Source organism: Sceloporus occidentalis, unplaced genomic scaffold (genome assembly GCF_023333645.1).
Source record: "Sceloporus occidentalis isolate IW3139 unplaced genomic scaffold, rSceOcc1.0.p SCAF_8, whole genome shotgun sequence".
NCBI lineage: Eukaryota > Metazoa > Chordata > Lepidosauria > Squamata > Phrynosomatidae > Sceloporus > Sceloporus occidentalis.
Window position 1 is genome coordinate 49,645,049 of NW_028316988.1, and position 72,089 is coordinate 49,717,137.

The 72,089-nt window shown below is 42.7% G+C and overlaps 1 protein-coding gene across 1 annotated transcript; it reads right to left on the reverse strand.

The window, feature by feature from the left end:
• Positions 1-427: 427 nt before the first annotated feature.
• Positions 428-39,199, reverse strand: XPNPEP2 (X-prolyl aminopeptidase 2). The gene is made up of 21 exons (XM_089536687.1): positions 39,000-39,199; positions 31,265-31,329; positions 29,942-30,052; positions 28,601-28,664; positions 25,510-25,614; positions 23,949-24,035; positions 23,386-23,532; positions 21,612-21,713; positions 20,888-20,969; positions 17,599-17,797; positions 16,260-16,349; positions 15,359-15,468; positions 12,645-12,722; positions 10,507-10,578; positions 9,190-9,250; positions 6,666-6,735; positions 6,179-6,283; positions 5,452-5,511; positions 4,108-4,184; positions 2,107-2,205; positions 428-1,993 (listed from the first exon to the last, which is right to left on the reverse strand). The coding sequence occupies exons 1-21, from the start codon at positions 39,055-39,057 to the stop codon at positions 1,799-1,801; spliced, it is 2,037 nt and encodes a 678-aa protein (XP_089392813.1). The 5' UTR covers positions 39,058-39,199; the 3' UTR covers positions 428-1,798.
• Between the last annotated feature and the right edge of the window lie 32,890 nt (positions 39,200-72,089).

Sequence of the window (72,089 nt, forward strand, 5' to 3'; positions counted from 1 at the left end):
GCAGTCTACTGCTTTTGCAGGGATACCATGGTTATTAAAAAAATGTACATAGTAACTGTGGTGTGTGTGTTCGTAAAGTATATGTATGTTACTTCGTCTAAGCTACTCTTGCAGCTATTTCATTCCTGCCCACAATCAATCTCTTTCACAGAAGATTAGCATGACCTTGCTGATCTGGAGCACTGAGCAGAAAACAATAAAACAATAAAAATGAAATCTGACAAAGCTGATGATGAGTATAGTCATGATAAAAGCAGAAAAGGAAGGGCTGCATGCCAGGAACAGTGACAGAGCAACTACTTACAGGATCCAAACATATAGGACTGCCTTGACATGGAAGAACATCATCATGTATTACGTATTACATGACATTTTAAACCAAGACTCCTGCACAAATGTGCAGCCAGGAACAAAGAGCAGCTTTATTTTGACCTGTCTGTTTGGGCCCATAGTCCAACCCAGGAAACCAGTTTGTTAGCAGTGGCTGTCATTTAGTGGACAACAGCTGTGATGAAAGATTGCTTTGGTCAGCTAAAGGATGTGAGCAAACATTGTTTTACCTCTGATATTGCTGCTGCATCCCATTTAATATCATAATGCAATTAATAAACCATTGTACTGGTACACCTGTGACTATGCTTTATTTTGAGGGACCCTCAAGCCTGAGTTGGCATGGGAACTGAGTGGATCAAGGTGCTGGAATTGTTAAAAGGTCTCCCCCCCAAGTTAAGCGGAAGGCAACATCCTCAAAGAATATCTACAAAACTCTCTGACCATGCATCTCTGGAGTTTATCACACGTGAGGAATTTCTCTTAATTTTGAATGAAAAGAAAGTGGGGCCAGAACGCATTCACGTGAATTCGCTAGTTTAGCGAAATTATGTGAATGCTCATTGCATTCGAACTGGCTCCCCATTGCCCTAAAATAGTATGCCATTGCCCAAATTTGCATGTGACAGTCTATCACGCAATAACGTGAAACCCCATGATTGCGCTCGGACTGACTTCCCATTGCCCGAATTTGTGTGTAGTGGGTTATCACGCAATAACGTTAAACCCCCTGATTGCGTTCAGATTGCCATTGGATTATACTTCCAATTTCCCTTGTCTGATAAACTCCAATGTTAATAAATATTCTGTTTCACATTATCAATTCTTTCTCTTTTTTAAGGCAGGAACCGTAGGAGATAGAAACAGAATGACAAGTAAATTCAGTACTATTGCTTTCACCTCATTGTTGAATTCTTCGGCAAGATGAGGTGATCACAGATTCTGTTAACATTCAGGGAAGTTTTAAACTACAGAACCCAATTTTTTCTCCTCTTCATACCCACGTTCTGCTCCATTGTGGATACATGCAGGTGGTTCAAAGAAAGAAACCCACACAATTTCAGAATGTTTCTTGATCTGAAGGGAGGTGGAGACATCAGCAGTCCAGTCCTATCATTACACAGTGAGTCTGAGTAAATTGTATTATTTGTATTGTATTATTTCTGCTGAGGTGGGGAAGAGGCCTTTGTAAAATTTGTCCCTCAAGTGTCACAGTAACTTGACCGGCCTGAGAAACCAGGTACCTAGACTATGGGAAGTTGGAGACACTCTGTGATGTTCTGCCTCCAGCAGCAAAATGTTTTGGCCTGGTTCAGAAGACACTGGTAAGACCTGATTGGATAAGGTTTGGTTGCAGTGGTATTCAGAGGCCAGATATGGGACTGTAGGGGCTTGAGAGAGGAATCAGAAATGAGAAACAGCCATCAGTGCAGGAATGAAAAAAAACGAGACAGCCCCAGATTCACTTCTATGCTCCAGGCAAAAGGGTAGAGGCCAGAGTGCCCATAGCCAGGGTACCCAGGGAGGCTGCCAGCAGGGAGGAGGGGGAAAACGGCTGTGTGTTTCGCTGCAACCATTGGTATTCCTCATTCAGGTGGCGTCTCTGTAGTTCGGGACTGATGTGCTTGCGGATAGACTCATAGTAGCTGTTGATGTACTGAATCTGTAGAGATTGAGAGAAAAAAAGAGAGAATGAAGCACAGAACTCATGGTGGGTTCTCCTTTTATGCCCCCTTTCCCACTATTTCCCAGTGTTTCCCACCAACTCCCACGCACCTGCTCTTGAGACAGGAGGTTGACGTCAATGAGATTCCGGGCATAGGGCACCAGTGACACCACTTCAAATGTCAGGTAGGGCTCGCTGAACACTGGGTACTGTGACAAACAAAGAGAGGGATAGACCAGGTCCAGTCCTACCACTCAGCAGAATAAGGTGGTTATCTCAGGCAGCAGATTTCAGCCAAAACCCTCTTTAAGCCCTGACTAGCATAAACCCATTGAATCCATTGCAGGGATTCCCAAACTCTGGTCCTCCAGGTGCTTTGGACTTCAGCTCCCAGATGCCCCAGCCTGGGATTCTGGGAGCCAAAGTCCAAAACATATGGAAGGCTAGAGTCTGGGAATCTGTGTTATATGTGTTGAGTCAACATTCAACAATTAACTGAATGGGCCTACTCTTGTGGGACTCATAAACAAGACTCCAGCCTTTGGGTAGCATGAAACAGCAGCAAATCTCTAGCAATGCCATTATAGTATGTTTTACTGCCAGAGATGAAGAGACACTTGTGAGATTTTCTGCCTTGTGTGCCTTGCCTAGCTTTGGGTCCTAAGTACATTGACTTGGATAAGTGGAGGATGCTATGTACTGCTCTGCATCAGCCAGCAAAACATCTTAGCCTAGCCCTGGTGAATGCTTATGATGGTCAAGGGAATTTGTGTTCTTATATGTGACGGCATGTTTAGCATGCAGATTCTTCACTTCATCATTCATTTCTTTTTTTGAACAGAGACATGGTTTGTAATAACATGGAGTCCTTGTGGCGCAGTGGTTAAATGCCTGTACTGCAGCCACTCACTCACAAGTTCAATATCAGAGAAAGGGCTCAAGCTTGACTCTGGCTTGCATCCTTCTGAGGAGGCCGCTATAATGAGTACCCAGATTCTTGGGGGCAACTGGCTTACACTTTGTAAACTGCTTAGGGAGTGCTTAAGTGCAATGATAAGTGGTATAGAAATGTACTTGCTATTGCTATTGCTTAGCATCATGTCCAACTTGGCCTTGAAAGAGCATTACTTCTGTGAGATGAATCCTTTTTCTGTAGTGTTTTTGATTCACTCACACATGCAAGTTTCCCTTTGATGATTACCAAGGTTGATTTATATATCTGAATGATCCAAAAACACTACAAAGAGGATATTCAGATTCAGAACAAGACATAATACTAAATCCTGCATTATAAACCAAAATAAACAGTTTTTATAAACTGCTTCTTTTAGTTAATAGCAGAGATGAGGTGAGGTTTAAATATTTGAGGAGGGAGCAAGCTTGTTTTCTGCTGCTCCAGAGAACAGGACCTGGAACAATGGCTTCAAGCTACAGGAAAAGAGATTCCACCTCAACATTAGGAGGAACTTCCTGACAGTAAGGGCTTTTCGACAGTGGAACAAACTCCCTTGGAGTGTAGTGGAGTCTCCTTCCTTGGAGGTCTTTAAGCAGAGGCTGGATGGCCATCTGTCGGAGATGCTTTGATTGTGATTTCCTGCATGGCAGAAGGGGGTTGGACTGGATGGTCCTTGGGGTCTCTTCCAACTCTAGGATTCTAAGACAGCTACTGGGACAACAACATGCAGGAAAGGGAGATTAAAGGGCCAAAAGGGCAGGCATTGGGTTGGAGTGGGGGCGTGGCAGCCATATGATGCACACCCTGACTCCACCATCAGACCGCTTACCCGCCCGCAATGTGGGTGGTGTTACAGAGCTCCTTTGGCATGGTGTTCAGATGACACACACCTAAAGGAGTGCCAGAAAGTGCTGCTTCGGCAGCAAAGGTGCCCTTTTTCTGGCTCCAAAAGGAGCAGCATTTTGCCACTGCTTTTAGGGCTGGCAAAGAACTGGATCAGGCCTGCAGCATGCAGTCCAGGCAGGGTGTCAAATGACTCTGTATATGTTGCGGAATATCTATCTACTATGGTTACATCTCATCATGTGTACTCAGAAGCATTGCTGTCAATAGGACATTAAGGCTAGGCTAGTCAAAGCCAGGAAAAGAGCATCACCTTGGTCTGTGCTTCTACCACGACTGCAATATCCTCAAGACGGATCCCAAATTCACCATCGTGATAATAACCAGGCTCTGGAGAGAACAAGGGAGAAAGAGAAAGACAAAGGCTGAAGCTGAGGGACAGAGTCTTGGAGGGCATCTGTGTGTCCCAGTGCTTGGGAAGATTTTTTTTGAGGTGGGTTTCCAGACCAGTAAGGCTAAAATCATTTGGTACCCACCTCCTTTTGCACCATGAAAGAATGGCACAGACATTTGCTTAGGGGCCATTCAGACTACCTTTTACCCCAGTTCAGAAACCGGATTAGTAAGCTTTTCAGCTTTCGACCACTGTTAGCTCCAGCCAGCATGGCCAATAGTCTGGAAAGTGAATCTTTAAATCACCCTTTCTCAACCAGGTGCCATCCACATGTTTGGCAGCTGTAGTTTCAAACATCTGGATGCCATCTGATCAAGGAAGGTTGATGTAAAGCCTCACAAGACCGCCATACACATTTCTTGTTACAGATCAGACTTTGAAAAAGGTAGCTTCTTTGGACTGAAACTTCCAGAAAGCTCTGACAGCCATGCCAGCTAGGTGATTGTAGGAACTGTAGTTTAACAATGTAATTTCCCCAAATTTTCTTGCAGACCAAAAAGGCTAACGTGGGGTTCCTTGAGACATGGCAAATATGTGAGGAGCTTGGTGGAGGCTATGATATTTATTGTTGTAATTCTCAGTTGTTGTTTTTAAAAATCTCCAAACTACACTTCTGGTTGCTGGCTGCCCTTGAGTCAACCTCACCTCATGGGGACCCTGTGTATAAGATATCTCCAAGCCCCGCTCTTCTTCACTGTTCTGCTAAGGTTTTGTAGATTCAGGCCCATGACCTTCATAATTGTGTCTAGCCATCTGGCTTGTGGTCTTCCTCTCTTTCTGCTGCCTTCTACCCTTCCTAGCATTTTTGTCTTTTTAAGTGAGTCATGCCTTCTCATGATGTGGCCAAAGTATGGCAGCCGCAATTTGATCATCATGGCCTCCATATTTGTTTTCCAAACCATAGCACCACTTCAAAAAACCAAGCCTTCACTTAAAAAAGAAACAAACTCTGAAAGAGTGAAGATCCAAGCAACCACTATGAACAACTGCTCCCAACACCAAGAGAGGGATAGATGAAAACTCAACAAGTGGCAAAAGCTTTGTTGAAAGACTGTATGCTTCTTCAGACTAAGCTGAAACAGCTCAGAGTTAGAGAATCATGCACCAGAAGAAGGTGGGGAAAAATTAGCCAATAGTTTCTGCCTAGAGCTGGAGAGCCTGTCTTGATGGCATTAGGACCTGAGAAAATAAGGCAGCACCTACCTATGGAGGTGAACATGCCTTTGTCCAAAGGCACATTGTTGGACTGAAAGCCCACAGGCCCTAGAGGAGAGAAGATAAATTACTTATATTGCAAGAATCAATCCAAGAAATATTGCCCTACCAAGCTGAATTTTTGTGTGAAAGGACTATGAGCTCAATTAATGGTGTAAATATTGGGAAAAGAGGGCTCTTAAAAATATCCATATGACATTTTTCCCAATTACGTTTTTTGGGGGATTATTTCCTCTTTTTTCTCCAATGTTCAAAGTACTTTGTTTATACCTAAAAAAGTTATTATTTTTTAAAATCCATACATTTAGTCTTCAGGTGAGTGGTGACAATGTGGGTATATTCAGTCACTAGAGAGTAGTGCAGTTTCACAGGTTTTGTCCTGGGTCTGGTGTTATTCAAAATCTTTATCATAGAATCATAGAATCATAGAATCATAGAATGACTTTATAAATGACTTGGGTGCAAAACCTTGTCAGATTTGTAGCCAGTGCCATATTAAGCAGCATCAGTAATTGCTCGGTGAATCAGCATGGTGGTTTCAGTGGTGGATTAGTATTCTTAGCTTGATATCCACCTATGTCCCTGGTTTAGAGGGAGTGCAAAATTCACCTTGCAGCTGAATAATAAGAGCACAAATCCACCCCCACCCCCAGATTTCTCATATTGACTGTTGTTACCAAACAGTAGAGTCAGCACAACCCATTATGCCACTTACACTCATGAACAGACAAGAAATTGCCGATGCCATGGCCAGTGCCATGACCATAGTTGAGTCCAACTTCCCATAGGGGTCGGCGAGCAAGGGCCTCCACCATTCTCCCTGAAAGTCAAAGGGCAACTTGTGCTGAGTATCAGCTATGAGAATCGATGGGGTCCCACAGAGACATTTATTTATTTCCCCTCCTCTGTAAAAGCCCACTCAACAGTCTAGGCCCAGTTAGTTGGAATAAGGTGGAGTGAGCAAATTTGGTGAACCTGTGGGCCAGTTTTGATGCCCTGTGCCCCACCACTTACTGGATACAGCCACAGCCACTGTGCTACTATTCAGTGGCAAATCAACAAAGGCCCATATAAACCAAGCATTTTGCTTATTCTAAATGGGGTTTTCATGGCTTGTTGGAAAATTTCAGGCAACATGCAATAATCTCCCATCCGTTGCCTTTTTTTGCTCTTTTGATTGCTACACACAGACACATCCTCACCTGATGTTCTGGGTGGAAAAACAAGCCTCGACAGGTCAATGTTTCCCATCAGCACCCGTGTATATGCTTCCTAAGACGTGGAAGAAAAAAGATAATAAAATGAAAAAGGAATTGGAATGTTAAAGAATTACCCAAATTCTTAGAATCAGAGAACTAGAGTGTGCCCAGAGGTCATCTAACTCAACACTGTATTAGATGCAGGAAATCCAGAGTTAGGGCATCCCAAAGAGAGGACAACAAGACACATCTTAAGAAGAGAACAGGTGGGTTATAAGATGTTCTTACAAAGCAATGGGCTCAGATGACTTGAGTAAGTGAGCCAAACCACAAGCTACAGAAAAATCAATGGCTAGGAGGCTGTGGTCCTCTAGATGTTGCTGGATTTCCCATTAACCCTAGCCTAGCTAACAGTGTGTCATGACCAGAGTGATTCATCTAGGGCCTTAGGATTCCTTGCCCTTGTTTAAATCATGGGGTGGAAACTTCAGTCTTCCAGATGTTTTGGATGGAGACTCCTGCATGCCACACCCAGTGTGGCCTACAGCAATAGACTGTGGGAGTTCTAATCCAAAACATCTGGAAGCCCTGGTTTAAATAAGACAAAGCTAGCAAGGGAGTGGATACTTGTGTAAGAGCTCTCCACCACAAGTGTAAGTTCACACATAATTTTAAATATTTTTTTTGTGTGTGCAAATATTCCTGGCAGTTGTAAAATATCACTGTATGTTTTATTAAACACTGCATTGCATTTCCTTCCATACTCTTCTGGGTAAGGAACTTCAATTCAGTATAATAAATAAACAGCTATCATATTTTGCCTTCTCTTGGGCAGAACCTTTGGTTCTTGATGCCTTTAAAACAGGGTGAACAGTGCCTGTGTGACCTTGTTGCAACTCCCATAATCCCTAACAAGCATAGGCAGCAGTAAGGGGAGTTGCAGCTTATCTGGAGGGCAAGAGTTGTCTACCCTTTGAGAAAAAAGTCCACAGCGCCTTGAAATTGAGTTGGCCCTGAAATGAAAGAGATGTGGTCTCTATAAGGGAACAGGGATATAGTGTGCCTTGGTTGCTCCTTGGATAGATGGATTTCCTGGAGCAGAGGCATGAGATCCCATCTGATCTTGGAATCTAAGCAGAGTCAACCCAGATTAGTATCTGGATGGGAGATTGCCAATGAATACCAGGTGCTGGAGGCTATATTTCAGAGGAAGGAACTGGTAAAACCATCTCTGAGTATTTCTTTCCTAAGAAAACCCTATGAAATTCACGGACATATACATACACAGGTCACAAGAAATTGTGCTCAAGGTGACCTCATCCAAGTGACATCACTAAGGTTGGTATCATTTGGTGTGGTAACTCATTGTGTCACACGCGCACACACACACACACACACACACACACACACACACATTGTCCGCCTCCCTTTCTACATCTTACAGACTCCTTAGAAATGTTTTTGTACTAATGTTACTCATAAATCATAATTCCCACATGTATCACTGAATGTAATCCTCACAGTTGTGACATAAGGCAACTAGAAAATTAAAACTATACCTTTAAATTACAATATCATATGGACAGCCTAAATGTATTTACAGGAAGATAGTTTCATGTGGTAAAAGTGAAAAATTGGTAAGAGTTGATGTTTTTAAAGAAAAAATTAAAAAATGATTTAAAAATGCATTTAATTTTAAATTTTATTTAAAAACAAACAAACCTTGAAGCCTCTCCTTCCTCCTCCCACTGAGCCTTGCTCCACTCATACTATCTTTTCAGTGTTTTAAAGGAATGAAGGTGAATTCCACAGCTTGTTTCTGCCAAAAGTCAGATGTTTGGGGAGTAGTGGGGTCTTCTTCCCTTTAAGGTTTCGCATGATGCAGCCTGCACCCCCCTAGTGTCTCCTTCTGATGCACTTGGGAGCCATGTGCTGATCCAAGGTAGTGAAATAAAGAAGGGCAAAATCATTCAGAGCAACTTGGGGAGTATATGAACCAGGAGCCCTGGTGGCACAGTGGTTAAATGCTGTATTGCAGCCCCAAGGTTGTGAACTCAATCCCAGGCTCCAGGATCAACTCAGTCTGGCATCTTTCCGTAGGTTGCTCAAATGAGTACCCAGCTTATTGAGGGCAATTGGTTTACACACTGTAAGCTACTTAGGGAGATCTTAAATGCATTGAGAAGCGGTATAGAAATGTACAGTTGGCCCTCTTCATTCACAGATTTTTTTTTTATCCATGGATTCAAGCGTCTACGACTTGAAAATACTCCTAAAAAGATATAAATAGCAAACCTTGATTTTACATTTTATATAAGGGATACCATTTTGCTATGCTACTGTATTTAATGGGACTTGAGCATCCACAAATGTTGTTATCCATGGGGGATCCTGGGACCAAACCCCAGCGGATAACAAGGATCCACTGTACTTGCTATTGCTAATATAGCAGCTGGAATGAAGGGTCTCTGGCAGATCCTCTGTCTCCTAAGGTTGCAATTCAAATCCATATTGAAAGAAGCATTACCTTCTGGAAAGCTGTGGGCTCCCCCCAGTGAACAGTTCGGGTTACGTCTGTTGTTCCATCGCTGCCAAAGAAAGAGAAGAGAGAAAGGAGGTTTGCCGGATGACTGGGTTGCAAAGGCAGCTCCCTTCACTTTCTCAAAACTGTGCTGGGTATATTCAATGGACCCCTGGCAGATCCTTTAAGGACAGCAGCTTTTCCTTTACAACACTGAGTACATTGTCTATAGAGACCTACTTCACTCCATTATCTGCTTTACGAAGCAAAGAAAGAAATTTGTTTTTACAAATGTCCCCAAGAGCCTTATCAAACCAGAGAAATCCCATTCAGAAATGGGATTTTAAAAATAGAAAACCCCCACAAATGTGGGATGTTTTTCAGATGTGTTTGCGCCAAACAGCAATAACATGAAAATAAGGCAAATGCAAAGTCAACAAAAATGACACCTTTTTACTTTCGGTTGTCTGAAAAACATCCCGCATTTGCAGGTTTTGTCTACTTTTACATCCCGTTTCTGACCGGGATTTGTCTAGTGTGATAAGGTCCTAAAAGTGTCATTTGAGGCTCTTTTTCTAGGTACTCTTTTAAAGCTGAAAGTGTAATTTAAACATATATTACATTTTTACCCCATTCTTCCTTCAAAGCAGAAATTTAATATTTGATGTATAGAAAATGATATTTTTTTCTAAATTATTTTATTTGGTATTCTCTTCTGATGAATAGTTTACATTTCATGCTGCTTATATTTTGGAAACAGAAGTAGAGAAATCTTTTGTTTGACTCAGTTTCTCACTTTTCCATGCTTCCATTTGTTTTTGCTGTGTTTTTTCAACCATTTGCAATGTTAAAAAATACATGAAAATTTGCATGTAATTTCATGTGGATTACAAACACATCTGTTGGCAATTCGTTGAGCTTTTTGCAAACATTTTGCAAAGAGATTTCTCTATTTTCTCCTTTGATATAAATTAATATGTGCCTATCTTCCTAATAAATACGTTTTTTGCTTGTAGAACTTTATCACAAAATTCTGAACACCAAAAAGTAACTGTATTCCAGTCTGCATATTCATTTAGAAAATGCAAACTTGTTACTTTTTTTTAATCAATGTGTAAAACGAACAACATTCTTCTACACACCTATGTGTATGTTGCTTACAAAGGTAAATCTTTTTGAAAATGGGGTGTGTAAATCAAACCAAACAAACCCTACTATACAAGGACCTGGTTACTGCCTGTGAGGAAGTTTCAAAAATCCTTCTACCAAATGCAAAGAACTGAGCCGGGCCAAAGAGAGATATAGTAGGCTCTTCGTACGCACAAATATTGGCCTCCAGAGTCCAACAGGTACATTTCATCCATAGTCAATTTTCTGCTAGTAGTGTTGGATGGACTGAAAGAAGAAAAGAAGGCAAGAAAAAATGGTTTTGAGGAACAACAGGATTGGTAATTGGTTCTTCTCAGCTTGCATTCAATGGCCAGGAGCCTGAAGGAAGGGGGAGAATAAGACAATGCAGTGACATTCCTCCATTAGTACAGGTATGAACAACCTATGGCCATTTCGGAGTTGTTGGACCACAATTCCTAGATCCTTCAATATTGTTTATGCTTGATAGGACTGCAGAGAGTTGAAGTCCAACAATATTTTGGAAAGCCCCAGATTGCCCAGCCCTGTTCTCAAAGGAAACACTGAGAGATAGAGAGAGAGAAATTAAACAGTAATCGAATACGTCTTGCCATCATGGTGGAGAAAACTGTGACTAGCTGACTCCTGTGCCCACTCAGCCTGTTGCCAGTGGGAAACTTCAAGGTCCCTTGGTTTTTCCTCCTTATGGTTAACTTTTAAGCTGGACTAGAAGCAGGTAGTACTTCCAACAGAGAGTGTCTTCAAACAGAAAACTCTCATCTGTAAAGTTGGACACATGGACACTTAGTCCCACATACAGAGGCCAACCAGATGTTCCAACAGAAAGCAAGGCATGAGGTCAGTAGCATCTTCCCACTTGTGTTCCCTAGTGATTACTGCACTTGATGCGGAAGGTAATGTATAGCCATTATTACTAGCAGCCAGGGATAACCTTATCTTCCTGGAAGTGTCCAGTGTCATCAAAACTGGTGGCTAGCATCGCATCTTGTACAAATGAACCATGTTCCTGAATAACATTTGCTCGTGGAAAGGTGAGTGGGAATCATTGCCTTTATGGAGAAGGATCTTCCTGGTGGTCCTAGACCCATACATTTGCTCTCTGGAGCAGGGAACAAGATGACACCTCTGATTGTTATATAACTCTATTGTATTGCCACTTGATGAGTTAGTTTTAATACTAATTGTTATTCTATTTTGTTGATATGTTTTATGTGCATTTTAGTGAACTGTAATCCCACCTCGACCCATCTGGGAGAGGCAGGAAAATATAAATAAATTATTATTATTATTATTATTATTATTATTATTATAAATCACAGGCTATATTTTGGCATGGGAGCTAGAACGGTGGAATGGCTTGAGTGTTGGATCAGGATTCTAAGAGACCAGGGTTTAAATCCCAGTTCACCCATGGAAATCCACTGGTGACTGTGGGCAAATTATGCTCTCTCAGCCTCAGAAGAAGACAGTGGCAAGCCTCCTCTTGATAAAGCATGCCAAGAAAACCACATGATAGGCTCACCATAGGGTCAACCTAAGTCAGAAGTGACTTGACACACAACAAACAAATATTTGGCTACAGAATTGTTAGTACTCTTCCCTCTGTACAGAGCCATTCCAGTGTAGTATACCTTACATATTCAGAAATGTTATAGGCTATATCCTTTTTATGTGATATTCTTAGGTCATATGCCCATGGGCAGTGCATTCATTTTTAAGAAGGCCAATTTTAAATTGCTTTCATGGAAAATGCAGAGGCAGTTGGACTGCTGGCTCCTCTGTGAAGAAGGAAAGACACCCATTGCTTTTGAATGGTTTGTATGGAGTTTATCAAACGGGAGGAATTTCTCTTAAATTCGAATGAAAAGAAAGTGGGGCCATAATGCATTCACTTAAAGTCACTAGTTTAGTGCAATTATGTGAATGCGCATTGCATTCGAACTGGCTTCCCATTGCCCCAAAATGACATGCCATTGCCCGAATTTGCATGTGGCAGTCTATCATGCAATAACATGAAACCACATGATTGCATTCCGACTGAATTCCCTTTGCCCGAATTTGCATGTAGTGGGTTATCACGCAATAACGTTAAACCCCATGATTACGTTCAGATTGCCATTGGATTATACTTCCAATTTCCCTTTTCTGATAAACTCCTATGACTGGATACCTGGCTATTCCTCCCTGTAATGTTTGTTTCCTTGTCCAGCATAGAGAGTATGAGGATGGCACCTCTAGGAAAATGGCAAAGGAGCAGGGAACCACTACTGGTCTCTGAATATTCCCCAGATTTCTGTCTCCATATTAAATACCTGTAATGAGCCAGAGCTGCATTCAAACCACTGGCAGAGATAGTTTCAAAACTTGGCCCATGGCAGTAGAGCTCTTCTCTGTGAAAGAAAAGGAAAGATGTCTCTTGAGTTCCCTCTCTGTTTAGTTTCTATAGACTGAAATGTGTTGAGATCATTAGCTTACTCCAAAAATAATGTCAGAAGTTGCCCAGCCACCACATGCTCACAAACCTTTCTCTGAAAAGGATATTGGCAAAAGGGTGGTAGTTCTTATATACAGCTGAATCTAGGGAAGTCCTCTCCAGGCGAGGCTGTTCCACTCCCTCTTTCAAAGTGTCAGGCATCTTCCCTGGCCCCCTCATCAAACCACCTCTATTGGATCTTATCAGCCAAGATGGGCAAAGACCAAGAACATTATCGGACCCATTTTTTCCTCCATTACGGGCATGGGAAGGGGCCACTCGGGACTGTGTGAGTCTGAGAAAGATGCATTTTACCGCACCTCAAATTGTCCTCAAAATAGCCCCATTCTGTTGCCTGGCGCCAAACCATTCCCATTCAGGGCTGAGGCACATTCTTTGCTTCAGTCGGTAGTCTTTTGGGATGCACCTCAGCCCTGAATGGGAACAGCTTGAGGACACTTTGAGATGCAGTAAAATGCATTTTTTCTCAAACTTGAGCGGCCCCGAGTGGCCCTTTCTTGTGCCCATAATGGGGGGAAAATGGGTCCGATAAGGTCCATGTAGCGGGACAGACTGATTCAAGTGTTTCGTTCACATCCTCAGGTTGTAGCAACTGAAACTGAGTCCAAGAAACCTGATCAAAAACATTGAATATTTCTGTGGCATCATGTGCTGAACAAATACAAGTGACTTTCTCCTTTTAAGTGCCTTCCAATTTATCATAGCTGTAAATTGTTGTTTCTACTCCCAGCCTCTTTGGGCCTGAACCCAGCAAGAAACAGGGCCCTCACCCCAGGAATAACTCTGCTGGGTAACATGTCAAGGATGAGATGGTGGAGATGAGTAACATCTTTTAAACTAAGTCCAGCCTGCATAATAGCCACAATGAAAAGTTCTTGATAATCCACTTTAACCTCAACTGCAATCCTCAAATATGTGTATGTATGTGCCTGTGCAATTTTCACAGAAACTGTCTGCTATTGTAAAAGGTTCCTTAGCTATAATGCAAAGTATTTTGGGAGCAGTCTTGGTAAAGAAACTAAACTCATTTGAAATGTAGTGCTGGAGAAGAATGCTGACAAAAACAACAGGCAAAAACATAAATAAATGGGTCCCAGAATAGCTCAACCCTGAAATCTCCCTGGAAGCAAAGCCTATTCGCTTCCGAGCTCAATACAAGGTGTTGGTTTTGACCTATAAAGCCCTAAATGGCTTGGGCCCAGGGTACTTGGAGGACCGCCTCTCCCCATATAATCCGCCCCGCACACTCAGAACATCCAGGACAAACCTGTTGGAGGTCCCTAGGTCTAACCTTGTACGGACCTCTCAGAGGGCTTTTGCCATCGCTGCCCCTTCATCTTGGAATAAGCTCCCCGTAGAGCTTCGCTCCGCCGCCTCACTAGCTATCTTCAAGAAAAATCTGAAGACGTATTTATTTCGGTTGGCCTTCCCGCCTTAGTTAGATTGTTTTTTCCTGCCCCTTATTTTTCCCCTTTTGACCCCGGTTTGCTGTAAATTAACTCTTCTTTTTCTCTGCCCTTGACACGCGTATTTTATTGATCTCCTGTTCCTGTTTTTGTAGTAATGTTTTTAACTTTTATATTTGAATTTTTCTTTTCTATTGTACTGTTTTTAAACTTTGTAAGCCGCCCTGATCATATCTATGGAAGGGCGGGGTAGAAATAAATTTATTATTATTATTATTATTATGAAACTGAGGCAGTCGTACATTTGCCACATTGTGAAAAAAAATGACTCATTGGAAAAGACAATAATGCTAGGAAAGGTAGAAGGCAGCAGAAAGAGAGGAAAGAGACTGCTTGCCAGATGGGTTGACTCAATCGGAAGGCTATGGACCTGGCCTACAGGACCTGAGCAAAGAGGTAGAGGTTAGGTAAGCTTGGAGATGTCTCATCCACAGGGTCCCTATGAGTTGAGGCCAACTTGAGGGTAGTTAACAACATCCTTGGGCATGATGGTCAATTAAGACCCTTTAGCTTTATAAAACACTTGCTCACAATAGAGGTGAAAGTTGCTAATTTTTAAAATTCACATTGTTCTGCAGGTCCAAGGATCATTTTTGCACTCCATAACATCTTGGTGGGCCTCTCCCTTTTGCTCCAACCATCCATCAGTTGGCCCCCAAATGGCCACTCATACCCACAGATGCCCTCTTCAGGATTCAGGAGGGCAGGGGGGATTTGGGGGCACCATTGGGTGTCCAATTAGGCCACATGTTGCCGATTTTAGATCAACAAAATGTGTGGTTTGGGTTTTTTTTTTTTTTTTTTTGTCTCTCCTTAGAGATGTGTCTATAGGAACTGTCATGATGAGGATTAAGAATCAGCACTACCACAACTGACTACCACTGAACACTACATGGGGGATTCATGGCAGAAAGATTTGGACTCAAACTTTCTTAGCCCTTCTTTGCTTTTACTTCATGATTCAGATCAAATCAAGCTCAAATCTAATCTATAGTTTCATATATTTCTTCTTCATAATAATGCTACTTTTAGGGACAACCAAGAGTCTTGTCCTGATTAGACTGACCTTCGTAATTGGTCCACATAATGCGCTCCAGATATTTCATTCACAGAACCAGTGGGGACAGTCTTCTCCAGCCAGACCAAGTACCGGATCACCGCAACAGCATCTCGTATCTGTGAGTGAAACCAAAGCAAAGAAGTCAGAATGCATCAGTTATGTATGAGCCACTGTGTGAGGACAATTATGAGAAAAGCAGCACAATTTTGTATTATGTTGTGGTTTTGATCCCACCATTCCCACTGCTTTGCCTTTTTTTTAAAACACAGCTGGGCAAAATCTGAGCAACGAAGACTCACTGAAGTTTAGTCTTGGAATCCATTTCCACTTCCATACCTCATCCACTGAAATTCTGAAATGATCTCTACATGCATCTGAGGAAGTAGACTGAGTCTACAAAATCTCATGATACCAACTTCTTTCTTTCAGTTAGTCTCAAATGTAATACAAGATCCCTTTTTACACTGATGCCTGTAATTACCCTTGTAAATACAGAACTGGAACTCTGCAGGAATAAAAATGTGCATTTTGTGTTGTGAGTATTAAATCAACCCCCTTTTCTGTCTTTCATCCTTCCCTTTTTTTGTTGTGTCTTACTTTCCATCTAGCCTGATGAGGAGTTCTGATGAATATGGAAGCCTGCTAACCTCCCGAAGACCTTTGAAGTGGTTCTTTTTACTCAGGGCTTGGGAGCTTGAACCTTTTCAGATGTTGCTGGACTACATCTCTCATCTTTGCCAACCAACAAAGGCAATGGCCAGAAATGATAGCAGATATAGTCTAATAACGTCTGGAGGGGCACAGGCTTCCCATCCTTGTTTTGCTGGTCCCTGCTGTTGCTTCTGGTTCCTAACTCATGGCTCACAGGATCACAGTGGCCCTTCTCTGCTTGTGAGGTCTTACATACATGGGCAGCTCTCAGCAGCTCCTGCTCCTTGGAGTTCTTGACTGCCTTGGTGATCATGACAGGGGAGTAATTCTCTTCGAGGCGCTTTTCCTGTGAGAAAGGAAAGACAGAACAGGGTCCACAGGCATTTTCCAGGCCTCACGAGGGATGCACCTGTGTGCCTCCTCTGCAACAGCCCAGATGGTGACTGGCCTTGGCCATCAGTCACAGAGCACTTTACGTGGTTCCTCTCTGCTTATACACTTCCTGTAAGTTGCAGTTCCCACAAACCTGGCAGTGGGTAAAATTTAAAGTTTTACTGTTGGTAGACTAACCATTAAAATCTGAGATGGGGTTATCATGGGGATTGTTGACAATGGTGCGGAATGATCAATTCCAGTGTACTAATGATTCATTCATGGATGTGTGTGGAATGCGATCTTGATATTATTTGGCATTTATGTCACAATTATCACGTGATTGCACCACTATGAGAAAATATCAAGTGCTACAGTGCTACTGTTGCATTAGCTTTCACTACCACAATTGTTGCTGAATTGGCCCTTGTGTGATAATCTCCCAAGCCACACCAGCGTACTTTACACCATAACTCAGATAGCCTGCAACAGTGATCTCTTGGTAGGAAAACCCACAGAGAAGACCGCTCAAGGGGGTGAGTGGGGTGGAAGTGGCAAATGTCATAATCACTCTTGCTAATTGAAATGTCCTGGTGCTCTGATCCTGTGAGCTCTGGCTCTACAATATAACCGATCATCTAACACTTTATATTCAGTAGGAGGGGCCCAGGTGGGAAGGGATGCATTGGCAGTCCTGCATTAACAGCCAGGTCAGTGGTAAAGAGAGAGAAGAATAGATAAGGACTGCATAGGATGTCCAGTCCTTCTTAGAGAGAATCTTGCTCAGGCCCCAACCCCTGCTGCCAATGTGGCTTCCTATCCTGATCTTTACTATGGTGGCACAGCCTTGTGTCCTTCCTGTTTTTTTCTCCTCAGGATGTCCCACATAGGTTCTATCCTTCTCCATGTTCTATCTGTGCACCTTCTGTTGCAAGATAAACTGAGCCTTACTCTGTAGCCCAGGGAACTTGTTGTATTGGGTCTTACCTCAGCTGAGACATGCATAGAACTGAGTTGTGCTTTGTATACTCGGTGGGGGAAATGTCCAGATTGTTAATTGTAATTCTTTACATCTCACCCCACATCTTTGGTTTGGCTCTGCTCTGTACCCTTAGCTCACCCTCCACTGGGAAGTGCTGCCCCCAAAACCCTTTTCAGATTATAATTCGGTTCCTGGACTGAACAAGATTCCCCACTCCCTGTTCTTGTCGCTCATCTCTTACCTGAGGGATTTCTCTATAGAGTCCCAGAGTTGTGTACTCAGTTCCGATCCAGACACAAACACCGTCCTGCTGAGCGTACTTTCTTAGGCTCGCACTCACTTGCCCATATTCTTCTACTGTCACACAGAGGGATCCTGGGCACCCAGCTGAAAGCACCCGTGATACATCCTCACTCAGTCGACTCTGATTCACAAACAGACTGAGGGGAAATCAAAGGAGGTCATAAAGATGTGCAATAGGAGGAGAGAATGCAGCTACTCAATTATTCTAAAAGGGACACATAGGGCAAAATAGACCCTTAAATCCATCCATTATTCTCTCATGCTCTTCTAAGAAACACAAGATGTGGACTTTGTGAGCCCTTCCTCACAGCAACCCTGCAAAGGTTAAGCTAAGAAATTGTGACTTTGTGGCTGAGTAAAGATTTGAACCTGTATCTAACACTCCATCCCAGCCTTCTTTAATGTTGCATCCTCCAGATGTGTTAAACCAATGGGAATTACAACCCAGCACATTTGACAGGAAGAAGAAAGCTGTTTTATCTGTTACATCAGACTTGATGTAAGAGTAGTGTGAGCCTGGATCTTTTTTGGACTACAATTTCCATAGTTCCCCAGCTGGCATGGCATTGCCCATGCTACCAGGGGTTTTTTGGGAGTTATAGCCCAACATTTGCAAAGTTGTGGCTGTGGAATGGGCATGTTTGGGGTGTGGGAGGAATTAATTTTAGGCATTGTTGTCACTTTTCCGAGCGAGGTTCAAAATGATCATTAGGCATGTTGTGTATCTCACTTCATCTATAAATAGCAGTTCTGTCTGTTTGCCTGACACTTGTCTTGTGAAAATGGCTTCATGGATTGTCACCAAATTTGGAGACTATGTCTAGGCTAGTTGGTGCACAGGAAATTCATTTTGGGGGCACCTAACAGGGAATCCCAGTATAATTCAGACAGAGTAGTGTGACACATTATTTGAAAGATTTTGATGAGCTGAATTCAGCTTTTTTTTAAAAAAATAAACAACATAAATAATATTAAGTTACTATCTGCCTATTTGTTGCCACATCATGTGTAAAGTACCTGGATGGATTTTCCTCAAATTGGGGGAGTATACTTAGGATGGTCCAACATAAACTATAGGCTACATGACATAAATGAGTTCACTTTTGGTAGGCTCTTGGGGAGAACCCTCAAGATTTTTTTCATTCTCATAGAATAGCATGTTTGACAATTCATTAGGGGTGCTTCCTCAAAAATAACTGACTGATGTACAATGTGAGGTATGTCTGAGCCTCTGAAACAGAGACAGCAGGGGATGCAGGAAGTGGAGTTCACACTGGGTGACACCTCAGAGGGCAGTGAATTCCCAATGGGATGGTTCACTGTCTGTTCCAAGACTGCCCCCATGTCCCATGCCAGTCAAGACAACTGTTCCATCCACTGGCTGCAGCCACTGGTAGGGCTAGGGTGCTGCCGCCACCTGGCAGCCCCTTCCAGGCCTGGCAGGGATGCTGGCTGGTCAGGAAAGGGAGTCACCTCCTCTTCTCAGTCTGGCAGGGATCCTCACTGAGTAGGAAAGGGAGATGTCACCCCTTCTGGGACTAATGGGACTTCTGGCAGAACTGGAAAGGGAGTCACCTCCCTCTTCAGATGGGGCTGCCATGTGGCAGCAGCATCCCACTCCTAGCAGTGGCTGCTGCCTTCTGGGTCTGGTGGGGATGCTGACTGGGCAGGAAAGGCAAGCAGCCCCCTTTCCTACTCAGCCAACATCCTTTCCAGACCCAGAAGGGTTGCCAGGTGGCAGCAGCACTCACCCCAACCACAGCAGAGGTGGCCTGGCTGGTGGAGGGGGGCAGCTTGGGGTAACAGCATGAGTACTGGGTTGACATCAACCCTAGTGATGCCACTGAGAGACCCTCATCCCTCTAAACGGTTGAAATAGAATGATCTTTAACAACAGTTAATGATTATCCCTGGGTACTATAGCTAGTCTGGAATAGATGCAAATATAATGCTGACTATTAATGGAACGCATAGGCCTGTTACAGACTGCCAAAATAAAGCTGCTTCGGGTCTCTTTGGAGGTATGCTGTTTAAATGATGCATGCATCCTAAGAATCCGGAAGCTGCACCAAAGCTGCCCTCCAGTGCTTAGGAATGGAGTGAGGCTTTGGCGCGACCTCCAGACTCTTAGGACCCACGCATCATTTAAATAGCATACCTCCAAAGAGACCCGAAGCAGCTTTATTTTGGCAGTCTGTAACAGGCCATAGACTCTTATATGTAAAGGCTCCTTTTCTACCTTATCCCCAAATGGCCAAGTTATTTTAATACAAGTCACTACTATGACATAGATCCATCAAATTAAGTGCTTGTCACAAATGGATTACTTCTTTTGAAATTCTCACATCCACTGTTCATAGGCAAGATAGATGTTGCCTTCAAAGTATATCCGGTTTTAAAATAGTTCTTTTACTCCCCTAGCCCTCTTCCTGTCACCTTTCATTAACTATTTTATAAGCAATCCATTTTCTCACTAAGGTTCGGAGTGTGTTGCAAAGTGAGTTCAAAGAAGTGTCCAAGTTCCAACTGGCATTTTTTCAGGGTTTTAGCACAAAATCATTCAGAAGCCTTTGGAAGCTTATAAGTACAAATGCATGTAACAGGCATCGTTGGACTCCAGCACCTTTGGAGTGCCTCTGAACTTTGGCACTTGACTTAGCTATTGCTAGTAATAGCCACTGATGGACATGTCATTATCCAGGAATTAATTAAAATCTAAAATTAACATTGTTTGCAACATCTCCCTTTGCCTGCTTGGTGAAAACATTTACCTGTGACTTGGCTCCAGGTTATGTGAAACAATAACAATGCTTTTGAACATGCACAGAGGGCCTTGTAATTCTCTGTTTCCCAACTTCGGAGGTGAATCACATTGCTTACAGAGCTGCAATGGCACCACCCACACAAAAGAAGATGTTATATTGGTAAGCTTGGAGAAACCATACAATTTTCAGACATACAAAACAATCTTTAGGTGGGCTCAAAACTTATTGGGCTTATATAAATTTATTTAGAAACGTATAAAACATCTCAGTGGTCGCAGGAGCTGACTTACTTGTGTAGAGGAGTGGAAGAAACAAGAAGGGAATAGGAATGGCATATACTGTACTAGAAAAGGGCCTGTTAGAACCCTGAACAGAATTTCATGCTGCAACATTTCATTACTGGTCTCATTTGGGAAATATGGACCAGACTGTTGTTCGATGCTGTATAGGAAAGTCAAGTACCTGATGTTCGTCTTGGTGAGGAGGGTGTAAGCGTAGAAGACAGGCGTGTAAGGGATGTCATTTCCTCGAAGATTGAAGAGCCCTGTGGAAAGGCAGCTGTTTCTTACCCATTCTTCTTTTGTGCCAGGGCAGCCCTTAAGTTGTTGAAAGGAGAGCAGGCAGTGGTTTGCAGAAAAAGAGGAGGGAAGTTGTTAGAAGCATTGAGGGAGGCAGGGAAGAAGCCCTGGGACAGAGGAAGAAGGGGAGACCATTGGAATCCACCGCAGAGGAGCTTGGGCAGAACAGAAGAGAGGAAGACAATGAGATCAGATGAGATCTTGAACATCCTGAAAATCTCTGCTTACAGATTTTCATAAAGCAGGGGTAGGCATTTTGTGTGACCTGAAGCTATTTTTATACTGAGTCTGACAATGTGGCCTGGAACTGTTCACAGTTCTTCAATGAGATGTTTGTAGTCTTGAAGAAGGCTCTCATAGCCAAACCCTAAACCACCAGCCTGTTAATGTATGGATAGCTGACCACCAATTGCATCTGGGTCTACACTCAAGTTCCAAGAGGTGTGGATTGGGTAAATCTACACATAAAAGAACTTGATGCAGCAAATTTCTCACACTTCCCTACTGAGAGCTCAGTGGTGGTGGCGATAGAGCAAATGAGAAAGTTGCATGTGGGTGTGGCGGAGAAGGCATGGGGTGGATGCATTTGACATTGATGGAACACTTACAGGCTGTTTCCTCAAGACCGGAGATCAGGACTGCGGTGGGCTTCCTGTTGTGATTCTCCATCAGGGTCCGGATGTGGGAAACCTTCTCCTGCCAGGTGCTCCCTAAAGGAAAGAAAGACAAGGAGGAAGATGACCTCTGCTGAAGACCTTGAAAAGGTCTGTGGAGGAGAATTGTTGGCCTGGAAGGCCTTTTAAGAGCCGCAGTGGTTCCCCCAAATGCAAAGAAGAGAAAATAGACTGATGTCTGCTTGGATAAATCTCCATGTCTGCTTTTATTTGGTGCCTGGAAACATTTGGGAAGATCATGTGAGCCTGAAAAACACAAAACTCTTATTCCTGCAAACTTCTGGAAGAAGGAAAACTTCCTCTCCATTCCCCGAAAAATAGTTTTTGCCCTGGGAGTGGGGGGGGGGGGAACTGTGCCACAAAAATAGTGTGAACATATTACTGTGGCCTATATGTGGTTTACTCCTGCTTGTCTGTCATACAGACATTGGGCATCACATTGGATCCAAAGGGCAGGAGGCAAAACAGAGTTATAAAAGACAAATTAATGTAATGACATATTGAAGTTCTCCATAATTGTGGATCCCAGAAAGTAAATTTACTATTTCTTCAAAATTCTTTATATTCAATCCAGAGTTTTTGAAGTAATTAGTTTCTAATCAAGTTATATATAACTGATTCTTTTCTCCCAATTGTTGAAGCACAGCTACATTATGCTTATAATGCAATAAGGGTCAACATCCCTGCTTTTGTGGTGTAATTCTGTAATTGGCTCCAACATGGTCAGATACGTTTAACGTTATGGGTAAATCACTACTTAGGTGTCATTTGGTCCCAAGGCCAGTGGCATGGCGCATTATGTGTTTCTCCTCCAAGAAACTAAAAAATAACTGCATTTGCATTTTGGAAGAGATATGTAAAAGGTCTTTAAAAGGTTCAAAATGTTTTTGTTTAGTTATGCAAGGCTTATTTGACCTTTTTTATTTGACATATGCTTATTGTTAATTTTAAATAAAAGGTTTGCTGAACATGTTGAACTGCTCTTCTTTTTTTGACGCAGGAACTTATCATTATTAATTCTACATTATTTCTGATCCTGGAATCAGAAAAATACAAAAACATTTTTTTCTGTTAAAGAAGGAACATATCTACTTAAGTGAGGGACAGTTTAATAGGACACTTGAGAGGCCATCAAAATGGGGTGTATGGGTTGCATGATTCCCATGGGCTGCACTTTTCCCACCCCTGGAGCAAAGTACTGCAATGCTCTCAAGCCCTGTTTTTAGTGCTCCTGCTACCAACTGCTGGTTGGTGAGCAATTGGCTCTGTCATTGGACTAACTTGCAGCTGCAGGAATATTAAGCCAGGGCCTAACATTTCCTGTCTAAGGCCTAAATGAGCCAGCATGGTGTCGCAGTTTGAGAGTCAGATTAGGGTTTGATCAGGGTTCAAATTTGGGTTTGGCCATGGAAACCCACTGGGTGACATTGGGCAAATCACATGCTCAGCCTCAGAGGAAGGCCATGGCAAAAAACCCTTTGAAGAAATATAGGTTTGCTTTGGATCACCATAAGTCAGAAAGGACTTGAAAACACACAACAATTTGAGTGCACAGGTTTGGGCACTATCTCCTTGAGCAGCAGAAAATAAACTTGGAACTCTTTTCTACTCAGTACCCTCCATGTCCTTTATCTATGCCCTTGCTTCCTCCTTCCTTTGCCTGAATAAGAAGCAGACAGCCAACTTCATTCATGACGTAAGAACCTACCAGTGAAGTTGTCTGAGAGCTGGTAGATTGTGTTGGTGGGTGGAAGAGGTCTCTGTGAACCCCATACAAGGTCCACCAGGTTGTCATTTATGTCAACAAGGATCCGATCTGAATCCTCCAGGACTTGGAGGTAGCTGTCCCAGTTATCTAAGGAAAGAGAACATGACAAGTATATAGACATAAGAGAATCATGCCAATCTCTCCATCAATTCAGGGCTGTTTTCCTTAGGCAGTGGCTGTTGGGGCAAGGAAGGGCAAGACCAATCAGCCCACTACTCAAATATGCAAAGTATAGTGGAGGATGGCAACAGAAGAAAAGGGACCATGAGACATTTCAGAGTGAGGAAGGATTACCATGCATCGCTGTCAGCCCCCTGTGACTTGAACAGATCTTGGAATAGTTTTTGTGGGCCACAACTCCCAGAATTCCTAGGACAGCATTACAATGGCTATGACAGTTGGGGAAGTCTAGAGGTTGTACTCCAAGAAGCAACTTTTCCAGGTTCAGGGTCTGAATAATCCCTAGTTGCTTTCATGTGATTCAGCTAAGAAGTGATTCTTACCAATGGAAAAAAGGTAGGGGTCCAATCCAATCCTTTTCCCAGCAGGAACTTCATTAACTATCCACTGCCCAATAGAGGGAATCCAAACTGCAAGAGAAAGGACAAACCATCAGTAACTTCCCAGTGTCTTGGTGCAGGTTGGACCATCCCAGCAGTAACTCACTCTACCGGCAACAAAGCCAGTCAGTTGTTGGAGTGGCCAAACATGATTGGAAGAACACATCCTTTCCATGTAGAAGATCCCAGGCCAAACCTTGATATCTCCAGTATGAAAACCTAGAAAGCCATTGTCACTCAGAGTAAATGGATCTTCCACAACCCAGTAGTAACTTCTAGATATATTGTACTTGTTGTTGTGTGCCTTCAAGTCATTCCCAACAATGAAAGGCCACAAAGATTTCTGTTTGAAACCTCAGAGAATCAGTACAGACCTGGATATACTAGGGGTAGGCTATTGGTGTATTTCTAGGTGTTGGATTACAAGTCCCATCAGTCGTAGTTAGAATAGCCACTGGTGAGGGATGATAAGACCTGAAGTCATTTGTGGGGTCAAATGTTGTCTCCTCCATACACAGCTGAATGGATGAATGGTCTGTCTCATTAGAAGATAGTTTCCTGTGTTCTTTCTTTCTTTCTTTTACAATATATTTTTGTTAAATATATACAGGTCATACGAGAAGACAATGAAGAAGTTAAAGAGAGGGAAATTAAATTAGGAAAAAAAGAAAACCATACGTACAGTACATCCGTTTATAAATATACAAAGTCACCAGTAATACCATATACTCAGTTTCCATTTTTCAGAATCTCTAAGCCATACCTCTTCTTTCATTATCTGTTTTTCCTTTTACATCCTTCATGAAATTCTTTAGTCAAATTGCTCACCACTTTCCTTCCCACATTCTCCTCCTGTGTCCTTAAGGCAGGAAAAGGCAGGGCAAAGATTCCACTGAAGAGCTAAGTCTCTGGGCAGGTCAGGTCCAAAGTCAGCATTAGGAGTGTGGTGACATGCATGAGGTGTGTGTGTGTGTGTGTGTGTGTGTGTGTGTGTGTGTGTGTGTGTGCAAAAGTTGCCTCTCCAAATAAAAAAATTGCCCACGGTGAACTTTTCCTTCAGTTCATAAATTTCTAGCATTGTACATGGTGAGAAATCAAAAAATCATCCATCACTTGAACTCTTCTGTTTGCATTCCCTTGGTCACTTGGCGAGATTATTTTCTTTGGATGCCTAAACTCTATTTCTAAATGTTCAACTGAAGTTTTGGGGTACTGAAAGAAAGTTTAATTTGGGTGGCAGAATTCCTATTTGGGGGGCCCAATGACTGCTATGCCTTTGTATATGTAATGTATATGAGGAGATGCCATGTTATTCTTTGCTGTGGGCCAGGTTAGACAACTTTCAGTAGTTAGGGGACCGTATTAACCCTCGGGGACCTTGGAGGTCCACAAATGTGATGCCATATATATGGTCCACATACAGTATGTGATTCCATATATAACTTGGGACAAGAAAGTAGAAGGTGGTGGAGAGCAGAAAGGTATGATTCAGGTGATAACCAACCTGACTTCTGCAGCTCCCAGTTGCAATCCATTTGGCGCTCAGCTTGAATCCAATAGCGGCTGTCTGTGAAGAGGGCTGCCTTCTGCAAAGTGATGACACCAGTCCCTAAGACAAACAGGTAGGAATTAATTGCTAAAATCAGGGAGATGGTGGTAGTGGTTTGAGGCTATTTTGAAAACACATTCTTTCATGCAAAATTTAGAAGGGTTACTTTAGGGTCATTCCCACTTACCGTAAAATCTGATTCCCAATCTGGTTCTCCTCCGCTATGTAAATTGATTCAAAAAGGTCCCTCATTCATACTATGAATTGGGACCTTTTTTGGAATCGATGTTTTTTGACACGATTGTCATTGCCATTGGCTGGCACCCATTCCCTGGCCTTGCCTTGGCCTCTCCCCTGGCCTCTGCGCTCCGTTTCCTGGTCTCCTCTCTGTCCTCCTCCTCCTCCTCCTCTCCGCTCCCTCCCCTGGCCTTACCTTGGTCCCAGAGTAGAGTCCAGGGCATTGACAGGGCAGGAAATGGAGCATGGGTGCTGGGGAGGCATCAGAGAGGAGGAGGATGGAGAGAAAGCCGGGAAACGGAGTGCAGGGGCCAAGGGAGGGAGTGCAGAGGCTGGGGAAGGATGGAGAGAAAAACGGGGTACCCAGGAGGAGGAGGAGGAGGAGGAGGAGGAGGAGGAGGACCCTTCTTCTTCTTCTTCTTCTTCTTCTTCTTCTTCTTCTTCTTCTTTAAATCAAATTTTAAAAATGGTTTAGCAACTACTTTCAAAGGACTTTGCAAGGAGTTGCTTGACCAATCGATCAATTTTTTGGTTAATTTTTTTTTTTTAAAAAGGACCCAAAAAGGCAGCACTCAGGGTGTGTGTGACATCTCTGGGGAGGGATGGTACACACCCCTCTGCCATTTGTACCTCCCCTCAGAAAGAATCGATTCTGCTCTGGCGTTTCCACTTATTGGGCACGCTTCAGAATCAATTCTTTGGGGGGGGGGGGAACCACTTTCAAACTAGTGTCAGGAAACCCCGGGTTTTTACATTTGCCCTGCTGTTTTCTACCTGGAGCCGCTCAAAGGTGGATTGGAAATGGTTTCAAATGGAAACGAGGGTCATATAGTGCGAATCACGCTTCAGAGAAAATTGTAGTGGGAATGAGCCCTTTGGGACTTGTCCCCAAAAGTAACATTTCTATGTTCTGCTTCCATGTTAAAACTGTTTCCCCTGAATCTCAGTTTTGTTTTGCTGGATACGGTTATCCCTCATCATGGAAAGACTACTGCACTCTGCACCTGACTAGAAACATGTGCTTCTTATTCTATCTAAGAAAGTTCTAATTAAAATTAAGTCTGGCTTCCAAATATGGAAAAGTATTTTTAAAGGCAGGCGAATGAGATTAATGTCAAGCTAGAGTGTGGATGATAGCCATTCATAGACCAAATACAGATGTACATTTCATTTCACACTCAAATTATAGATGTGGAAAATCAGATGCACAAGATTTATGTTTCTTGTTTGTTGGTTTCTATTGTTATCTTTAAAAATTGCCTACAATGACTTACACAGGACACTTTCTGGCATCTTGAAGATATTAAAGCCAGCTATTGCACCACAGCGCTGGTTATTTCAGAACTCAGTAAAGAACCATTGTTTTAACAATTGTATTTGTTATCTTTCTTTTAATTTATGAATTTCATAATGAATCGGTGGCCAGAGTAATCGTGTGCTACAATTACAAAAGGGCTTGCACAAAGCTTGGCAAAGTTAGTTTTTTTGGAACACCATCTCCCAGAATCCTCAGCCAGCCATTGTATGGCTGTAGGGAATTTTGCTGGGGGATTCAAATAACTTTTCTGAGTTCTGAGCTGGAAATACACTGGTACTACACCAGTAGTAAATACAACATATGCTCAGATCAGCAAAAGAGCGGAAACCTTTGGCTACATTGCCACTGCCATCTGTCCTATAATGTGGCAGAGACAGTGCCTCGGCAGTGCCAAGAAAAGGAGGAACTAAAGCATGTGAGATGAACAGTAGGGCATGACCATGAAAATGACACACCTCCCACAATAAGCACATAACTTGCTGTCAGTGCCACTGTGCTTCTAAAACATTAGCCCCAGTTGATAAGGAGCAGACACACCACCTGGAAAAACCCATTACAAATTTATAACAGTCTTGCTGGAATCTAGTGTAGAATTTATAGTAATTTCCTTTCAGACTAGTCATATAAGTATTCATTCTACTTACACCTTACATCCATCTTATTTTGCAGAATTCCATAATCGGGAACCATTCCTCTTCTATTTCATTCATATCTTTATTATTCAGGTGACAGGTCAGTTTATCAATTTCTATCATTTCTAATAATTTCATTAGCCAATCGTCTACTGTGGGCATTTCTTGATTTTTCCATTTTTGTGCAATTACTATTCTGGCCACTGATATCAAATACAGCATTATGCACCAATATTTCTTTTCAATCTGGTGTGGGACCTTATTCAGCATATTTAAAAGATAAACCAACAAAGATCTGAGGCAGTTTTGTATACCTTTGCAATTTTATTAGGTGTTAGATGCTATCTCTGTTTCATTTTCCAGTAATTTTCTCTTAAATTTTGAGATTTCGTAAATATTAGCAATTTAATTCTGGAGTATTTCCAACTGTCTAAGACAAGTCAATACTTCGTCCACAGTGCGATGTCCAGCCCCATCAATTTTTGTTGGATAGCCAGATCTGCTGAGGAATACTCTATCCGACCCAAACAGATTCCCAAGGAGATGGACATAAGGATTTAGAGATGTGTGCATGGAGCTGCTTGGTGTTGGCTCTGGAAACCACATGTTTTGACTACAGAGGCTTTGCCAGCTTATCATGGAGATGAGATGTAGTTATCCAGTGTCAAGTGTAATCTTCATATGCTCAGATGTGCTCTTGTTTTTACATTTCCTCACGTTTCTAGGGCTGGAATTTCACATTCCCATCAGGTACTGGTTTTGATTCCTTGTGAATAACAGCTTATAGGGTCTGTAGGATTTGGGTGGCTAGTGAAAGCTGGTCAAGGAAGGTGGATGGCGGGTTTGAAAGGGTACTCACCTGATGATCCTGTGAAGCCTGTCATCCAAGATAGTCTTTTGTCCCGTTCTGCAATATACTCACTCTAGGAAAAAGACAAGATCGGAAACTAAGCAGTTTATCACACGGGAGAGAAAATGTGATTTAAACTAACCCCCCTCCCCTGCCAAAGTGAAATGATTATCAGATGACATCCAGTTTAACCATTTAAAAAAAATAGAAAAAAGAGAAGGATACATTTTTTTAGTTCTGATATGTCTTGGAAATAAAAAGAAACCCATTTGGGTTGAGAATACAGTGGGACCTTGTTATCTGCTGGGGTTTGGTTACAGGATCCCCCTTGGATAACAAAATCCGTGGATACTCAAGTCCCATTAAATATAATGGCAGAGCAAAATGGTGTCCTTTATATAAAATGGCAAAATCAAGGTTTGCTATTAGGAATTTATACTTTTTGGGAATATTTTCAAGCTGTGGGTGCTTGAATCCATGGATAAAAAAATCCGTGGATAAGGAGGGCTGACTGTAATATGTTGCAGCTGCTCCTGGGAAGTATCAAAAAACAGTCCAGGACACCAGAAATGTTGCTTGGATATTAAAACAAGCAAACAAGCAAACAACCAAACCCTGAGAACTACAATAATACTACATTTTCCAGCAACCTCTGAAAATTTTGGCCTCATCTGGCAGAACCAATTATGTTCATGTCATCAGAACCAGCAAAGGAAATAAATTATCTCAAAACGCCTAAAACTCTTTGCCAGTTTTGCATGGATGCTTATATCAGAAATAACAAGCTGTCATATTAAAAACAGTTTAACATATAGACACTCATATATGCATATACTGTATCATACTGGCAATATATCCTGTATGGTTTTATAAGTTATATGTCATTATTTGCCAATGAATCTTAGTGTGTATCCAGATCCTGCTCCTTGCTCTGCAAACATGTCAACTTCCCCTTGTATACTCAGCCACAGCTTTTCTCTGGATACAGAAAAAAAAATGCAGATAGGAAGCTGCTGTTTAGAAATGATCTTCACTTCTTCCAGATGTGCTCAGGCTAAGGCTTCAGAAACCTATTTGGGAAATGAGGTGCTCACAGAATTCTGCAGAAAAAGTTAGGCTCTAGACTAAGGCAAAGGGAATTTGTTGGAAAGTCAATCCAATACCTGGATGGGTATTTCTCAAATGCAACAATTCAGCTTCCCTAATCTCCTACCATTGCCAGTAACCATGACACAAAGACTGTAGACTTGTAGTACAAGACATCTGGAAACTCTGCCTCTGAGGAAGTCCAACACTGCAAGGAATTTCAGTAGCCTGATCATAGTAGAGATGCTGCGTCCTTTGTCTTACCATGTGTGCATCTGTGGCAGGGACAATATAGGCAGAGAGGTTGTAAGACCGCATGTGATGCCGCAGGATGCTCAGCCGCTCGCTCGTATTGATCACTGTAGGAGGTAAGTACTGACATCACAAAGAAAGATATCATCAGCATAGCATTGTAATTGTGGAACCTATAGCAATAGCAATAGCAAGTACATTTCTATACCGCTTATCAGTGAACTAGCATTCTCTAGGCCATTTCCAGTGGGTAAGCCAATTGCCCCCAACAAGCTGGGTACTCATTTTACTGGCCTATGAAAGGATGGAAGGCTGAGTGGACCTTGGAGCCCTCTTCTAGGATAGGACTTACAACCTTGTGGCTACAGTACCAGCATTTAACCACTGTGCCACCAGGTTCAAATTCATAATTGGTTATGCTTGGGTAACCTTGGACCAGTTGCTATCTCACAACCTAACCTATCTTACAGGCTTGTTTTAAGGATAAAATGGGTGAAAAGGAGAGCCATACACCCTGTCTTGAGTTCACTGGAGGAAAGGTGGGATATACTGTAAATATAATAAACAAGCAAGCAAGCAAGGAAGGAAGGAAGGAAGGAAGCAGAGAGGAGAGGACTGGGGAACACACTGTTGCTTACTCAGTGTTAGGTCAAGGTCCCAACACAACACTAACATTTTGGTTGGTCTAGGCTAGACACCATTCACTCTGGAAAAGGCTGTGAAATCTCATTAAAAATGCATGCAGAAACACATCAGGATCATAGCTTAAGTCAGAACTAGGCAGGCAAGTGGAATGAAGGATGCCCTATTGCCAATGCTGAAGTAAAGTTCAACTAATCAGTTACTCAGTCAGAGCTGATGCTAGCGGGGCAAATCTGGGAGCTGTCATCCAAAAAAGTAAAATTTCAAGACGCTGCAGTCAGCTAACTGTATGTAGAGGGGAGGCTGCCATTTTGCCTTTACTCCAGGCATCAAAATGTTTTGGTCCAGAGTTGGCACACAGAAACACAAGACCAACTCTGCCATTAGGCCTTACAGTTAGGCAGCTGCAGAGAGGAATGGAGTAGTGGCTAGGTTTTGGAGGGCAGAACTATGTCTCTGCTACATGCCCTACCCTGTGTCTCCTGAGCAGCGTAGAACATTGACTGACCTGTCCCTTGTTTTGAAGAAGTAACTGACAGTCCATGTAGCTTCTCTACACAGCATGGAAAAGGAGACCATCTTGTCCTTTGTCTCAGACAGCAAAATGTCTTGGATTCTCTCCCTCCCTCCCTCCCTCCTCTCACCCACTGATGTACCCTCCTACATTAGACCTGTGGTGTTACAAGATTTTACCGGAGGAGTTGCTGTACAGTTTCTGGTGTCTTTCGATGATCCAGACATTTTTGGCTTGGGATAACCTGTCACATAGCCTAGAGTGGAAAGAAAGAAAACTCAGAATAGAAAAAGAAACTTGCCGTCTCTGTTCTGCTGCCATTGTTTGCTTAGAAAAATGGACGTAAGGAAGAGGCTTGTTATTTGTGGAGTGACTCTGTGGATTACTGCCAGCACATTTCCATGTGTATCTCTGCCTCTAAAAAGGCTGCAGCCTTACTTTCTTTTATTTTTTTAAAAAGGATAGATAAAGGACAGGGATCAAATATCATAAACAGGGTGGATATGCAGCAAGTGCCCCGGCAGTTATTCTCAAGAGTATACTGAAAAATAACAAATTACCATAATTTTTATATCCTTGCAAAAATATGAATGTAGATCCCTATCCTTGTATGATGCTGGATCCTAAGGTTTTGTTTTGCTTTGATTTTTAAAGGCAGGAGCAATAAGATATGGCTAGGTGCCTTTGCAAGTGGATGCTTTACATTGGACCAATTCCCACATGGCCAGGATAAACCTTGCTGACTACCAAAGGCACCAACTGGCTCTATTGCTACCTCTTGCATTTGGAGATAAGCAGGTTCTACCTGTAGCCATCACACAGTGGCACTCCGACTGTTTATATCCATGAAAGCTCATGCTGAAGTAAATACCAGTTAGTCTCAAAGGTGCTGCCACATTTCTTCTTTCTCTTTCCTGTATTCCTTTTTATGATGCAACTGACTAACATGGCAACTTCTCTGCAATCTATTAGCAGAGTGAGGCAACTGTCTTTAGCAGGAGATATTGAGAAATAACACTAGTGACACAGACACACCCCTGCCATTTCTTCCACCCTCTTTCTGTTCTGCATGTGTCTTAAATCCTTCAAACTAACCTGCAGGAATGGAAGAAGACACCATCCCATTGTTTGATGTTGTGTGCCTTTAAGTCATTTCTGACCTATGGTGATCCTAAGGCAAACTTATCATGTGGGTTTCTTGGCAAGATTTGTTCAGAGGAGGTTAGCCATTGCCTTCCCCTGAGGCTGAGAGCATGTGACTTGCCCAAGGTCACGCATTGGTTTTCATGGCCGAGCTGATGCCAAAAGGTTCAGTCTACTTTGCTTGGGGTGGAGGATGGGCTGAAGCATCAAATGAAGTCATTCAGTCCTATGTATGCGTTACCAGAACTGACAATACCACTTCAAGACTGTGGAGGAAATCACATTTTTAATGCTCTACTGTGTAAAACACAACTCCAGTGCAAGTAGAAAACTAACACAGTAACAAATATGTTAAACTTTCTCTCTGATTTAGATTTAACTTGCAGCATGCTTGCATCCTCAGTTATAGTCTGAAGTGCTGCATCTGTTCAACCACCTTCTTCTGCAGCCTCCATAGACCAAGTTGCTGTGTGATGTTTCTTCAACAGCTTATTCATATATCTAATTTATGATGTATAAACTGGACGTACTGTATGATCCAAAGGTTGCTGCAGTGACAAATGTGCATACAGAATCCAGCCTAGGGTCCTTAGTAGCTTGGTCTGCTAAGGTCACTTGCCTTGCACCTATCTCATCTGAAAGTGCCTGAAACTTTCAAGGTTTCTGATCCTGCTAGGAGAGGAAGATAGAGTGGTACAGTTGGCCCTTCATATACACACGGATTTGTTATACACTGATTTAAGCATCCATGGTTTGAAAATGTTTAAAAAAAGTATAAATTTCAAATATCAAACCTTGATTTCCATTATATTTAATGGGACTTGAGCATCCACAGATTTTGTTATCCATGGGGGATCTTGGAACCAAACCCCAGCGTATAACAAGGGTCCACTGTACTGACTTTACTGGATGTATAAGTCATCCTTAGCAGCACTGAGCTTGGCTTCCAGTAAAGAGTGCACACTTTTATATGGGAAGTGTGTGGGTCATCCCATCAGGAAGGATGGCAAGGGACTCATAGCAGATGTGCCACGTTATTCCTTTTGGCAGCAGGCAGAAGCTGACATAATCTAAACAGCACACAGTTTTTCCTGGCCCTGTGCTTTTAAGAGCTGGATGGGGACAGGCAGAAATTAAACAGGGAAAATTTTCCCCAGCACTTTTATCTCCATGCCAAGGAAGATGTAACTTTCCTATTTAGCTTTCTATGTGCCATCCTGCAAAAGGCATATGAGCAGGGTCAGTGAAAAAAGTTGGTGATCCAACCTAGAAGAAATGGGACTTGGTTGCTTGGAAAAAGAAGAGCATATAGAAAGTTCACGCAATAAGAGCATTCAGAAAACACATGTATGTACAGTATTCACTGCAAAACTGGATAAAAGATTTGACATGTTGAGCAGTGGGAATATCACTTTTTATACTAGCCAACTAACAGCGTAGTCGATACATTACTCAGAAAAATTTGTCAGCTTTTAACCTGATTATATTAGTTAATTCAGTATCTGAGGCCTGAGACAGAAGGGCCGAAAGGGGTGTGGCGGCGGCGATACTAGGGTTCCAGATGGCACAGCAACCACATGGTCTGGAACCCTAGTATGTAATGGCGGTCGCCTGATGACAGTATCCGTCCACATAAGGGACACACAGCATCTGCACATCATTGTGCATCCATTACATCACGAGTGTGCCACTGGTGCACTCATGATGCCTGCCCAGCGACCGAAAAGGAACCCGTTTTTTCCAGGTACTTTTTACTCCAGAGGGCTGCTCTGCGGTTTGGTGGCTGTGGTGTCCTCCCACAGGAAAACAGGCCGCTGCCAGGCCACCCTCTTGGGGCAGTCTGTTCCGGGCCATAATAACCTTAAATGACTGGGCTCAGTTAGTAAACTACAAATTGCAAACGCACTGTCTCCTAGAAAGACCAACCTTTTCATGGACAAAATATTAATTAACACAGAATACATGATAAACTTAAAAAAAAATCTGGCATGATTCAACTAAATTGAACCAACTTAAAACAGATTTTCCTTTGACATGTGGATATGCTTGACTTACTTTTGAAAACAAGGGTAAGTGCTAAACTTTGACCAGAGCTGCTGCCACACTGCAGATATAAAGCCTTCAGAGAATGCTGGCATGGAAATGAGAGGGCAATACAAGATCACAGGAAAGAAGAGGAATGTCATGCTGGAGGAGAGTTCTGTGGATACCGTGCCAACAAGACAAATGAAAGGGTCCTAGAGCAAATGGGTATGATTATCCTGGAGAAGAGATGTTAAGGAAAAAGCCACATGGGATATACAGTAAGTGAAATAAAACATGTATGTGAGAGTCAGAGTGACTCAGCAGAAGCCAATGGAGAACCACACAGGTGTGAATGGTAATACAATTAACAAGTACTGAGTGCCAAGGACAAGAAATGCATAGTGAATAATTGGACACACCTGACAATTGTAAAGTGGTCAAGGATGAGATGATGAAATCATCAATTCTGGATAGAAACAAGGGAGCCAATGAGAGTGGTTGTACACGCCTACTGGGTGGAAACAGACCACAGTGGGTGGTACCATGCTTTGACTATAATAATGACTATGAATCCCAGTGTATTTTGTGGGTAGTAGTTGGGTAGTAGAGTATTGTTGTGGAGCTGTGTATATAGTAGAATAAAGTAGATCTTTTATATAAGACTACTGAGTTGTCTGGTGTCTTGGGTGAAGCTACAAGAACCAGCAGGACCCTGGTGAAGAAGGGTGAAGACTTCTGTGGAAGCAAGAGTGAGAAGGCTTGGAGAGTTTGTCGGGGTCTTCAGCCTGTTCTCTGCAACTCTTGCAAAGATATAACAACTGGCCAAAACTGGTAGCGTGGTGCACAACCAGGTGGTGAGTTCCAGGCCAGAGGTGAAGAGCCACAACTCCCATCATCCCTGACAGTGATATGATAGCCCTGTTTAAGTATTTGAAGGGGTGTCACATTGAGGATGGAGCAAGCTTGTTTTTTTACTGCTGCAGAGACTAGAACACAGGATAATAGATGCAAACTACAGGAAAAAAGATTCCATCTCAACATTAGGAGGAACTTCTTGACAGTAAGAGCTGTTTGACAGTGGGACACAGTCCCTCGGAGAGTGATGGAGTCTCTTTCTTTGGATGTCTTTAAACTGTCAGGGGCCCCTTTGATTGTGATTTCCTGCATGGCAGAATGGGGTTGGACTGGATGGCTCTTGTGATCTCTTCAAACTCTATCATTCTATGAAATCAAGCCTGTAATCTCACTAGCTGCTTTATCACCCTAGGGGGCAAACAGCATTTAAACAAGAGTTAAACAGGAAATGCCTGATGTTTATCACACAATACTTCCTGTTTAACTCTTGTTTAACTCTTGTTTAAATCCTGTTTTGCCCCCTAGTGTGATAAAGTAGTAAGAGCCAACACAGCCAAACTGGAGTTATAATACCTTTGCCATATCATGAGATGATATGACTCATTAGAAAGATGACAATACTTGTTAAATTAGGACATAGTAGGAAAAAAGGAAGACCACATTCAGGTGGATAAATCCAAGCAAGGAAGCCACAGTCCTGAGTATGCAGGACCTGAGCAAGGTTGATGATGACAGGGTGCCTTAGAGGTCTCTTACTTATAAAATTGCTATAACCTGAAGCTATTAGCAACTACAGCAATGTATGCACTTAGTTATATCTTGCCTTTCTCCTGACAAGGAACCCAAAGGCAGTTTGTGTATGTTGTTAGCCAGTTTGGGGTGCTAAAAAAATCTATCCTTTTCCCATCCTTTGAGGGATAGGCAGATGACACACAGCATGCTAGTAAACCTTCATAGCAGCAATTCATGCAGTCTCACAGGCTTGGTATGCAGACTGCATAGTTCTTGGCTATTTTGGGTACAGGGTGAACTATAGGGCTTGTATTTTCCCACTTACCATTCAAATGTGCATGAGCTGGAGTTGGCCTTGATTGGACAAGGCTGGCCCTACCATTAGGCAGCATGGTCAAGGAAGAGCATTTAAATACTAGAGAGCTATGTGTGGCAGGTGGCTTTCTAGGCATCTTCTAAACTGGTGCAGTGGAGGACGCTGTTCCCTCATCCATGTCAATAAGGATTCTTCTGCTCATGAAATAGGGGCAGGATGTCATTAAATGGCAGAAAATTATTTAATTTGTTGTTTATTGTTGTATTTTTACTGCAAAGGGGATGTTTGCGGGTTTTCCTGCCTCAGTTGCTAAAACATCTCCTCTGGCTTTGAGTAATTTATTTATTACCATTTATCTAAATATTTATATTGCGCCCTCTGTCTAAAAATTTCAGGGCGGCATACAATAAAACCAGCCTGACTAAGGAGCTTATCACTGGCAAATAAACCAGTTTACCTCTTCCAGCTTACATTCTGGACCTGGGATGCCCCCAGATGTTATCATACCTAAATTGCTATTGATCTAGTCGGGATGCTGCTGCCTGGATGCATCCCAGGTCGAAGCTTCGCTCAACCAGCCAATTTTTGAGATTGAAAACTCCCCAACTTTGAAGAAGTATTGTCTGAGAGCGGCTTCAATCCAGGATGCATCTGGGCAGTGGCATCCCAGCTAGATTGGTGGCAGTTTAGATATGATAACATCTGGGGGCATCCGAGATCCTTAATTGAAGTCGGAAGAGATAAGCTGGTTTATTTGCCCAAGCAATAAGCTCATATATTAAACAGTACAGCATCATCCATAATCCACAAAACAGGGATACCTTTACTGGACCAACCAAAATGCACATGATACATGTTGCAAGCTTTCAAAGCTCCATGCAACATGTATCCTGTACATTTTGGTTGGCCCAATAAAGGTGTCACTGTTTTGCGGTGTAAGAATAAAATGTTAAAAGTATTTTTTGAGGCTAAGAGAATTTTAAACAATTTAACAAGTAAAGCAGAAAGGTTACAATGAGTTCCAACAGTTTAAATGAGTTAAAACCATGTAGATGTGAAAGTTTGTGTAATATGAACTTTGACAAGGCTTGAGCAGGGGTACTATTCGCTGCTCTGCCTTTAAAAGCTGCAAAATGGGTAGAGTAATAAGAGTTAGTTTTATTGATAAGATTAGTGAATGGGGGGAACTCGCTATCTTTGAGGAAGTCCATGTTAATGGTAGCTAATATAGCTGAATGACTACTTGTAAAGAACTAATGCAATTGAAGTTTGATGTATGTAATGTTTTAATGATTAATAAAGTTTAAAAAAAAGCTGCAAAATGTTTGGTTCTTGGTAGAACTGTTCTTCAAAAGCATGCATGGAGTTTCCAAGCACAAACCTATTTGTGCTTTGTAATACATGCACAGCACAACTAGAAAAGAAGTGTTGGCAGAAAAAAAAATTGTGGACTGAACAAGTTACTGCTGATTTGCTTCTGCAATTTCACTGCCAACTACTTTCGTTTGATTATATTTTGCTGATCCAAAATATTTTGCTGCTGTAGGTGTATAAAACTAGCAAATTATGGGCCCAACTCATGCTTTGCATTACTCAAAGCAAATCAAGACTTGAGGCAAACAAATTCACAAGTGTTTCTCCCTTTTCCTGTCAGAAAAATACAAAAGATATAATAAATTAAGGGGCTCAACCAACCACCCCAAAGGGGCGGCCTGCAGCCGCTCCTTTCCTCACTGGATTGGGGCTCCTGGCTGCGGCAACCTCACACCGTGGACCCGATCTGGCCTTTCGAGGGTGCAAAAAGGAGCCACAAAAAGCTTGAAAGGGCACCATAGTTGCGGAGGCACAGATATATGGTGCTCGTTTGGTGCTGCATCATCTAGACACAGCACTGGAGGTGCGCCATGACACTGCACACCCTGGAGGATGGAGTCGAGCGTGTGTTGTGAAGATGCTATGCACCAACTCTGCCCCTATGCTGGTGCAAAGTGCCGGTCTGTATAGGGCCTAAATCATTAACAATTTGATGTCTTTCTTGGCACTGTCTAATGAGGGGAAGAAGTTGCAGAGAAGAACTGGTAGGTGGGAGAAGTATTAAGCACTCCCAGCCAATTTTTCTCCCCATCTCTGGATCACTGATATCATTCAGGTGAAGCGCTGGTGCTGCAATAAACTACAATTCCCAGAATTCCATACCCTTGAGCCGTGGCAGTTAAAGTGGTGTCAAATGGGATTATTGCTGCAGTGCGGATGCAGCCTATCTGATTGCATGATTGGGAAGGAACTCTGCATTACATAGGATTTACATTAACATTAGGGTGCAACAGCTGATTTTTGATCTCGTGAAAAAGCAGGAAATGTTATCAACACATTAGAACATATTATTATTCTCAGAGTTTTGTGAATCTTCTGTCTCAGATGACAGAATAATTTGGCTGCATTAGCTACTATGTGCCTTGAGTCGGTAATGCAGGTGGCACCATTTTCTGCTTTGCATTAGACAGCAAACTGTTTTGGGCCAGCTCTGGTGCAATGTGTAGTTCTGTTCTGAGCCTGTGTGCCAACACAAACAAGTTCACCTTGCTAAGAACTGCTGCAGAAAAGCAAGATGGCATAGTACACACTGTATTAAATAGTGAACTGGATAATGAGAAACCATTCCTGAAATGGTGGCATCACATGCCAAAATAGCCTTCAAGTAGTAGTAGTCCATTAATTTCTATCATACTCACCACACCATAATGCTCATGTGAACTAGCCTGGCATGTAGAGTGGTATAAGTCCTTCTTTCTTGTATCCATACACCAGGTAAGAATGTCCACTTCCCACACCAGCATACGTACCATGAAGAGGAAGAAGCAGGGAAATCCAGACCCACAAGATACCAGAGGAACAGACCATGATGTTTTTTCTCAGACTGGAGACCTCACCAAGCTGAGGTTTCTGAAGAAGGTTAAAAAAAATCAGCCTCAGAGTGTCCCTCTGCCAATGTCCAAGTCTTGTTGTTAAAGATGTTAGAGCAGTATAAGAACGCCTGTTAACCTTCCAGATACTATAGCTTGCTATGCCCCAGAGATCAGATTCTATTCACCAGATAAAACAAACAGATAACAAGGCACATGACAGAGACACAAAGTCCAAATGTAAGGCAGCTGAAAGTCCACTGTCTCTTCTGGAGATTTACATTGATTTATTTTCTTTTAGGCCTAAAGCAAGACTGCTTTAATCTGAGGACAAAACTAGATGTTAGCAGATTATATTGCCAAACTTGTGCTTGCTGAAAAAGAAGATGAACTGGGACAGGGAAGGGCCTCTGTAGGTAGGAACTAACTGACAAGTGCACATGTAAATGCATGTGTGCTTAATATGTATCTCTCTGGCTTTCCTTACCTCTTCATGGGATGCATCTATCCCATAAAAATAGAGTTTGGGAAAGTTAGGTTTTGAACTATAGCTCCCAGAATTCCCCAGCCAGGTTGCCACATGAGCATGCTAGGATGCCTAAAATGTATGGTCTGCATACAACCTGCAGATGTGAACAGGATCCTTGGAAAAGCAAGAGCCACTACATGTTGCAAGACTGTTGTCCTTTGTTATCTCAAAGATCATGCCTCCATCCAGGGTAACCCTTCATTTGATATAAACTTAATGTTAAAGTGGCTGTCACAAGGTTTAAAGCTGGAGGGAGTCCCAGTATGGAGGAAGCAGCTTGACTTGCTTGATATAAGGAGTTCCCATAGGCTCAGCATGGGAGCGCTTAGTGCGAAGCCCAGAGAAATCTGCCAGTGATCGAAATCTGCATTCCCTCATCAATGGAAATAATAGCGTGTGCAATACTTGTGCTTGCAAGTAAATAGAAATTCAAGAGTACCTCCCTTTAGGAGAGATATGCCTTTGTAAAGGGACATCTGTGTAGATGGCCGGGCTAGTCTCCACTTCCTTGCTGATTCTCTCATCTGGAAAACCCATCTCAGTCCCAAAATTGCTCCAGGATAGACTGTGCCGTATAAAGGTACCCATTCAAGCAGTTCCAATTCAGGCTTGGTTGAGGTCAGACAGACACCTTGTCAGTACAGTGGGACCTTGGAGTTTACCGCACACATTTTCCAGCCCAAACAATGCACTGGATGGGATTGGGCTGGAATGGGGGGAAACGAGTTTTAATGTATGCAGAATTGCTGCTGCCCTGCCGTCTGATCATGATCCATCCCAAGCAGTGCTCTGGCAGCCAATTTTGGTACTACAAAAGCTTTCTGTCTTACCAAAATCAGCCGCTAGAGCACTGTTTGGGGATGGATCATAGTCAGATGGCAGTTCAGCCGCAATTTTATGTGCAGTAAAACCCGTTTCCCCCCATTCCAGCCCGATCCCGTCCAGTGCACAGATTGGGCTGAAAAATGTGTGCGATAAACTCCCTTGTTATCTGCTGGGGTTTGGTTCCAGGGTCTGCCATGGATAACAAAATCCATGGATGCTCAAGTCTCATTAAATATAATGGCATAGCAAAATAGTGTCCTTTATATAAAGTGGAATTTATACTTTTTTGGAATATTTTCAAGCTGTGGATGCTTGAATCCATGGATAAAAAATCCGTAGATAAGGAGGGCCTACTGTATCTCCCTTGACTCCTCAGCACTGCTGGAGCCACAGGCAGCTGCTGAGCCATTTCACTTCACACAATTCCTGATTGAAACCTCTGCTTCTGGAGCTGGTACAGTTTCATCCACACTACTAAGTGGCCCTGTTCCATTTGTCCCCATGTGCCTCATTCAGATAACTCTACTTCTCTCTCTGGGTCTGTCTCCCTTCTCCTCTCTCCTCACCTGAGTTGTTGTCTCTCTCTCTGCACCCTCCTCTGGCTTGGTTTTCATCCCTTTCAGTGGAGCTCTTGATAGAGCTGAAAAGACAGTGATGAACGGCAATGTTGGCAGGCAAGAGGCAGAGCAGCAACAGGCAATTTTTAAAATCACCAGTCATTTAAAAACCTGCCCAGGTAGAAATCTTATCTCTGAAACAGGGGATATGTCCAGGAAAAGGAGGATATATGGTAACCCTATCATAGCTTTTCCAGCTCTGGGCTATAATTTACCTTTGGAAACAGGATGTCAGAGTTGGTCCAAGACATTTTGCTGCCAGAGACAAAGATGGAAGACCTTCTCATTCCATGTCAAAGAGCTGAATCGACTGGGAGCTGGATCTTTTTTCAGCACAGGTGATGGAAAACAGCTGAAGGCAGTAGTCCAGCTTGGAGGTAGAGGACAAGCCATGTCTGTCAAAGCTCATCTTCTTCCAACACATGTTGCCTGAAGCAGCTACTTCACTGCCCAATGGTAAGGCACAGCCATGCCCCAAGGACATTGTACATGTGATTAAACTGGATGTAAACCCAATAGGTAGCTGAAATCCGCTTAAAAATTGGGGAGGCCATTACTGAAAATATCTTCCCTAGATCCCACCAGAGTGGAGAACTATCAGCCAGTCACAAATATCCCCTTTTGTGGCAAGTATTGGAGCATGTGGTGGCCTTCAAGCTCCAAGGTTTGCTGGATGAAATGGATTATCTAGATCCATTTCAGTCTGGCTTCAGGCCTGGCCTCACCCTTTAAACCAGAGGTTCGACTGCTGAGGCCTTGACAAGCATGGACAGTGGCAGCGAGGTCCTCGGGTTGTAGGTTTGATTAGAGTTTCCTTCTCTTAGATGGTTGACATTACAGGGTTAGACGAGCACCATCTGCCTGGGTTTGAGATTAGAGTTTTCCTTCTCCTAGGATGGTTGCCATAAGGCTAGAGAGCCCATCCTGCCCTTTGGCGCTCTTGGTCAGACCCTTCGGGTGTGACCTGTCTGGCATGGGAGGCGCTGCCGGTGACTATTATACCACCGCCAGCATAGCTCACAACTTCATTAGGGTATGCAAGCATCTCCCCCACACAGTCAGAGCATAGCTGGAGGGGAATAGGAGGCCGGAAGATGACAGTTAAGGAGGGAGGAGTCTCTTTCTTCAGGCTAGCCCTGGTGGAGCTGGGTCTGCCCTCAGTACCACTAACCATGCTTTCAGTACCACCAACCATGGTATCTTTCTGAGTCATCTCTCTGGGTTGTGCCTAGGGGAACTGTTTTACAGTGGCTCCAGTCCATCTTGTGGGACAGCACAACCAAAAAGTGGCTGGGGGAATGCCTGTTCAACACCCTGGCCAGTAGCAAATGGGTACCCAGGGCTCAGTTCTATCCTTCATGCTGTTTAACATCTGCACGAAACCACTGGGAGAAGTGGAGTATAGTGCCCAGATCAAGTAATCCCACTGTTTTCTGCTTTTGTCACAGCTTATCTGAAGTCCATTTGTGGGCAGTGCAGTTCAAGAAAGATATTGACAAGCTGGAATGTGCCAGAGAAGGGCAACCAAGGTGATCAAAGGTCTGAAAACCAAGCTTTATGAGGAGCAACTTAGGGAACTGGGGATATTTAGCTTGGAGAAGAGAAGACTGTGAGGTGACATGATACCTATCTTTAAATATCTGAAGGGATAACATGTAGATTAAGATGGTGTAAGGTTGTTTACTGCTGCTTAATAAACTAGAACATGAACTAATGGATTAAAATTACAATATAATCATTAAGACCATCTTCTTGACTGTAAGAGCAGTTCAAGAGTTGAATGAACTGCCTTGGAGGGTAGTGGACTCTTCATCTTTAAAGGTCTCCATCTTGGGAGGCTGGATGGGCATCTTATAAGAGTTCCTGCATGGCAGAAAGCTCAGCTATATGGCACTTGCAGTCCTTCCAGTTTTATGATGTTATGATTCTAAAGAACTCTAAAAATTGTAGATTTGTAGAAATTTCCCGCAAAATAGGGGACAGGAAGAGTACTCTTAAACAGATAATTAAGTTTAGTCACACATGACCATAAACATGGTCCTAAGATACTCTGACAATCACTAGAAAAGTCTAATCAAAGTGGAATACTTTTATAACTTAAATAACTGAACCTTAGTACAATCCATTTACTTTAGAATGGTGGCTAGAAGTCCATTACAGAATGAATAAAGCATGGAACAGAAGTTCCGTTTTGGGAGATATTTCCAATGAGAAATAGAAACATCCACCTATCCTTGCACAAAGCACACCATTCAATATAACTACTGCTGCTACTATTATTAGCATGTGTGTTTTTAGAAAAATATGAGAAGCTTTACAATCTTGAGCTTCAGAAGATGCCAGCCACAGATGCTGGTGAAACATCAGGAAGAAACTCTTCTAGAACATGGCCACATAGCCACAAAAACCCACAAAAAACGAATAATACAAAGATTTTCCCTTCCACCTCTGTGGATGAAAGGGAACAGCTTGGCTCAGAGCATCCTCAGGGATGCAGTTGCCATGGGAACTGCATCAGCAGCCTGCCATTGGCTGTTAGAGCTTGTACATTTTGCTCTGCTACTGCCTTCATCTCTGCAAGTACAGTATGGTCGCACCTCTGCTTCAATCTCCTCCTAGATTTCCAGAGCAGGGGATTTTGCTGCCCATCCTGGCTGTGCCCTTGCTCCAGCTCTACTGTTCAGCTCTACTTTCAGCAAGTCCCAAGATCTGCCTTGGTTATATAAGTGTAATAAATACAGTACTCATCAGATTACAGCAGTGCTGGCTGTGCCCCACAGGCCATGGTCACAAACTGTAGTCTATCTAGGAAGCTAGGGAAAGTCAGCTTCTTTCCTTTCCATGGGCAGTGCCAAAGCACTTGCATTCAGAGGGCAGCTGGTGTGCCATTTCTTTCCTCTGTCACATGGCAGCCCTAGCAGGAGACACTTCAGTCTCCTCTGTCTTCTTAGATCCATGTGGAAAGCCTCCCATGACTTTGCTAACGTGCAGAAATGCATGCACCAATTCCTAGAAGATCTTCCGTCAGCCACTCCCTGTTCATAGCAACGGCTTGGCTGCCTAAAGAGTGTCACTATCGGTCTCTTTCTTCTGTTTCTGCCTTTGCTCTCTCTGTGTGTATGTGTGTGCTGTGCATGCACACCTTCAAATTGCCAGTGGACCTACGGTGACTCCATGAATTTTGCTGTAGCATAGTGCACAAGGAAGATCTAAATACCCTTAAAGGCACCAGATCCTGTCTGATTTTGGAAGTTAAGAAAGAGTCAGCCCTGGGTAGTACTTGGATGGGAGACCACTAGCTAGGTGCTGTAGGCTCTATTTCAGAGGAAGGAACTGGCAAACTGTATCTGAGAGTGCCTTGTCTAAGAAAATCCTGTGAAAAATTCATGGGGTCATAAGTTGACAGGCAATTTGAAGGCACATGTGTGTGTGTGTGCATACATGCGAGCACACACAGAGCGCAATAACCGAAAGATTGTAACTGCTGCCAACTTCAAGAAGAGTCTTTCAAGGTAATTCAGTTACAACCTGTTAGTATTTCCCACTATGATCAGACACATTATTTAAGTTGTAATAATTATTTCCAAATCTGGACTTGTCCATAAAAATTAGTATTTGCAAAATTGTGTGTGTGTGTGGTTTTTTTTAAATAAGAAACTTCCTCTTTATTGTTAATAATCTTGCTGCTCACAATTCCTGTGCCAAGGCTTCTCTCTGTTGCTGACCCTTGGACCCCAGAGAGTACCCACCCAGCCAAAAGCAAATTCCAAGAGAAATTGATCCCTGACGTTGCACTTTTCCTAGGCAGCCTCTTTCCTGGCTGCAAACACTGAGAAGCCAGCCAGCATGCCCTCTTCCCTCCTTCTCATTGCTTCCTTTTACTGATTGTGAGGATGCATCAAAGCTGCCAGAATACATATGCAGAAATTAATATTCAAAGTGGCACTTAGGCACAGGAAGGGAGCAGACACTCAATACAGTTGCCATCTGAGGAGGGTCCCCCACTATACTACACTACACATAGGTGTGGCTATGGTGGCAAAGTAAACACAGACACACACTGCCCTAGGTATACATCAGTAAGTAGAACTCCCCCTCCCCGTGGATCTCCCCATGTTTGCGTATCAAAACCTGTTCAAGCAGCAGTGGAGAAAATGTGGCCCGTTGGATGTTGTTGAACTGTATTTCCCATGATCCTTCACCACTGGCTAGCTGGTTAGTACTGATCGGACTTACAGTTTAACCTTGCTGTTAAGCCCACACATCACCATTCCTACGTTGGTGGTACAGAGGCAGTGGCCTATTGAAAATATGGCATTGAAAAAATGCCAGTTTAACAGCGGCAAGTCCTGTTTTAAGAACCAAAGCCTCAGGTGCAGGTGGGCTTTCTGTAGTTTACTTTGACAAAATTTGTGACTGGGATATGTCCATTGGCAAAACTTCAGATGATGACGATGATGATTTTATTGTATTTATACCCCGCTCTTCAGAAATGCTCTCAGAGCATCTTACAGATTTTTAATTTGACAGTTCCTTGCCCTCAGGCTCGCAGTCTAAAAAGATATGGCACAAAAGGAAAAGGGAATGGCAGTGGGGAAGGGGATCAAGTCCAGCAGATACAGATAGTTTATGAGATCCTAGTGGGGCTGCATTTCCACAGTCCACTGCAGAGCTCTCTGCTTCAGAGAAGTAGACAGTGTGCAAAGCTCCTCCTCAAGGTCTCAGAAGGGCATTCCTTGGCTTTTTCCTTGGGACTGACATTGGACCACCTGCTTTCAAGCTGAGGGGCTAAACTTGACACAGAGAGACAAGTCCAGCTGCAGCTTACACAGCGTGACACCCTCCTATAAGAATGGCTGTTGGCTTCCTATACAGTGTGGCAGGAAAAAAGGGGCCTTTGGATCATTTTCCTTGCACTGGAAAAATGCAGGTCCCAATTACTCTTTGATGAGCAAAACTGAACCCTACCCATTCTGAGTGTAACTGTTGTTGTCTCTCAAGTTGTTTAGTGTTTCGTTTTCCTGGAATCCCCAAAATAGTGGGGCTGGGCAGGACTCATCCTTGGCCAAACATCTGCTGTTTCTGGAAGCTGTTCCATATGTTCAACAAGCAATCTAATGAAAGCAACAAAGAATGGAAACTTCAGGGACTCCCAAAGAGCTTTGGAAAGGAAAATAAAAAGGATTATTGCCTCTTTTTAATAGTTGCTGCTTTAAGAGAGACGAAGGACGGTATCACATGACGGGTTTTGCAGCTCCAATCCGAAGTCACTCCTGGTCCAACCATGCAAATTCACGCTAAAACGTGATAGATTATCACATGTGATTGCTTTCAATGGGGAATACTTCTGAACCAGATCCAAAGCCAATCCAAAGTGACTCCTGATGTAGGTGAATTCAGTAACAAGTGAATTTACAAAAATAGTTTCCAAGCTCACTTCTATTTCAATCCGAATTGGTCTGGTGTGGAATGCAACTTTGCTTCTGTCCTGGTACACCCCCCAAACCTCCAAGGTGGCAAATTCCCCATGATGCGGCACTGCAATTTTGCTCCATTTATTTCCCGTACTCCATCAAGAATGGAGACTGCATAATATTTCAATAATAATAATAATAATAATTTCTTTCCTGCCTCCTCAAGGCTGGAGGCAGGGTACCCAAAGGAGAACAAGGCACTGCATAATAATAATAATAATAATAATAATAATAATAATTTATTAGTTTGCAGAGGCACCAGAGCTCTCTGGCAGAGAAGGCTCAATGTCTCACGACACTACAGTTCCCAGAATTCCATAGCATTGAACCAGGACAGTTAAAGTGGAGTCAAACCAGATTATTTCCCCAGTGCGCCGGGTCATTTCTGCACTCCTCCAAAATGGGCCTGCTTCAGATCCAAACAATTTACTTCCAAGTAAAGCTGCAGCTTCTACACTGATTATTTTGTGAGAAACAATGGGAGTTTCAGTCCAGCAGTATCAGGAGAGCCACAAGTTGCTCACCCTTGCTTTTAAGGGAAATAATAATAATAATAATAATAATAATAATAATAATAATCTTCTGCACAGAAGCAAGGAAACATTTAATTACCGAAGAGCACCAAATGAAAGTTGCAAAAGAATATGACTGAATCAACCAGAACATAAAAACATGATCACAACAGAGTATTCTATGAAGTATCCCTGAAAATACAAACAGGGTTGTTGTTGTTATTGTTGTTGTGTTTTGTCTTAAAGAAAGAGCCTATGTAATTCTACCTAGCAACACCTTGGGCATACCACTAGGTGGCACTCCTGTTGCATTGTAACTTGCTGGGAGGACTGGCTACCAGGCACTGGGCATTGGCTATTCTAAGGTTGGTACAGCCAAGACCCTTTGTAAAAAGAAGCAGGGTTTGCATGTTGCTGGTGACACATACTATCTTGCTGTAATGAAACAAAGGGGGTTCCAGAGACAGGCAACAGTGACCCTTCAGATATTTTTGGATTGCAACTCCCTCCCATTGACTATGAAGGCTCAGGATGATGGGAGTTATAAACCAGAAATATCTGGAGGGCTGTCACTGACCAACCCTAGTCTAGTGGCTGTTATGACTACATGAAACTGCATGGTACTACTAGACCATCTACTCCAGATCAATCTACAGCCTGCCCTCCATATCCATGGATTCTTTATCCATGGATTCAAGCATCCATGGCTTGGAAATATTCCCAAAATATATAAATTGCAAAAACCAAACCTTGATTTTGCCATGGTATTTAATGGGACTTGAGCATCCATGGATTTTGGTATCCACAGGAGGTCCTGGAACCAAACCCCAAGAGATACCAAGGACCCATTGTATTTTTGCTGCTGCAGGTAGCTGACCATTTCAAACTGGGTCCACTCCATCCCATGAACCTGAGATAATTTTGGTGGCAGATGGACAGACCATGAGTTCACAGTAGTCCTTAACTTTTGGTCATATTAGATGTTCTAACCCCTACAGTCTCTGGCCATTGGCTATGCATGCTGCAGCTTCCAGTAGTGGAAGTCCAAAACAGCTGGAGTACCAAAGATTGAAACACACTACTGCAGAGGACAGTCCTCTACAGTCGCCCCTCCAAGTCCACAGACTTGAAATCGGTGAACTTGACAATCTGTGGAGGGGTGACCTGCCATTGAGGTGAATGGGGCGCGCTCCTATGCGAATCTCCTAACTTGAACGTCCATATATTTTAGACTTCAGCTCCCAGAAGCCCCATCCAACATACTCAATGGTTATGGAAACTGTAGCCCAAAATAAAGCCAGCATACGCTACTGATTTGAATGTTGGATAGGGACTCCTCGAGACCAGAGTCTGAATCCCTCTTCATCCATAGAAGCCCACTGGGTGACCTTAGGCTCATCACATTCTTTCAATGGAAAACAAGGAAAACAAGGAAAACAATGGCAAACCTCATTTAAACCATGTTTTTGGTCAAGAAAACTCTAGAAGACATGCACCATAAGCCTGAGTCAACTTGAAGGCACATAGCAACAACAAAGTCCAAAACATCTAGAGGATCAAAGTTTTTCCACTCCTTTCAATGCTGTTCTACTTGAATGGCAGAGAGTAGCGGGTCTTTTCGGAGATGTCCTCTATTGGAAGGCCTTTCAGTCTAAGTCCAGTTTAAAAATAAAGCAAAGAGAGCAAGGGGCTTCAACATGTGTGTGTTGTGTGCCTTCAAGTCATGTCCGACCTAAAGCAACCCTAAGGTGAACTATTGTGGGGTTTTCTTGGCAAGATTTGTTCAGAGGAGGTTTGCCATTGCCTTCCCTTGAGGCTGTGAGGCTGTGACTTGCTCAAGGTCACCCAGTGGGATTTATGGCCGAGCCAGGAATCAAACCCTGGTCTCCAGAGTCATAGTCCAACACTCAAACCACTACGCCATGCTGGCATCCTAAAGAGTTTGATGATGCCCATTAAGGCTGCCCATTGAAAACACCTAGCACTGCAAGGTTGGCTCAGGATGGTGCACCTGTAACTTTAATCCTTACTAGACTGTGCAGGAGGATGAGGAATTGTATAACTTCATCACATTGCACTTCCCAGAATTCCATAGCATTGAACCATGGCAGTTAAAGTGGTGTCAAACCTGATTATTTCTGCAATCCTTACATTGCCAAAAGGTACTGCACCTCTGTTTAAATCTGAGTAATTACTTTTCAATTAGCATCTATACAAAACGTATGTTTATTTTTACTTTGGCAAATTGTTGTCTACTTTTGTCTTTTGTTTTGGTGATATGGAAGCAGCAGTTTTAGTCAGAAAAGCCCAAGACTGAAATAGAGAATAGCAAGGAAAAGGTCCTCATGTGAATCATGAGCTCTTCCCAACTCCTGTTCCAGTCGTAAATGCCATTTTATTGGCATATTGCTTCTGGTTAGATAGAAGAACATCCTTAATCACTGCCTGCTCAGTATTACTTCTAGCACAGTGACTAGATGGCCTAACCACAAAGGAGGATTAAGCACCACAAAATGTAGGACATTCAAGGAAAAATTTAGCACCAATCACACTACAAAAATAATCTGGGATGGATTCAGGTTGAATCCTTGTTGTTCACACATGACCCGAATGCACTCGATGCACTTTGGGGTGGAGGGAACTGGCAAAATACCCACTTAAACTGGGATATCCAATACCGTTCCCACCTCTGATTTTTCAAGAAAGATTTGCATCAATCTGCATCGTCAGCAGCATGAATAAGCTTCGAAATCAATTTGGATTGCTCTGTATCATTCAAGGGAAGGGCAGCGGCTCCGTTTTATCATGAAACCATGACACATGTGAATAACAAAGGGGTTACAGTGATTTAAAGAGATTAAACTCGCGAACCCAAAACAAAAGGGGAACAACATATCCGATATGCGTTAGCACAGTGATCCACATCTCCTTGGGACAAAAATATGAGGGTGAATGCCCCCAAAATAAGCATGGGGAGGGCACTAGGAGTTGTCACCAAAGAGGAAAGGGATGGTAGCCCTCAAAATGTTTGGGGATCCCTGCTCTGAAGATTCCAGGGTTCACTGGGAGGGAGGGGGTGATCAGCATGGGGAAATACTGCCTTGGGAGCTGCTGAATCTGGTACTAAGGGATTGCTGCTTTGTGGCTTTTCTGATCTTATTGTTCACTTTCCCAGTTTTCTCCCCACCCTCCGCATCTTATCCTAATTAGTTAAAGCCACAGGACAATTTCCTTTCTTGCGGTGAGGCTCATTTGGGGGGGGTCTGAGTCTCATGCTGCCAGCAAGAAGGGTGGTAGCACATGTCTTTCTGCTCAGGCTCTCAGTTTCTCTATCCGTTCTTGACTTCTTTCCATTGTCCCCTTTCTCCTTCTCCCCCTCCCCCAGCAACTCTAAATACCCCTCTGTAAATACTGTAAATGCTAATCCCAGAATTCCATAGGATGTTGCCATGGCAATTAAAGTAGAGTACAGTGCTATGACTGTGTAGCGCGAAAGGGCCCCTAGGCACTTGACATTTCCAGGAGTTGTCCCAAGGGAATCCAGGTTCTGGCACTGAAATCTCAGGGTCTGTGATGCTCCAGATCTGGAAACCTCTCTCTTACTCTCTCTCTCACACCCTACAGTTTATCACACTGGGCTTGATTTTGACATTAAAAAGAGAGATTAAAGCACATTTGAAGCATCCTGCAAATGAAGCAGAAATTAGAGTAATTGCGCAAATGATTATCACATGCAATTGCGCAAATAAAGTGATATTGGAAATGCATTGTCACTGAAAGATGTGCATTAATGCTTCTTTGTGATCACTTTATTGGCAGGTTTTGTGCCACATTGTGTGAAATCGATATGTGTAATTATGCAATTTTTCCGGGTTATTCATGGGATAAACTTCCGATCTTCTTTGTGTGATAAACTCCACTGTGTTTGCATGGTTGTGTATGTGTGTCAGGGCTGCCTTCAATGTGTCGAAGAGAGACTTTCAGCAGGGGTTGCTTGTTGCTTGCTTACATGACATCCCTCTTCTACATAACCATAAAAGTAGAGGAGCCCTCTCTGTTTTTCAGTTTTGCAACCCTAGCATGCAATGGCATTTGGTCTTGTGCCTCAGGCAGCAAAATTTCTTGAGTCAGTTGTGGAGGCAGAACCCCGTAAAGCTCAATCTTGACCCACATTTCTAATAACCAGGCCTGTCAGACGAGATCATTATGTGACAGAGACGGTATTAATATTCCTGCAAGGCATATTAGTATTCCAAAATTCCATTTTGACATCTGTCCCATGACTTTTTCACATTTTGCTGTATTACAGCCTGGGATTTTGAAACTGATATTGTTACTGCTTGATATATATATATATATAAATAGATAGATAGATAGATAGATAGATAGATATCATTTTAAATAAAGATTTCTCATACAATGGATCAAACATTGATCAGAATGGAGATTGCAGTCAAGAAATAAGAAGAAGAATAGAAATTGGAAGGGTAAAGATATACAACTGAATGCTAAAGTTAGAAACATCTAACCCACTGTATTCCCAATCACTATGTACAGATGTGAGAGCTGGACAGGGAAAAGGGTAGATAGGAAGAAAATAAACTCATTTGAGATGTGGTGCAGGAGAAAAGTGCTGTGGACAGCCGAAAAAGACAAACAGATCAAGCCTAAGATCTCCCTGGAAGCCATGATGATCAGACTGAGGCTGTTGTACTTTGGCCACATCATGAGAAAAAAAACGAATCATTAGGAAAAAAACAGTAATGCTAGGAAAGATAGAAGGCAGTAGAAAGAGAGGAAGACTGCACTCCAGATGGATGGACTCAGTCAGGGAGGTCATGGGCCTGAATTTGCAGGACCTGAGCAGGGCCAGATATCTCACTTATAGGGTCGCCATGAGTTGAGGTCGACTCAAGGGCAGTTAACAACAATATACAAGCTCCTAAACACTGTGAAGATGCAAAATATTTTCATTGTCCCGTAAAAATAAATAAGAACAAAAGGCAGCTGCTTGTTGCCCTGTGCTAATGCATTATTTTTGCCCCATTTCTAACCGTTTACTAATTACAATGGGCCCTCCACATTTGCGGCTTTGACTTTTGCAGATTTGATTATTTGCAGTTGTGATTAATATGTCCTCTCTAGGAATCTCTTAAGTCCTCCAGTGCAATTCTGCTGGAAGCTGACCACAGAGCTGTGCTGGAGAACCTAGATCTCCCTAGAGAAAACACTCCTCTAGGCATTTTGTAGGTCCTCCAGCATGATCTTGTGAGCAATGTCTGGCAGATGTTGACCATAGAGTCGTACTGGAGATTCCTGGTGAGGTGTCCTCTTAGGTAAAAAGAATAGTGTTTTTTTTATTTGCCACTTTTCTACCTTCATGGGGGTCTTTTACCCCAACCCCAGCGAATGTGGAGGAACCATTGTATCTTATTATTCCCACCAAATTCAATCTGAGTAAACACCTTGCAATTTTCATTCATCTTAGTGTAAACAAGTCCATAGTAGCTGTTTCCTCCCTCCCCCTTGGTTATATCCACACTGCAGAAATAATCCAGTTTGATGCCACTTTAACTGCCATGGCTCCATGCGATGGATTTCTGGGAAAGGCCTTGGTGCCCCACCAAACAGCCATTCCCAGAATTCCATCGCATGCAGCCATGGTAGTTAAAGTGGCATCAAACTGGATTATTTCTGCAGTGCGGATGCAGCCTCAGTCTTTGTAGAAAATAATAGTGATAGTGCCAGCCCAACCAGAGGTGTGAGAAGCCACCAGTTTTAAATAAACTACCCAAAGGAGACATCTTGATGACTTGAGGTGGAGGTGGCTGGGCAGTTCATATTGCCATGGCAACCCAAATTTCAGGATGGTACGGCGTTGCTATGGTAACAAGGAAGCAAGGTTGTTCCTCCCTCCCTTTCCACTGCTGTTGCAATTAAAAATAGCATCTTAACCGGCCACTTCACTCCCCTCCCATTTGTCTTGCAGCCATCCTTCCTGTTTGAGGATTTTAATTCCCTTCATGGCAGGCTTTATTCCCATTTCTCTCCTCTTGTGATAAATTATGGAGGGCTGTGTGTGTGTGTGTGTGTGTGCATATCTCATATTTTGGTGTTCATTCCATGCCAGGGGTAGGGATGTTCCAAATGAATGTTTAATTCCGTACCAGTACAAAAACATTAGGAAAAAGACAGGCTGGATTGATTAAGATGTTTGTCTTCTTCTTCTTCTTTAAACGTTTATGTAATTATTAGCATGATGAAGGAGGTTTATCTTGGCAAGTGTCTGTTCCAAATCTCATGCAGATTATGTCTCTTTTAATTTATGTTACATGTTTCAGAGGAACCATCAGGAGTCCTTCGAGTAATAACTGCCCTACTGTTGTGCTGATGGGAATCTCTGGAATAGACATTTCCATGGCGATGGGTTTTTAAAAAGTTTTTGTCCACTAGCCAAATGCTGTATAGTAGTAGTCCAAGATGGTTCACAAAACAACCCTCCGAGGTAGGCCCATTTATTCTATCTCTTGATCACATGCATAGTTACAGTTGATAGCATAGGCTACTGTTCTATAGGATGGCCAAATGCCGAAGAATAGATGGAAGCGGGAGCATCATGTGAGATTTGGTGTTGTTGTGTGTATTCAAGCTGTTTCCGACTTACGGTGACCCTATGGGGTCTTCTTGGCAAGTTTCTTCAGAGCAGGTTTGCCATTGTTGTTCTCTGAGGATGAGAGAGTGTGACTTGCCCAAGGTCACCCAGTGGGTTTCCATGGTTCAGTTAGCATTCAAACCCTGATCTCCTGAGTCATTGGAGATTATCACACCCAAGCTTACCGTGGTTAAAATGCCGGTAAAACACCCCAGAAGTGTGAAGGTGTGATAGCCAGGCGTGCTTCTGAAGTGTCACCGAGTGAACACTTTGCAGACGGGAGAGGCGAGGGGATGCTTCAGTGATGCTTCAGAAGCACGGCTGGCTATCACACCTTCATGCTTCTGGAGCATTTTACCATCATTTTAATCATGGTAAGCCTTCCGTGTGATAATCCCCATAGTCCAACACTCAAACCACTACACCACCAATGCTATATACCACTTAAAGTACTCTGTTCTACCTCCACTATCTTCTTTTCAAAGCATGGAAAAGTTCCAATTTTGGTTCCAGAATACTCCATCCATGCTATAGTCCCTCCCCAAAAGTAACTTTTACAGGCTCTGCTTCCTTTGTATCTAGACATCCCTAGGGTCTAGGCAGAAAATGACGCTTAGGCAAGTATCAGTATGAGGGATGGAAGTGGAATAAAATGTTGAAAGCACACAACAAGAAGAGATCAAATTGTTCTGTCAACTTTTTAAATAACTCCCTGTAGCACTGCATTGTCATTTCCTTTACAGGTATGAATGAGCAACCATCACCTATTGAACGTTGCATTGCAAGAATCTATGAAAGGGATAGTCATAGATCAATCCATTTTTCTTTTCTTTTGTCTTCTTTCTTTCTTTCTTTTTTCCTGAGTAATTGGCAATCCTTTATGCTACTAGTGGTCTGCCTTAATAAATCTTGTGGTCTCCCTTAATAAATGTTCACTTTTTGGAGAAAAACAAAATACAACAACTCACCCATTTTCTCCAAGATATTCAACCATCTGTGGGCATGAAATCACCCATGCACTCGGTTGTTCAAATGATAACTTTGGTATTTTCCTCACCACACTATTTGGAAACCATCGTTCTTAATAACTTCCTTGGAGAGATTTGTGTCTCTTTTTTTCCAGGGTCAGTGGTAAAATGCTGTTCACAGATCCTTTACCTGCATGAGCTATGAGCTGTGAATATGCCTTGCTGGGCTTGAACATAAACAGATGGCCACAGGAGAGGGATGAAACCAACATGACTCTGATCCAGTGCTTAAGTATCGCTTTTATGATGAGCTCCTATCAGTTGAATGTTATCTGATTTTCCAGTTAGAAACCCTGGGAGAATTTTAAAAAGGATAGCCAGTTGAAAATGCAACTCAGCTGCAGCTGCTGAAGGCACTGTGGGGACAAGAGAAGCACAAACAGGCAGCGCAGTGTCACTGAGCCAGGATGTGTGTGCGATTCTGGCTGCCCTGTAAAGTATCACCATTTGCAGCCAGGTCAGAGGTTGTGACCTACAGGAACATAGGGCAGGCCTTGCATCCTTTAACTAGCCAGTGAATCAGAGCCTACATTCCTTTAAGCTTTCCCCAGCTTCTGGACAATGTCCTTATATCCCAGGGCTTCAAATCTACTCTAATAGGCTTCTTTGGAGCAAAGGGGGTGGCAGTTCAAAGAGGAGATTGTAACATTTTTTGTCCTTCCAGCATCCTTGCTGGGATCCCTTCTGAAGGGCTTGTGCCTAGGCTGCATCCACAGTGCAGAAATAATCCAGTTTGATGGCACTTTAACTGCCATGGTTCTGGTGCCACAGCAAACTACATTTCCCAGAATTCCAGAGCATGGAGCCATGGCAGTTAAAGTGCCGTCAAACTGGATTATTTCTGCACTGTGGATGCAGTCCTAGACATTTTGTTGCCCGAACTGATGGACAAGATGCTTTATGGGAAACTGTATTTACACACTGTCAGTGCTTTCTGCATGTCAGGGTCACACACCCAACTGTATATGTACCTGAGCCTTTAAAATTATAGCTCATGCACCTGAGGAAGTGGGTTGTAGTCCACAAACGCTACTGCCATTCCCAGAATTTCATAGCACGGAGCACCAAATCTTGTGGAAATCTTGTACAAATTTTGTAGTCCACAAAAGTTCATAACATCACAAATCTGCCACTCCCAAAGGTGCCACACAGTCTTCCAGTGTTTCACCACAAGAGGCTAACAAGGCTACTCCTTTTGGAAAGCACTGTACAGAAATGTTTTCCATTAACATTACTTATTAAAAACCCCTGAAAATAGAGCAGGTCCAGAATTGTCCAAGTCTCTGAGAAGCACACTAGTGTGTCAACCTAAACTGAAAGTTTTTCCTTCAGCCGGCATCTTCTCCCCACCTTCCAAGTCCCATGTGGCCATAGCTGCATGGGACCCGGAAGGCAGCCACCCGTCTTTCTGCCAGAGTGACACCTCCCTCTGTGGAGTCACCCAGTGTGGTCAGCACCACCGCACCCCCTAGTGACGCCACTCACTGCAAGTAGATGAAATTAATAACAACCTTCCTGCCAGTCCCTGGCTGTCTTATTTCATGAGTGTGATCAGGGCTGCATTCCCATTATGATTTAAAGCAAATTGTTGATCGAGTTATATGACCGTCATTCCCATTTGAAACCGGTTCCGATCCTACTGTGATCAGTTTCAATCGTGATGAAGTGAGGCAAACGCAACCCCCCCCCCCTTTCCTGACACTAGTTCTTTGGTGGTTCTTTTGAAACTAATCGATTCCAATGTGTGTTCAACAAGTAGAAACAACGGCTCTGTATCGCGTCATTCTGGAGGTGAGGGACTAATGGCAGAGGGGTGTTTACCATCCCTCCTCAGCTTTTGGTAGATCCACCAATTCCCCCCTCCCAGCACTGCCTTTGTGCTTGTGGTGTGACCTATGGGTGCATGATTTTTAAAAAAATTGATAGAAGATTCGATTAACTGATTTTGCAACTACTTGCAATTACCCAGGCAATCAGCTCATAGTGAGGCAAGTAGTTGCAAAACCAATGAATTGAACCTTCTATCAATTTATTTAAAGTATAGATAGATGATAGATAGATAGATAGATAGACAGACAGACAGACAGACAGACAGATAGACAGACAGACAGACAGATCCTAAGCTGGGCTGCCTGGGCTGCCGCTTACATCACTGATGATGCACAGATGATTGACATGCATTTTGGAGTGGCGCAAACTAATGGGAACGACAATTGTGCCAAAAAAGAAGCAATTACAAGGGGATAATGAATACATCCGCTTTCATAGTGGGAACAACGGACCTTTTGGAATTGATTTGTCAACACAGAGCGAAGGCGAATCCCAAACTGGTTTAAATGTAAGTGGAAATGAGCTCCATGACTTTACAAAAAGAAACAGTGCTTATACCCTAGAACAGTCAGCACACTGGCAACATCACAGTATCCTCCACTACACATGAAGGATCTAAGGTGGCCAAATAATGTGGATCTGTCTTCTCCAACACTTGCTGCCATGTCCCAGCATCTGCCACTTGAGGTAAACCAATATCTTTACCGTCTAGAGAGTTCAATAAAGTTGTAGTGTGTCCCACACAGCGATTAAAAAGCAGAATATAAATTAAATAAGTAAACATGCCATATGCCACTCCTGGACCTGTCCTTTGGAAATATCTGGGAACAAAAAAGGGGTCATTTGGCAACATGAGCTGAAAGATGGGTACCCCTGCCAAACACCTGCTTTGGAATGTTGCTCCTTCAGCCTCATCCTTTCCATCTTTAAACAAAACATTCTTTTGCAAACAGGAAAAAGAATCTCCTTGGAAAAGGCACGTCTGTTGAGTTGCCAAATTCATCTGGACCGTTGTCCTCCTTTATTAGGAGTTTCCTCGAAGGCCTGTAGCAGGATGCTTTCCAGGTTGGCCCCGGGGAAGCGTGCGCAAGGGAGACATCCTCCCTTTGTTGGCTATTGTTAGCCTTCCGTCACCTGCAGAAGCCATCGGTGGTGTGACTCAGGCTCTTGCTATGCGGCTCGGAAACAGGATGCATTATGGAAGTAGGGTGGCCTGGGCTGGGGCCAAGGAACATAGGAATGCGGAAACTGGAAGGGCTCTGTGAGTGAGTGAGTGTGTGTGCTTTTGTACAACAGTTTCCTAGAATGTTGCAAATTAAATTAATGTGGATTGTGTTGGAGGTGCAAAAATATAATGGAAGTTACCTAAAGCAAGGGGCTGCTATAGATAGTAATGACATTGGTGATCTGTAAGAAAGCACTTCAATATGGAATGTCCCCAACCACAGTTCCAATCAGCAAGACCAATCCTATCATTAGGGGAAGAGAAGCAGCCATCCCATGCTACAGAGAGAAAATGAGTAGTCAGACACTGGAAGACAGAGGTGTGTGTGCGACACAACCAGTCCTACATCTCATAAGCTAGCCTGCTGTCCCTAGATGTAGTGCAAGATACTGGGCCATTGACAGTGGAGATTATCACGCTAGAGCCAATTCCACAACAATCATGCTATTGGAAGATAATGGAAGCATAACGCTATAGCAATCTATAGTTCAGCACAGTTGCACAATCGTTCTATAACAATGAAATAAAAGCAAAACAAAAATAAAGTCACTTTCCGCATACAAAAGCCGATTGCATTGCTGTATCATTAGCATATTGTAATTTAATGTTTTGTGCGTGTCCTACTATTGCGCTAGTGCACATATTTGAAAAATAAAAATAAAAATAAGAATAAAATAAAATTTCCATATTTAACAATATGATATATATCCGCTTCAAATAAAATAATGCCCTGTACCTCAAAATAAGACAGAAATCTACTTCAAGAATGATCCTAGCAATGAGAGTGAATTGCTTGTGTTGAAGTGCAGTCTGGGAAAAGCTCCACGATAGTGCTCCTTGATAGCGTGAATTCATTGTTATTAGCTTCCGTGCCTCCGCAATAGTAGGAATGAATTGCTATTGGCAAACCATTCACAGGGGTTCCCTGTTAATAATAAGTTGAGGGACAATTCCAGGTTATTCATGGGAGAAGTACTAGATGAGCATGAAGTCATGTGAAAATCTTCATGCAATCACACTATAATGACAGGAGCATTCCATTTTTCTCCTGTTTTATAATCCTGTGTGATACTCTCCAGTGTCAAAGTGATAGCTGACAATTTGGTTAGCTTCTGTACATGCCAATAGTGTGTATACTTTGTACTTCACTTTGGGAAGCAAAACGCTTGTATCAGTCAGCCAGTCATCATGTCCTCCTCACTCTTCCCCTTACTCCAATTTTCTTCCGGCACTCATGGCCATTGAGCATACTCAGGCTGCGCTTGGCTTTCCTGTAATCGTTCCATCCTGCCCGGACGATTCTGAGACCTGGAGTGTCAATAAAGTTAGATTATTAACATCCGAGCACAGCTTCTGACCTCATTCACAGGCCACTTCCAATTCTGACACAACATCCATGTGTGGATGTTTCAGTCAGGCATATGTGCATCAACTTCAAGTTTTTTTTCCTCCCCATGATGTGGGAGATAGTGATCATGTAAAAATATAGTTTGAAGACAGAATCTGGTTTGGCTATGTATTTAGATGCATTCTCCAGGTGTCTGTCTCTCTGTGTGAGTGGCTGCAGCCCTTTTAGCTGGCTTGGTCTATATGAGACTTTTTGGTACCTGCATGTCTTTGTGTTCACACATGATTTTCTTTTTCTGCATACCCACTTGGCCATTTATTTCCATATTAATTTCTACACTGTGTGCATGGACCTTTCAAGTACTGTTGATCCTCTTTCACTTTGACCTCAGGCTGAAACATAAAGGAATAATAATAAATCACATAATAAAGAAGAATTGAAGTTACTAGAGGCACCAAGTGTCCACAGTGTCCTCTATTTGAATAGCTAGTAGCGGACAGTAATCTCTCTGCACCATCCTCTGTTTCAAATGTGGGGAAACTTCTTTCAACCTGAGAGCTAACCTGAATTTCAGAGAGGCTTTCAGGTGCTACATTCTAGTGGCTGGTGGTGCCGAAAGCAAAAGGGTGAGACTAGGATTGCCATTCCCTTGGTTTGGAAAGTTTTCGCTTGTATTCTAGGCCTGGCCATTTGGACTATTGTTTGGCCCAGACAGCAAGCTTTTATTTTTATTATTTAAAATGTGAGACTCTAGCCCTTGTAAGAGCTGAGACATGGGGCAAAATATGGTTGCACTCTTCTGCAAAACTGTTTTCCAGGCATGAGGAAAGAGAGAATAAGGGACAACAGCAACAACTATTATCATTATTATTACCTGCCTCTCCTCAAGGCTGGAAGTGGCTTACAACATAAGCTATGCAGGTGATGCTTTTTACAGTTTTCACTAGTTTTAATTATGTGTTTTTAATATGTTTTAATATTAATATTGTGAGAGAAAAGCAGGATATAAATCCTTGAAATAAATAATAAAAATAAAATGCATGAGATGAGGGTAGGGAGGGAAAGAGTAAAATGAAAGGCTCCCTGGCGAAGTATAGGAAGCAAGGGAGGCACACGTTGCGAGAGTGCAAGGTGAGGTGTGGGAGGGAGTAGCAAGGATGGCAAGGTGAACAGTATGAGTAGCAGAGTTGCAAGAAGCAAGCAGGGGGCACCCTTCAGAGGTGCAAGGGGAGGTGTGGGAGAGTGAGCAGTAGAACGGGAAAAGTACAAGAAGCATGGGAGGCATTGTGAGGGAGGGAGTAGGAGGAAAAGGAGAGTGAGTAATGAGACTGAGCTGTAGAGTGCAAGAAGCAAGGGGCCTGTAAGGCAAGTTTGCTGAGAGGTAGTGGTGCCTTGAGAGCTAGTGTGGTTTGAGAGAGATAGGAGGTTATCAGACAGGGGATGGCAGCAAAGCCTGTCCTTATCCCATCCATGACAGCGATCTCACAAAAGACATTCTCACATATTGCACTGATCCTGTCATAAACCTTTTAGTGAAGTGGAATTGCATTAAAGGGTTCTTCCGTTAATGCAAAATGAAGGACAAGGACGGGACAATTCCACTTTACTGACGGGACAATGACAGGATCAGCACAATGTCATTTGAAAGGCTTTCGCGCAATCACTATAACTTGGGTTTCCAAGATGGGACAATGACATGATTAGCATGATGTCATCTGAAAGTCCTTCTCGTGATCGTACGGGAAGGATGGGACAAGGACAGGAAAAGGACAGGACAAGACGTCCCGTCCCCCATCCTTTGACTACGACTCTGGGGACCAGGGTTCAATTCCCAGCTCAGCCATGAAACCCACTAGGTGACCTTGGGCAAGTCACACTCTTCCAGCCTCAAGGGAAGGCAATGACAAACCTTCTCTGATCCAATCTTGCCAAGAAAATCGCACGATAGGGTCTCCTTAGGGTCACCATAAGTTGTAAATGACTTGAAGGCACACACTCAGGTTCACATGGGGCACTATGACCAAGCACAAATTTGGATCTCCCTGTTCCAAGTTCAGCACTTTAAACATTACTCTATAATGGTTCTCTCAAAAGTTTGAAACATAGTAGAAAGAAAAAGTACAAAAATTAATTTGCTGAGTTTGCATAATTAGAATACAAATTATAGGGTTTTACATATTTATGCAAATCATGTGCCCAGATTCAAGGAAGTGCAATATAGCAACCCTGGATATGACCAAAAATAGCAGCAGAGTTTAACTTAAAAGTTCTTACTATCAGCAACTGAGTGTTAAGAGAGACATTTCAACCTTTTGCAATGGGGTGGATGGAAAGCATACAGAAGCTGAGAAAGAACCAAATTATAGGAGAACATTTGGCCCAAGGAAGATGGATTTAGTCCCAGAATCTTATATTCCTCATCCCTGGGGCTCTCTGGCCCCAGTCTATTTTAAAGATGAAGAAAGTATAGAAGGTTAGAGAGAATGGATTCAGGGACATAGCCAAGGGGGGTGTGTGTCTGTGGGGTCTGGACCCCCATTCCGTTAGATACAATGAATGGTGTGTGCCACTGCGCCGCCACACCTAAGCCCTATTATAATGGTGGCACTTTGTCTGGACCCCCCCTTCCCAAAATCCTGGCTATGTCCCTGATGGACTGTAAAGTTGTGAATCCACATTTAGTACTTAGAAAGCTGGCTGAGCGCACACATCCACAAGCCATCTGGTCACAGTGTTCCCCATTAGCATGAGAACTATTGTGTCGCTGTAAGTGACAGTTACAGCAATAATTTATTCATTAGTATTTAGACATATATGCAAGTTTTATGCAAATCCACATCCTCTTTTGTCCATTTTGCTTGGCTGCTGCCTTTCCTCGTTTTGGTAATGTGTGAATGGCCTAGAGAGCGGTGCTTTTGGAAAAAAACCCCACTCTGCCCAGCCCTGCCATTGGGCAGAATGAGACAGCTTTTAGGGTGTTTTGTCAAAAAGCAACAAATTCTTAGCAATACAAAGTCTTATGACTGCATTTCAATTTTACTGCCAGGGAGGGAGAAAGTTGGTGTTAAGATTTTCTGCCTCAGGTGACAAAATAACTGGCCTGGGGTTTTATGTCCCTTGACTCAGCAAATGAGCTGGATGAATGCCGTTTGCTGCTCCAGCTCAGGCAGCAAAATATTTTGGGCTAGCTTTGCCAATAGTTCTTACCTGGGGAGACTGAAGCAGCCCTGCATCACATTCGAAAATGACCAGTGCAATGCAATAGATACTCAAATGTAAGCCTAGAATATTCCTGGGCAGGCAGGTTTGAGTCTTAGTATTCGTGCCGAAGATACGCTTCCATATGGCCGCCGCTGTTAATGGCACAGTGTCATGCAAAGGCAAAACGTTCTTTTTCTGCTCCCCATGTTTCAACATTTAAGCCACAGAAGAAGTCAAAACATCACCACGCATATTAGAGAATATCAAGATTTCTTATGCCTGCCAGGAAATTTCCCTGACAAGAGCGGAAGAGGATGTAGGCATACAACATTCCTCCCTCTGTTCCCACCAGCAGAGCCAGGCAGGCAGCTGGCATTTTGGCATCGACTGCTGCAGCCCTTTTTAAAAGATAGATCCTTCTTCAGATAGAAAAGGAGGAGCATCAAAACAATCCTAGGAGCGATCTGTGGAAAGCTCATCTGGTTTGGTGGTCTCTGCCTCCCCATATTTCTCAAAGTGGCTTTAGAAGAGGTAGATTACAGTGGGGCTGACTGCCGTAATTGGCGTCTACTGATGACTGGCTCTTTCTGTGGTTAGGCTTCTTCATGAGAATGCTTTCAAGTGGCTGCTGGGTCTATTGGGGGTCCCAGTCATCTGAATCCACATTTAGAGCTTGGAGCTGGTATACAAAGTTGATATGCAAAGTGACTGAAGCAGGAATGTGGGTGGCACTGTCCTTGTGGACAGCAACCGAAGGTGATTTTCTACAGAGACATTCTGCATCAATCCAATAAAAAGAACGAGGAGAAACTTGATGTAGCCTATACTCTGAGGTTTAGAAAACAAACAGTGTTCCATAGCCCTGTGAATTTGGCACCAAAAAAAGCTGGGTTCTGCAACTTCTATACATTATCCAGCAAAATTCTTCTTATTAATTACTCATTTGAGCTAATAGATTCCTTTTTTAAAAACTGTTTTGCAAAATATATTTTCACTCTGAAAATCAAGAGAGGGGCAGGGAGTTATTCAGTGCACTGAAAATGCATCTCAACTGCAGAAATTCAGCTATCCTTCTTTGGTTATAGGTGTTTAAGCAGGCATTACACACACTCATTCAAACATTTCTTCTCAGCCTTTTAGAATTATAAACCTGATCCCCTGCTCCTTCTCTGAAATGAAAGCTGAATTCCCTGGAAGCTGCATTCTGTGCTTCTTGTGTTTTTGCATTTCTGTGGAGCTGTACCATGCACAGCCATGGATATGGCATGAGGGTTTATGAATGGGAAAGCTGTTGTAATCTCAGTAAGAGAGAGATCTTGAAAACATTTTAGTGGTGTGTTTGTGCTTCTATTCTCTTGTCCAGAATATCAGGTAGGCAACCTGGTGCCCTCCTGTTGTTTACGGCTACAAATCCATAAGCAGCGTAGTGAATATGTTTATAACCAAATGGCTATAAACTGCAGGTATTGTAGTCCAAAACATCTAAAGGGAATCAGATTGCTCAGCTCTTTGATTAATGGTTAAATGGTTGAGCTGAGAGCCATTTCACACAGCTCTGCCTGCTCTGAGGCCATGATAGCTGCCCTTTATCATGCAAATAGGTGGTCCTGTCATTTTCTTTTATGGCAACTAGACATTTGGAAACTCTGGGGTCTGGAAAATTTTGTCTGCATTGCATTATGTTGAAATGGAGGTTGATTACAGGTGTACCATTTTGGTCCAATGTCATGTGTTTGCAAAGCCTCAGAGTGGATTGAGCTTCTATAATTATGCAGAGAATAGACAATGAGCCCCTTGATCTGGGTTAACACCATGAGAGGATAAAGGGTTAAAGGCCTGCTCTTTTTACAGACCCCAGTCCAGGTTGTCCTTCCTTGCAGCCGCTGTTTACTTTTGAAGAACAATGACTATATATCTAGTATGGCCATTAACAGAATGTGCACAAGGATGGCTGTTATAGATCCGTGGTATACATGCCACTGGCGGGACACAGAATTTGCACGACAGTTTGCAACTCTTAATAGAATTATTTTTCTTTGTTTATGTTTTCTCTGAACATTGAATATTTATGTCCTGAAAACTTAACTTCTGTGATAACCAAATGTCTTTAAACATGAAAATGTTTCTTGGACCAAGTGGGCCTCTAAGTTTTTATCATGGTGAGGTCCATGATATCATGGTGAGGTCTAAGACTAGAAATCAGGAATCATTGGGAACCGCTGCCCTAAGTCACAGAGTTCACAGACCAGAGTGGCTCTTCCTATCTTTTCTTGTCTTATTGGCACCAAATACAAATGGCTTCTCAGGCAGCACAAGAAATTCACACAATCAGCCTTTTGATGGATAAGATACACTGATCATAGCCTGGTTTGCATAAGGATTGGTTTCTTGGTGAATATTTATAGAATCATAGAGTTGGAAGAGACCACAAGGGCCATCCAGTCCAACCCTATTCTCCCATGCAGGAACTCTCAATCAAAGCATCCCCGACAGATGGCCATCCAGCCTCTGTTTAAAGACCTCTAAGGAAGGAGACTTCATTTACAGATGGAGAAATCACAAGTGGCTTTCCTCCTAGTGTGAGCAGTGAATCTGGTTCAGGTTTTTGTCTACAATTCAGATGAGCCAACCAAGGTGCTGGTTGGGGGTAGGATTCAGCAGATTTAAAGTTCAGACAAAATCCAGAGCAGATTCACTGCCCCACCAGCATGGAAACCAACAGCTGCTGCCAGAAATAATTACAATTATTTGAACAGAAATAGCCCATCTCATCTGTTTTTTGACCAGGTGATCTGTGGATTTGTTGAGTCTTCAGTCCAGGTGCTAATTCTTCATGGACAACTTCAAGACCCCTACTTTGTCTTCTTATGATTCTGTTATTTTCTTTAATTGGACAGCTCTTCAAACAGAACAAGGGTGAGGAATATGTGGTCCTATAGACACTCTTAGATGCCAGCTCTCATCACTCATAGCCAATAGTAAGGGGTGATGGGAGATGCTATACGTTTCCCATCTGTCTAATGGAGGATGCTTTTAAATAGAGAACTATCTTATAGAGGACTGGCCTTTGTGACTATGATACACAAGGACCCTACTTCTATTAGTAGCAAAACTCAGCAGTGAGTCAAGCTGAAATCCCTTCCCAAAGTTTCTGGTGCTGTTACCTCAACAAACAGTATAGTTGAGGTGAGAGCACAAAAATCTTTGGGAAGTGATTTCACCATGAATTTGGCTACTACTAGAAGTAGAGAGCTTGTGTATTGCTACTACTAGAAGTAGGGAGCTTGTGTATCATCCTCAAAGAGGATCTTTTAGTTTCTAGGATACACATAGTCATAGGTCAGGAGCAGGGACATTGTTGTTGTTGTTGTTGTTGTTGTTGTTGTGTGCCTTCAAGTTATTTCTTAGTTACAGCAACCCTAAAGCAAATGTATCACAGGGTTTTCTGGGGCTCAGAGTGTGTGATTTGCCTAAAGTCACTCAATGGAATTCCATGGCTGAGTGAGGAATCAAACTCTGATCTCCAGAGTCCTCTAATGCCAGTATACCATGCTGGCTCTCAGGGACTCTTTAAAAGGATATTTAGGATATTGCAAATATTCTTGATTATCAAGAGGCAGAACGAGTTGCTCATTAGCCAACAAACTTGTAAAGTGCCAACATAGGCTTGGTTGTAGAGGAGTTTTCTGGCCAACTCACCCCTCCCTCCCCAGTTTCCATCCAGGACCTGGCCCTCAAGACCCACATTCCAAGAGCATGATCTGTCTGGAGACTAAGCCTGTCACAGCATCCTTCCTTCAGGAGCATTTCCTCCATGGCTTCCTGTTTATTCCCCAGTTTCCAAGCCATTTGCAGAGACACCTTGAGGCACTTAATGGCTCATTTTCTCTCTCTCCCCGTCATATCTTCTGTTGTGCTGGCTTTACTTGTAATGCAGATGTTCATGCTGCAGGAGGAACTTGGCAACCCCTGCCAGTTAAGGTTGCAAAAATGCTTCTACCATAACAATCCTTTTCCTCATTTTTATCAGGTGTCATGAGCACAAAAATAACAGCTTTGCAATATTTGCCAATGACTAAAGATGAACGACAAGGGGGGGGGATCCTCTTCCTCCAAGACACATGCTAACAGGACGTTTTAAACAAGACAGAGTTGGATAGATGGCCTCAGTTACAAAAATTCCAATGTCCATTGTTTTTTTAAGACAGATGGCAGTAAATTCTGGGGCTTTAAAGGAAATGCAAATGTTAATCAGTTCATAGGAAATATCTGCATGATGAACAATATGGAACACCTATTTAATACTTCAGGAAAAAACATTATAGTTATGACTTTGACATTTAATTAAACAGTACAGTAATTGATCAACAATTCATTTTTATTGAGTAAAAATCATCCTGATTAAACATAGATTTCCTTTTCTTTAATGGACTGTATTTAATAGTTGGTTTTCCATGACTGAAAGGGGGCCTTCCACTTGACATAGTTTTCCTTTGTTTCATCCTTTAAATCATTTGTTCATGCCCCTAAATTTTACCCTTGACTTATCCACAAGTCATATCAAAATCCACGAATTTGGCCTTAAAACATGCCCTCGTCTTATACATGAGGTCGACTTACAGTCGAGTATATACAGTAAACTTAGACTGTCATACTTTGGCCATATCGTGAGAAGACATGACTGACTAGAAAAGATAACAATGCTTGGTACTTAAATGTTTTCCATTAATTCAGTTGGTCTGTCCTGGTTGCAAGCGGTTTGTGGAAATAGGCCCAGGTTTTACTTCTCCACCTCACCTGAGTTTAAAAATGTGTTGGCTGGCTGAAAGGAGACCTGAAAACCTTGAAAATTTTAACATGTCTTACTTTTTGATAGGTCTAGTTTTAGTTTAGTTTAGCACAGTGCAGATTTTGGATCTTTTCTTGTGGTCAGCATGAATATTCTGCTTCTTTTGACTTCTGACCTGTCTGAAATATTACCCCACCTGTCTACCAACAAATGTACAATCCAGAGTTCTTTAAACAATGGGGGAGTGCAGGCGCCTGTTTTTAGTCCGGAGGGACAGTGCAGCCCCCAAACTGTGCGCCATCACTCTGGAGTAAAAAGAACCCAGAAAAACCGGGTTCTTTTTGTGCCGCCATTGTTACATCTCGAGTGTGCCAATGGTGCACTTGTGACATAACAGATGCACCATGACATGCGGACGCTATGCGTCCATTATGTCAAAATGGCGGTGCCCGTGTATACAGAATGCTGCTATTATTGCACCACCGGCACATACTAGGGTTAGGGAACATGCGGTTGGTGCGCAGTCCCTAACTCTAAAATCGGTGCCAGCATGGCGCATTTGAATCGTCTGTTCTGGCCAATGTCCTCTAGAAAGGTTGGACTATATATCACATCATCCCCAGTCAGCAGGGTCATGGGTCTGTTTGGGTTGTACAAACATGCTATAAAGACCTGTGCATGAAACACTGAGAGAGAGGGAGGGGCAGAGTCAAATGCGCTTCCTTTCCACTGAAATGGGTAGCAATTGCAACCACCCAGAAGTTCTATGACTGCAAATCTTCTAATCTTTCACCATTAGCTTTGGTGTCTAGAGACGATGGAAACTAAAGGCAGAAAATATCTGAAGGGCTACAGGTGCTCGACCCTTAACCAAGTTACAAGTAAAACATTAAAACTCATGGCATACATGAAAAATACATAAATGAAAAAGGAATTACAGTACTCAACACATTAAAAAAAAATTACAGCAAATAAGCTTCAGTGCAAAGAATCTGCCTGAACAAAAATGCTGGAAGAAGGAGAGCAAATATGGAACTAGCATGGCCTTCTTCAGCAAAGAGTTCCAAAGTCTGGGAAGAAAGCCAAGAAAACTCTCTGTTGTGTTGTGCCAAATGTACTTCTGGTAGTATTGCAAAAGAGAAAATGACATTATTTAAGAACAGTGATGTACATACCTGGTTTTTTCTTCTCTTCTTTTCTCTTCTCTTTTATTTTATTGTTTGCTGCTGCTGCATACATGTGGTTTAGTAAAGCCAGGGCTCACAAGGCTGGATTTTTTTTAATTAGCAGGGATGGTATTTTTGGGACTATCTTATCTCTTTTCTGATAGATTTACAAGCTTGGTAGATCAGAGGATTACTATAGATGTAGAATGTCTTGATTTCAGTATGGTGATGTTGCAAAGAAGCTGGTAAAAACAGGCTAATGCTAATGCTGGATTTGTGACTGACTGATGAACCAACCCAAAGAGTCTTCATAATCAAGAGAAGTGGCAACTGGGGTGCCATGGGATACTCTCCTGGGCTCAGGATTGTACAAACCTGAATAGAGGGCGGCATCATCTAATTTGCAGGTGCCACCAAAATGAGAGGCATTGCTAATATGGATTAGCATCAGGATTCAAGATGATCTTCACAAATGGGAGAATTGGTACAATGCTTAAAAAACCTGAAATTCAAAAGTATGGCATTACATTTATGCAGGAAAAAATTGGATGTACAAATATAGGTGACTTCAGGCTTGATTTCAGTATGTATAAACGGGATCTAGGGGCATTAGTAGAATAAAAGCTCAACAAGAATTAACATGGTGCTGCAGTAGCAGGGGGAAAATGCATTGTAGGTTACATCAACAGAATTATCATGTGCAGATCAAAGGACGTAATAGTAGCACTATTAGGTCAGACCTCAGTGACCAGAATCCTGATGGTGAGATATGTGCACTTACCTTTGGTTATGCAGCATATGACCTTTTTTGGATGTTCTGGAAAAAAGTTTTTACCATCTCCTTGCATGGCATCCGGTTCTCCATGACCCTTTCAAGAGGTGAAGTACACTACCATGGCCTTTTAATGGTTGCAGTGGTAGAGATGGCAGGAACTCAGGCAGCTTCTGGCCTGGGCTTCAGTTCTCCTGAAGCTAGAGGAAAGCTAACCTTGCCCTCATGCATCTCCATTCAAAGATCCAGGAGAGTGACCTCAGATGTCTTCTACCAGTTGCAAACTGAAGCCAGAGGCTGTCTGGTCATCTCTCTGCCCTCTTGCCCCCAACCAGTGAATGACCATGGCAGTGCCCCCCAGTTCTTGAAAGCTGCCTTCTGGGGGGTGGGAGGGATGTGGAACTGTGTAAGTGTGGCATTACACTTCACCCACAGAATGTAGGATTGTAGTCACTGTGTTCAGTTCTAAACACCAAGAACAATATGAACAAGGTGGAACAAGTCCAGAAGAGGGCACCAAAGATGGCAAAGAATCTGGAAACCAATCACTATGAAGAAAGTGAAGCTGCATATGTTTAACTCCAAGAAGAGAAGACTGAGCGATTATATGATGGCTATCTTTAAATATCTGAAGGGCTGCCGCAAGGAAAATTGAGCAGCCTTTTTTTCCTGCTGTTCCAGAGGATAAAGCCTGAACCAAGGGATTCAGATTACAAGAAAGGAGATTCTAACTCAACATTAGGAAGAGTTTTGTGACAATAAGAGTTGTTTGACAGTAGAACAAACTCCCTCAGAAGGTGGTAGTCTCTTTTTAGTTAGATGGCCACTTTGCAGGAATGCTTTAACTATAAATTCCTGCATTGGCAAGGGGCTAGAATAGATGGTTTTTAGGGTATGTTCCAATTCCATGATTCTATGAAACCATCTGCCACTGTTCTCAGTCTTCTCTGTTCCATTTGAGGTTAGCTGCAATCCTAACAATAGCTAGAGGAGAAATTGATCTTCCCAGAAATAATATCTTATGCTGAGCTATCCTTTTTTTGAATTATGCAAAGTATTTGAATGGCTTGAATGATCTATTAATACATTAAGACTCATTAACTTTACAAAAGACCTATACCTTGTGGAGATGAAAACTACAAGAACCAGTTGCTGAGATGGATCAATACTGCTTCCCATTTTGAGGGTCTCTTTTTAACATGCTGGCCATGACTGTTATGGTGAGCACTCACACTTCAGAATCACCCACTATGCTACTGCATTCAGGAAAACAAAAGAAGGTGGTGGCTGATGGCTGAAATGTATGATGGAATAATAAAATGTTTAGATAAACTGTATGGCTTTCGTTGATCCCCGGTGTTGAAACTTGAATCCTTTCCCCCAGTTCTGTATTCAACTCAGTGTTGGACTATCAGTTTGAACAAGGAGCTGAAGCTAACCTCTTTCTGCAACCTGCACCATACAGTTTCATGACTGCTTGCTTATCCCAGCCCTTCATTTTCTCATCTATTAAAATAAAGGCTTCAGCTTCATATAAACTCCTGGTTAGCTGACATTTAACACCAGACTGGCTACATCAACAACAGAAAGGTCACATGGAAGAGATGTGGTTCCATTGCACGTACGTACATTTTTCATGGTAACAAAAAATAATTCAGGGAGTCATGATACTGTAGATTTTTTTTTTAAAAAAAAATCACTTGTGGTTACAAAATATCTTTTACTCCAATGACTGTATATTTCAACTACTTTACATCAGGGTCATTTTCTTAGAAAAGACTACATTTGAAGTTGCTAATAGCTGCCAAGATAGATATTGCAAAAGCCCGGGAACAGAAAAGCTCCAGGAATTCAGGCAGAGTAGACCATCAGGGACATGATAATAATGTACAATATTTTCCCCTAACCAAATAGGATGACCAACCCATATTACAAGGATATTTTGGGAAGAGATATGCCCCCCCCCCCCCATTTCTGATGTCCAGACTTCAACATCCATATTTAAGTAGCAAGCTGGGTTTGGTCCTATTCAGATAGTAACCAATAACGACTATCATCCTGTTAGTCAGTTCTGATATTGAAAATTTGACTTCTGGTTTTGTAACTGTTTCCCATTCATAATGATTGTTATGATGCAATTGCCATGATCATAAATGCCCCTAAAACCCACCTTAAAATCCAGGGAGCAGTGGAGTGATCTCAGAAGAAGGGACCCTACAGGGAGACGGATATGTCATCCTTCAGCACCCCACTCACAAGCACTGCAGAAATCTGTCCTTTGGTGCAGCCCGATGGATTTTAGGATGGATGCCGGGTGGGTGGGTGGGTGGGTGGGGATGGATCTCTTCTTTTGGGACATATATATTTTAGCTACAATATCATAACTATGTGTCTGATGTAGGAAGCTGGCCCTTGTTTCTTCCACAAAGATTAAAGGCTGCAGTACATTGGCTTTCTTCAGCACAACACCATCCACATGGATTGAACCACAACTCCCATCATCTCCAGGCAGAACAATCAACATGTTGACTCAGAGTTATGGGAGTTACACATCTGGATGGTACCAGTAGCCTATCCATACTACTCAAATATGGCACTATATTTAACTTTAACTGGTATCACAATATCCTATGGAATCCTGGGACTTGTAGTTTGAAGACTCACTAGATTTCCCTGGCTGAAAATTCTAAATGGCCCTCCCTAACTGCAAGTCCCAGGATTCCATGGGATGCTGGATCAAACATTGATCAAGATGGAGACAGCAATCAAGAAATTAGAAGAAGATTAGGACTGGGAAGAGCAGCTATGAAAGAACTAGACAAAATTCTTAAGTGCAAAGATAGAATGCTATACAGCAGAATGAGGCCCATCCAAGCTACTGTATTCCCCATCACCAGGTATGAATGGAGAGCTGGACAGTGAAGAAGGCGGTTAGGAGGAAAATAAACTCATTTGAGATCATAGAATCATAGAATCATAGAATCGTAGAGTTGGAAGAGACCACTAGGGCCCTGATCCAGTCCAACCCCATTCTGCCATGCAGGAAATCCAAATCAAAGCAT

Excerpts from the sequence above, each read along its gene's own strand:
- XPNPEP2 (XM_089536687.1), bottom strand. The coding sequence starts at position 39,057 with ATGGTCTGTTCCTCTGGTATCTTGTGGGTCTGGATTTCCCTGCTTCTT. Across the intron at positions 21,714-23,385 it reads GCTCTCAGACAACTTCACTG|GGAGCACCTGGCAGGAGAAG; the intron begins GTAGGTTCTTAC and ends TCTTTCCTTTAG. Across the intron at positions 5,512-6,178 it reads TTTCTTGTCTGTTCATGAGT|GGCCTGTGGGCTTTCAGTCC; the intron begins GTAAGTGGCATA and ends TCTCTCCTCTAG.